The following is a 72,089-nucleotide window of genomic DNA, read 5'->3' on the forward strand; positions in this document are numbered from 1 at the left end:
CTGAAGATAATGATGAAGACAATGGTGCTGAGGAAAATGATCAAATACCTCGACGTCAACCAGCTCATCCTCGCGTTGCAAAAGAAGTACAAGTTGACAAGATCATCGATGACATTGAAGCGCCAGGTCCTCTCACACGCTCAAAAGCTTCACATTTATCTAACTTTTGTGGGCACTATGCTTTTGTCTCTATCACAGAGCCCACTAAGGTAGATGAAGCATTTTTGGAGCCGGAGTGGATTCAGGCTATGCAAGAAGAATTACATCAGTTCGAGCTCAACAATGTCTGGGAACTGGTCAAACGTCCAGATCCTCGCAAGCATAATATCATTGGCACAAAGTGGATCTACCGCAACAAGCAAGATGAAAATGGCCTTGTGGTAAGGAATAAGGCACGACTAGTAGCTCAAGGCTACACACAGGTTGAAGGAATTGATTTCGATGAAACTTTTGCACCTGTTGCTAGACTTGAGGCTATTCGCATATTACTTGCTTATGCTAATCATCATGATATCATCTTATATCAAATGGATGTGAAAAGTGCATTCCTCAATGGTAAGCTTGAGGAAGAAGTATATGTTGCTCAACCCCCAGGTTTTGAAGATCCAAAGAATCCTGACAAAGTCTTCAAACTTAATAAGGCCCTCTATGGCCTCAAGCAAGCCCCTCGGGCGTGGTATGATACATTGAAGGAATTCTTCGTGAAGAATGGCTTCACACCCGGTTCACTCGACCCTACTCTCTTTACTAAATCTTATGATGGTGAACTGTTTGTGTGCCAAATATATGTTGATGATATTATCTTTGGCTGTACTGACCAACGTTATAGTGATGAATTTGCCTATATGATGAGTGAAGAATATCAAATGTCTATGATGGGAGAGTTGAAATTCTTCTTAGGTCTTCAAATTCGTCAACAGCGCAATGGCATATTCATATCTCAGGAGAAATACCTCAAAGATGTACTGAGGAAATTCGGCATGCAAGATTGCAAAGGCGTCAAAATTCCTATGCCCACAAAAGGCCATCTATGCACTGATGAAAATGGTATTGACTTCGATCACAAGGTATACCGCTCCATGATTGGTTCTTTATTGTACTTATGTGCATCTAGGCCAGATATAATGCTTAGTGTTTGCATGTGTGCCCGATTTCAAGCTGCACCGAAGGAATCACACCATAAGGCTGTGAAGCATATTCTTCGATATCTAGCTCACACACCAACACTAGGATTATGGTACCCCAAGGGCTCTGTCTTTGATCTCATTGGATATTCTGACTCTGACTATGCTGGTGATCGTGTGGACCGCAAGTCAACCTCTGGCACTTGTCATTTCCTCGGACGATCTTTGGTCTGTTGGTCCTCGAAGAAACAGAACTGCGTATCACTGTCTACTGCGGAAGCTGAATACATTGCTGCTGGCTCTTGCTGTGCTCAACTGCTTTGGATGAAGCAAACACTCAAGGACTATGGAGTCAACGTGAAGAATGTGCCTCTCCTCTGCGACAATGAGAGTGCCATCAAGATTGCTCACAACCCAGTTCAGCACTCGAAGACAAAGCACATTCAGATTCGTCATCATTTTCTTCGTGATCATGTGTTGAAGGGCGACATCTCCATCGAGCACGTGAAGACTGAAGAACAGCTAGCTGATATCTTCACTAAGCCCTTGGATGAGAAGAGATTTAGCAAGTTGCGGTGTGAGCTAAATATCTTAGAATCTTCGAATGTTCTTTGAAAAGGACACACATCCTAACACTTATGCAAAATTGATGACTTAGATGTGCAACACATGAAGAAACGTTTTTCTTCAATCAATGAAGAATAACACTCTAAGTGTGAAGAAATTAATGAAGAATTTGATTCTCAGAACCCTACGACAATTGTACGCGGTGTCTGAAATCATCATTCTTATACGGTGGGTCACGCCACCACAAAAAGTTGAAAATCTTCAATTTGAGTTTTTCCTCAGTTTTGAAATTCTTCAGTTTTTCAAATTCTTCAACTTTGCAAAATCTTCACTGTTCCCTTCGTTTTTCTTCATTGGCTATATATATATATATATGAGTTTATGTCCTCTACAGCATTCACTTATAGCTATTTCTTCAAGTTGCTTTTTCTGCTAAGTGAATGTGATCGGACCCTTCCCCCTCTATGCTATACTCAACCCAATCTATTCACAAATTCTTCATGTGCGTTCTATTTGAAACTCGTTCAAAATCTTCACTGTGTCCTTGTCAGCTGAAGAAATTGCGAACGAAACTTTAAAACAAATCTTATCCAAATTTTCGGTTTTGCCGCTCAAACTGTTCCGCATCCCACGATGCATTATTCTATTCACCCACGATCGTACACGATCTCCACTACACAGTACGTGGGTGACACATGTCGCGTGAAGGAGAAAGGGCAGGGGCACGTTCGTCCCAAATCTTCGGGCGAACAGTTTTTCACCGTGTCTATAAATACCCCTCTCCCCTTCCTCACTTCATTTACTCCGCTCGACCATCTCTCTCCCGCTCGAGCTCCTCAAACCCTAGCGCCACCGCTACTCCATCGTCGCCGGTGAGGAAGAGCTTCGCTGCCTCGACCTCGTCGCCGCCGTACTCACGCCGACCGCGGAAATCTTCACTCCGCCGCCGCCGTAGCTGTCTTCCTCCGCCAAGTTAGGGCAAGGAAGATCTAACCTGACGAACTTCCCATCTGTTCTTCTCAGTTCGTCGTGTTCTTCATTTCGGGTAATTAAAAGTTACTTTTATTACTCGCTTTGATTCTCAAGCTTTCCTGAAAATCTTCAAAGGTGTTTATTCTTCAAATCTTCACATATATGAACACCTCAAACAAACTATGCTCTTGATTCGTTTCTCTAAGCAATGATTTTCCTCAAGATTCCTCAATTGTGTGGATCCTCGATCTATACAACTCTGGAACCTAAGACAAAGATCGCTTAGTGAAATTCTTCAAGGCTCATCTGGTCAAATTCCTCAAAACTTGTTCTTTTCGAAAAACCTTCTCAGAACGCATATGACCTCTCCAAATTCCTCGCACCTGTACTCTGTTCACAGGTACTCATGTCTGCTGCTGAATCACTAGGTTCTCATCAACTTAACTCATTTGCAGCGTTCCTCGAAGAAAAACTGCATACTTCTTCAGAGAACTCAATTGTTCAAATTCCTCAACTGAAGAATATGGCAGACGGTAAGAAGCCGCAGAAGGGAGGAAAGAAACCTGAGGTTATGACTGCGTTTGAGATCCCTGAGGAAATTTATGCTGACTATTGCACACCTGATGAAGCAAAATATGGCAAAGAAAACAAAAATCAGCGCAAGGTGCGCATTCAGAAGATTGAACGGAGATGGGCAAGGGAATGGAGGGAATACAGATATGTGACTCCAAAGTACATGAAGAAATTCGCCCTCAATCCTCCGTGCCCAAGAGCTCCATTGGCACCTGGCCAAGTAGCTGATCCCACAAGCATCAAACGTGGTGAGGACTTTCCTGAAGAATGGGCTAAGCGCCAAGCCAAATTGGCAAGACAAGCCAAGGAGGCAGTGAAGAAATTCAATGAGGATTCTGCCACTGCTACTGCTACTGAGGCCTCGGTCCAACCGAGGAAATCCATGCCAAAGAAGCCTGCTCGTAAGCCAAGTGCTTCACCATCAGCGCCCTCACGGCCAAGTTCCTCAGCAGCGCCCTCACGGCAAATTCCTCACACTGCTCCTGCTCCTCCCAAGTCCTCAGCAGTTCCGACAAAGTCCTCAGCTCCTGTGCATCTGACTACATGTCAAAGGACTGCTGGTTTCTCGATTGCCTCTGGTGTCTCAGCAAGTTCCTCAGCTGCACCAATTTCATCATCTGGCCCGACTCTGCTGAAGACCAAAGCAACAGCTGGACGAGGTCCTCGGCCAAGTCCAAAGAAGAAACAGGTCGCATTCCATGTGCCATCTGATGATGAAGCTTCTGATGATGAACTCGCAGAAATCATCAGAGACAGACAGGTGAAGGCCGCTAGAGCCAAAGGCACATCTGTGCCACTGCTGTTGGATCCGAGGAAAATCCTCGATTATATTGATCTCTGGCACAAGGATCCAAACACCCCCATGCCTGATTTTCATCTGACCGCTGGTCAAAATCACATGCTGACCCATTTCATCACTGAAGAGAAATGGAAGTTTGAAAAGGCAAGAGAGATCAAGAAAGCTCAATACAGAAAGGAGAAGTTCCTGAAGAAAAACGTTGTCAAAATGACACCTGAAGAACTTCTCAAGGTCCAGACTGAAATTCAAGACCTCAGCAAAAACTTCGATGCTTATTATGCTGATTGGCAAGGGGCCAAGGTCAGATTCGTCAACCTGACGAAGAAATTCACCAATGTTGCAGCCTCAACGCAACATGAAATTCCTCAGGCTGAAGCCTCAGCTCAGCCGACTGAAGAACATGCCAGCACCGCTGATGAAGTTCAGGCTGCTGATGAAAATGCTAGTTCCAGGGCTGATGATCCCATTCCAGCCGCTGAAGAAATTGCCAGGGCATCCACTAGTGGTGCGCCTGAAGAAACTGAAGAAGTCAGGGCAACTGCATCAGTTGCGCCTGAAGAAAATCAACCAGATTCCTCAGCTCCGCCTGCACCTACACCAACTCCAATTCTTCCATGTGCATTTGATGTGAAGAAAACCAAGGCTGCAGAGCGAGCTGCAGTGAAGAAAAGGAAGGCATCAGCTGTGTCAAATTCTTCGGCTGCGAAGAAGATGAAGCCAATGACCATCTCACTTGAAAATCCAATTGATGCTGTTCCAATTTCCTCCATGCCGTCAAAGGACCTTGTTCCTTTTGGAGAAGACTATGAGATCCCCATCGGATCTGATGAAGAACATCATTCTGCTGCTTCGTCAGAGCAGATTGATGAAGAAATTGAAGTGGACGCAATCCCTTCAACGCCAGTCATTTCCTCACCTATGCCTCAGTTCACAGCTGAAGAGGCTGGTGTTGAGGAAATTGAAGATGAAGATGTGGATATAGGATGCACCACACCTGTGATGAATGATGACTTTTGGGAAAGTCAGCATCCCAATACTCCTCTCTTCACCCCGCTCCAACAGATTCCTCAGTCCCCTGCACCAACAGTTCAAATGGGCTCTGAAGAAACTCAACCCACTCTCTCTGTGCATGAAGAAATTCCAGCCACTAGTGCTGATGAACCTGCTGCTGCTGATCCTCAGACTGCACCTGTTGAGGAACAAGAAATTCCTCAGCCTGAAGAACCTGAGCTCGCGATTCCTGAGGTGGTGATGCAACTCACTGACACCCCTCTGCCAAAGCAAAAGAATCCGTTCTCAAGCAAACAGAAGTTCAAGGCTGAAGATTTCTTTGCCGAGCACGTATTCTTCACTGATTATAATCCATATGATTCTGCTCGCATAAGGAAGAGGCGTTTCTGGACTGCCAGCCAAGCCAATTTCTATTCCTCAGTGCTCTTCAACAAAGACAAAGTCTTCGATCATGCACATATTCCTCATGTGGACATGGAGTCTCTGCCCGGCTTTGAGCCAGTCCTCAGTGTTCTTCACGACGCAGGACTTCTGAATTTCTGCATTGATATCTGTGACTGGAATGAAGAACTCATTCTTCAATTTTATGCAACCCTGCACATCACCGGAAACGCTGAAGACGTGAACACATGGGTATTAGACTGGATGTCTGAAAATACTCACTACAAGGCACCAGCAACTGAATTGCTTCGTGCTCTACCACTCAGTCCTCCAGTTGATGATGCTCGTTGTATCTACAATGAACCAGAACTTTCAAATCACTATATGCAAGTGCTGATGAAGCCTTTGAAGCCAAGGCAGGCCCCAAGAACCAAATTCCTCGTCAAGGAATTATTGTATGTGCCTCGGACTGTCTATCGAATTCTGACGAAGACAATGAGTCCTATCAAAGGCCACGACTCAAATGATGAAGAAGTCGTTGGCATCATGAAGAATATGCTTTTCAACATCATTCATGGCGTTCCCATAAACTTCCATGATTTCTTCATGAGGACTCTGGCCAATATTGCTATGTCACCATTCGAGCTGAAGCCCTATGCTCCTTGGATTATGAGATTCATCAGGGCAAGATCTTCACTGAATTACAAAGCTGACACTCTGAACCACGGTAGCTACTTGCCTCCCATTGAAGTCCTCAAACGGACAGTTTCATCAGCTGATGATAAAGGCAAGGCCGCTGCTGTGATCGATGAAGGCATTCGTCCATTGGATGGTCAATTTCGCAAGGCTGCATCTTACTCTACCAATGACGATTCTGCCACACATGACTCTGCCGCCAATACCTCAGCCAAGCAAAATCCTCAAGCCACAGCACCCAGGGTGATGACTGATCGTGAGTTACTCCTCAGTCTTCATCAGAAGGTTGATCGCAATCATAAATGGGTCAAGCGTCAGTTTGGTTCAATTCTTCACAACATGACCTCAACACACAATGCAGTGAAGAAGAACCACTACTACCTCCATGAAACCCTCAACCGCACCTGGGCTGTTCTCTCTCATGTCTACAGCGCTGCAGATCTGAAGAATATGGGTCTCAAGGAAGAATTTGACTGGTCTGCACCTCCACCGAAGAAATTCAAGAAGGTCAAAGTTCCTTCCTTGGTGGCCAGCTCTTATTCTTCATCGCGTGACACTGATGAGTATGAAGATTTGGACGACACTGCGGCAGGCCCTGCTCCAACAAACAACCCCGACAACGCTGGCGCTCCTCCATCAACTTGAAATTCTTCAGGGGCGTTAGTCCTCAGTTTCAATCCTTTTGGTCATTTGATGACAAAGGGGGAGAAATCTGAGTTAGTCTTCAAGCGGGTCTATATTAAGGGCATTTTTTAAGTTACAACTCTCGTTCTTCTGAAACTTTTATTTGGATCGAGTTGTAATCTTAAACCCGATGGTGCGCTGATACTTTTGTTGCATTATGCTCTGCATGCTTATTCCTCGTTAATGACATTGCACGCATGCTGAATCTCATCAGGCACCATATTTCATCATGCATTTCAAATTCTTCATATTATATATCAAATGCGTGTATGAATTACAAGATATAGGGGGAGATCTCCATGATTCAACTCTTCAAATGTGCATTGCCTCAAAAGCAAATTCCTCACTATGCACATCTTCAGGGGGAGTTCTTCTATATCTTGTAATCAAATTCCTCAATATCAGTGTATACACTTCATATATTTATCCCCGTTGAAAACTTAACCTATGTTGTCATCAATCACCAAAAAGGGGGAGATTGTAAGTGCATCTAGTGCCCCTTAGTGATTTTGGTGTATTGAAGACTTATAGGTTAAGGGACTAATGCGTTTGTGAGTGTACACAGGTCTATAAGTCTATGAGGAGTTTGATATTTACAGAGAAAGTCGACCCCTAAAAATGAAGTTCTTCAACTGAAGACTTTGATATTCTGAAGACTTTCTGAAGACTTTGAAAGTGAAGAAATTGGTGTGACCTTGAAGACTTGGTATTCATTTGTGGAACATGAAGCGTGAAGACTTTTGTTTTCGTAGTTTCATTTTCTCTTTCTTGAGTCATAGGAAACACCGTACTGTTAAAGGGGGTCGAGGAAATACTAAGGAAAAATTTCCATGTGATGCTCAACTCAAAATCCTACACCTACCAATCCCTTCGAGTGAAGCCTTTGGAAATCTCATACAGTTCAGTCACTTTCTTCAGTGACAGAGACGAAGTTCTTCTGGTCGCTGATGAATTTGTTCTGACTGAGGAGTTAGGAATTCGCCAGTGCGAATTACCTACACAGTGAGGAACATGATAGCCCTGAGGAATTTGAGAGTCAAATTTCCGACCGTTGCTGTGCTGCGCGCCAGCTGTCCCAAAATATCTTATCCACCTAACGGTCATATCATTGAGGGGCATTTATGTCTTATCATGTCGGGCTGCTCCCTAGGCTATAAATAGCCGCCCCCTACAACCACTAGCTGGTTGGCTGCTCCGAGAGAACTTGACACTTGTCATTTGAGAGCAACCCATCCTCCGAGGACTTTGAGCGAAAATCATCAAGTGAGGAAAATCCCAAACCCAAACACCTACAAACCCCAAAGTGATTGAGCATCACTGAAGAAATTGATCCCGCGTGGATCCGACGCTTGTTACCTTTGAAGACTGTGCTTCTTCCAGACGGTTAGGCGTCAAGGTCTAGAGCATCCAAGAGGAATTGTGGATCGCCGAGTGACCAAGTCTGTGAAGGTTTGGAAGTCGCCTGAAGACTTACCACGAGTGATTGGACGGGATCTGTGTGATCTTAGTTCAAGGAGAATACGGTGAGGACTGGGTGTCCTGAGCTGCGTGCTCAGTGACTGGGTGTCCGGGACTGCGTGTCCTCGAGTTTAAATACTCAGCCGCTCCAACCAGACGTACAACTGAGACAGCAGTTGGAACTGGTCTACCAAATCATTGTCTTCACCAACCTAACTGGTTCTATTTCCTCAACCCTTTCATTTCCTCATTACTGTGTTGAGTGTTTGTTCATATCTGTGTTTGAAGACTTTGACTGACGACTTTCTCAATTTCCTCAGTTCAATTTCTTCAGTCTGTTTGTCTTCATCTTGTGTTATCCTGTGATTACGCTTTCTGTACTCTGTGCTTGTCTTCATTTCATCATGATGACCATGCGTGTATTCTGTTATGCTTACTTCTGAGTACTTATTCCGCTGCTAATAGTTCTTCGCTAAGGAATTTCCTCACCGGCAAATTCCTCAGTGAAGAATTCATAAAAATCGCCTATTCACCCCCCTCTAGTCGACATAACGCACTTTCACCTTTCCTAGAAGTCATGTTACTAGACCATGGCGAACCTACGAACTATGAAGAAGCTAAGATGAGCCCAGATTTTGACTAATGGCTTGAGGTCATGAAATCTGAGATAGGATCCATGTATGAGGACAAAGTGTGGACTTTGGTGGACTTGCCCGATGATCGGCAAACCATAGAGAATAAATGTATCTTCATAAAGAAGACTGGCGTGGATGGTAATGTTACTGTGTACAAAGCTCGACTTGTCGCAAAAGGTTTTCGACAAGTTCAATGGGTTAACTATGATGTGACTTTCTCACCCGTAGCGATGCTTAAGTCTGTCTGAATCATGTTAGCAACTGCCGCATTTTATGAAATCTGGCAAATGTATGTCAAAAACTGCAATCCTTAATGGATTTCTTAAAGAAGAGTTGTATATGATGCAACCGGAAGGTTTTGTCGATCCTAAAGGTGCTAACAAAGTGTGCAAGCTCCAACGATTCATCTATGGACTGGTGCAAGCATCTCGGAGTTGGAATATACACTTTGATGAGGTGATCAAAGGATATGGTTTTATACAGACTTATGATGAAGCCTGTATTTACAAGAAAGTGAGTGGGAGCTCTATAGCATTTTTGATATTATATGTGGATGACATATTGATGATTGGAAATGATATAGAATTTCTGGATAGCATAAAAGGATACTTGAATAAGAATTTTTGAATAAAAGACCTCGGTGAAGCTGCTTATATATTGGGCATCAAGATCTATAGGGATGGATCAAGACACTTAATAGGACTTTCACAAATACATACCTTGACAAGATTTTTGAAGGAGTTCAAAATGGATCTGTCAAAGAAGGAGTTCTTGCCTATAAGGTGTAAAGTTGAGTAAGACTCAAAACATGACCACGACAGAAGATAGAGAGAGAATGAAAGGCATTCCCTATGCCTCGACCATAGGTTCTATAAAGTATGCCATGTTGTGTACCAAGCCTGTTATGTGCCTTGCCATGAGTTTGGCAAGGAGATACAATAGTGGTCCAGGAGTCGATCACCGGACATCGATCAAAATTATCCTTAGGTACCTAAGAGGACTAGGGAAATGTTTCTCGGTTATGGAGGTGATAAAGAGTTCGTCGTAAAGGGTTATGTTGATGCAAGCTTTGACACCGATCCCAATGACTCTGAGTCTCAATCTGGATACGTATTGAAAGTGGGAGCAATTAGCTAGACTAGCTCCATGCAGAGCATTATAGACATAGAAATTTGCAAAATACATACGGATCTGTATATGACAAATCCATTGACTAAGCCTCTCTCACAAGCAAAACATGATCACACCTTAGCACTCTTTGGGTATTAATCACATGGTGATGTGAACTAGATTGTTGACTCTAGTAAACTCTTTGGGTGTTAGTCACATCGCGATGTGAACTATGGGTGTTAATCACATGTCGATGTGAACTAGATTATTGACTCTAGTGCAAGTGGGAGACTGAAGGAAATATGCCCTAGAGGCAATAATAAAGTTGTTATTTTATATTTCCTTGTTCATGATAAAGGTTTATTATTCATGCTAGAATTGTATTGATCGGAAACTTAAATACATGTGTGGATATATAAACAAATACTGTGTCCCTAGTAAGCCTCTACTACACTAGCTCGTTGATCAAATATGGTTAAGGTTTCCTAACCATGGACATGTGTTGTCATTTGATAACGGGATCACATCATTAGGAGAATGATGCGATGGACAAGACCCATCCGTTAGCTTAGCATAATGACCTTTCGGTTTATTGTTATTGCTTTCTTCATGTCAGATACATATTCCTTTGACTATGAGATTATACAACTCCCAGATATCGAAGGAATACCTTTTGTGCTATCAAACATCACAACGTAACTGGGTGATCATAAAGATGCTCTACAGGTACCTTCGAAGGTGTTTGTTGAGTTGGCATAGATCGAGATTAGGATTTGTCACTCCGAGTATCGGAGAGGTATCTCTAGGCCCTCTCGGTAATACACATCATAAGCTTGCAAGAAAATGACTAAGGAGTTGCTCACGAGGTGATGTATTACGAAACGAGTAAAGAGACTTGCCGGTAATGAGATTGAACTAGGTATAGAGATACCGACGATCGAATCTCGGGCAAGTAACATACTGATGGACAAAGCGAATGACGCATGTTGTCATAACGGTTCGACCAATAAAGATCTTCATATAATATGTAGGAGCCAATATGGGCATCCAAGTTCCACTATTGGTTATTGACCGGAGAGGTGTCTCAGTCATGTCTACATAGTTCTCAAACCCGTAGGGTCCGCACGCTTAACGTTCGTTGACGATATAGTGTTATATGAGTTATGTGATTTGGTGACCGAATGTTGTTCGGAGTCCCAGATGAGATCACAGACAGGACGAGGAGTCTCGAAATGGTCGAGAGGTAAAGATTGATATATAGGACGATGGTATTTGGACACCGGAGGTGTTTCAAGACGTACCGGGAAGAAATCGGGTCACCGGAAGGGGTTCCGGGCACCCCCGGCATGTATATGGGCTTAATGGGCCAAGGGAGAGACAGACCAGCCCACAGGGGGCTGGTGCGCCCCTCTCCCTGGCCGAACAGCCCTAGGGAAGGAAAAAGGGGAGGGCTAGCCCCTCCTGCCTTTCCCTCTCATGGGAGAAAGGAAAGGGGGGACGCCACCCTCCCTTGCCTTCCCCCCGCTTCTATACATGGCAGGGGGGCGCCACCTTGGGAGAGACCCCAAGTAGGATTCCTCCTACTTGGGCGTCTCCTTTGGATGCTCCTCCCTCCCTCCCACCTATATATATGTGGGGAGGGGGCGCCACACAAGGACACAACATTGTCTTAGCCATGTGCAGCGCCCTCGTCCACCGTTTACTCCCTCGGTCATATTTTCGTAGTGCTTAGGCGAAGCACTGCAGAGATCACATCACCATCACCGTCACCACGCCGTCGTGCTGTCAGAACTCATCTACTACCTCGCCGTCTTGCTGGATCAAGAAGGCGGAGGACGCCACCGAGTTGAACATGTGCAGAACGCGGAGGTGCCGTGCGTTCGGTACTAGATCGATTGGAGCGTGAAGAAAGTTCGACTACATCAACCATGTTGTGAAACACTTCCGCTTAAGGTCTACAGCGGTACATAGACATACTCTCCCCCTCGCTGCTATGCATCTCCATCCATAGATCATTGTGTGTGCGTAGATTTTTTTTTGTTTCCATGCAACGTTCCCCAACAATTTCTTCACGGTATAAATGAGGAGAAATGATGAAGTAACAATATCAACATAAAAATATCCATAGATATAAGAAACATAATCATTATTTTTTCAAAATATACGATGCTCGACGAATGTTATCCATGTAAGCATGGCATGACTCCGCCTTTACTGCATAAGTATAAATCATGAGCGCCCCAGTGTCAAATCAAGCAACTAGATCATACTTTTTGACGCGCTTCAGCATTTTCAACTCCACTCAATTGCCTCCACCATCTCCTCCTTGAACTTTGCTCCCTCACCATGATATCCACTTTTAGCTATACACATGTTTTTTCCGTCAGTAATTTATCACCATCGAAGACCAAAACGACACCTAACAAACAAGTCGTTTGAGAGGACGGAGGAGGAGGAGGAAGCTGCAGATACAACCAACTACATGAGGGCGTTCCGGGGAGAAGGCAATATTGATGCAAATGGGGAAAATGGAACGCGGTGAGAGAAGATCCCACCAAGATGTTATGGGGTAAAATCTAAGAATTCTTTTTAGGCTGATAAGTACATAACGTTAATTATCCAGAAATCTTATATGGCTGGTGTTCACTGAGACAGGGTGACAGTTCAAACGTTTTTACCGGTAGTTTTAGTTGTTAGGGGATGACAGTTTCTTAAGAGTAACATGGCATTTTTTGAGATGAAAGCTCAAAACTGCCATTATCCAAGAAAATGCCATGTTGCTAGGAAGAAACTGCCATCTCACATCCAACTAAAAATGCCATCAAAACATTCACAAATGTCACACCCTCCCAACGAATGGTCGCCAGATAAGAGAGTCCTATTTATTTTGAGAAGAACGAAATGAGCCCAGAAAATATAAGACTACCCATAGTGGGAGCAACATAAGTGGTAACATCACACATATCTAAACAAAATAGATGATGTGACAAGTAATTAATGAGAAAGATAGACATATGGTAATATAGTATGTTACTCACACTATGGGTAACATCACACATACTAAAACACGATGAGTCTACAACCTAATAAATAAAGTATTGCATGACACCACACATATGTTACTCCCCACTATGGAGGTAGTAACATATATGGACTAGTAACATATGCATGTTACTATTCTAAGTTACTTACACTATGGGATCAAAAAACCTTTCGGTATATCATGACTACTTGCATGATCATGCATAACATGATCACTAAGAATGAGCGTGGACAGAATTTAGATTACACCTTCTATCATCTGATGGACGTACGTGTTATGCCGATGAGAAAAGAGGAGTGAATCAGACGTTTCATGAAGGTGCACAATGAAATTAGCGATTTCTATGCCCACGATCAACTACAGAAGGATTTGATGAAGGAGTACTGGAAATTGTTGGGAACGTAGTAATTTCAAAAAAATTCCTACGTACACGCAAGATCATGGTGATGGCATAGCAACGAGAGGGGAGAGTGTCCGTCCATGTACCCTCGTAGACCGTAAGCGGAAGCGTTATGACAATGCGGTTGATGTAGTCGTACGTCTTCACGATCCGACCGATCCAAGCACCGAATGTACGGCACCTCCGAGTTCAGCACATGTTCAGCTCGATGACGATCCCCGGGCTCCGATCCAGCAAAGCTTCGGGGATGAGTTCCGTCAGCACGACGGCGTGGTGACGATGATGTTGCTCTACCGGCGCAGGGCTTCGCCTAAACTCCGCGACGATATGACCGAGGTGGAATATGGTGGAGGGGGGCACCGCACACGGCTAAGGAACGATCCATAGATCAACTTGTGTGTCTCTAGGGTGCCCCCCCCCCCCGCCCCCGTATATAAAGGAGCCAGGGGGGAGGAGGCAGCCGGCCAAGGAGGGCGCGCCAAGGGGGAGTCCTACTTCCACCGGGAGTAGGACTCCCTTCTTTCCTAGTTGAAATAGGAGAAGGGGGGAAGAGGAGGAAGAGGGGAAGGAAAGGGGGGGCGCCGCCCCCCTTCCCTTGTCCTATTCGGACTAGGAGGGGGAGGGGTGCGCGGCCCCCTCCTGGCTCCTTCTCTCTTCTCCTTCGTGGCCCAAGTAGGCCCATTAACCCCCCGGGGGGTTCCGGTAACCTCCCGGTACTCCGGTAAAATGCCGATTTCACCCGGAACCATTCCGATATCCAAACATAGGCTTCCAATATATCAATCTTTATGTCTCGACCATTCTGAGACTCCTCATCATGTCCGTGATCACATCCGGGACTCCGAACAAACTTCGTTACATCAAAACTTGTAAACTCATAATAAAACTGTCATCGAAACGTTAAGCGTGCGGACCCTACGGGTTTGAGAACTATGTAGACATGACCTAAAACCATTCTCGGTCAATAACCAATAGCGGGACCTGGATTCCCATATTGGTTCCTACATATTCTACAAAGATCTTTATCGGTCAAACCGCATAACAACATACGGTGTTCCCTTTGTCATCGGTATGTTACTTGCCCGAGATTTGATCGTCGGTATCCAATACCTAGTTCAATCTTGTTACCGGCAAGTCTCTTTACTCGTTCTATAATACGCCATCTCATAACTAACTTATTAGTTATAATGCTTGCAAGGCTTAAGTGATGAGTATTACCGAGAGGGCCCAGAGATACCTCTCCGACAATCGGAGTGACAAAACCTAATCTTGAAATACGCCAACTCAACATGTACCTTCGGAGACACCTGTAGTACTCCTTTATAATCACCAAGTTACGTTGTGACGTTTGGTAGTACCCAAAGTGTTCCTCCGGTAAACGGGAGTTGCATATTTCTCATAGTTACAGGAACATGTATAAGTCATGAAGAAAGCAATAGCAGAATACTAAACGATCAAGTGCTAAGCTAACGGGATGGGTCATGTCAATCACATCATTCTTCTAATGATGTGATCTCATTAATCAAATGACAACACATGTCTATGGTTAGGAAACATAACCATCTTTGATTAATGAGCTAGTCAAGTAGAGGCATACTAGTGACTATATGTTTGTCTATGTATTCACACATGTATCATGTTTCCGTTAATACAATTCTAGCATGAATAATAAACATTTATCATGATATGAGGAAATAAATAATAACTTTATTATTGCCTCTAGGGCATATTTCCTTCAGTCTCCCACTTGCACTAGAGTCAATAATCTAGATTACATAGTAATGATTCTAACACCCATGGAGTCTTGGTGTTGATCATGTTTTGCTCGTGAGAGAGGCTTAGTCAACGGGTCTGCAACATTCAGATCCGTATGTATTTTGCAAATCTCTATGTCTCCCACTTGGACTTGGTCCCGAATGGAATTGAAGCGTCTCTTGATGTGCTTGGTCCTCTTGTGAAATCTGGATTCCTTTGCCAAAGCAATTGCACCAGTATTGTCACAGAAGATCTTCATTGGTCCCGATGCACTAGGTATGACACCTAGATCGGTAATGAACTCCTTCATCCAGACTCCTTCATTTGCTGCTTCAGAAGCAGCTATGTACTCCGCTTCACATGTAGATCCCGCCACGACGCTTTGTTTAGAACTGCACCAACTTACAGCTCCACCATTTAATAAAAACACGTATCCGGTTTGCGATTTAGAATCGTCCGAATCAGTGTCAAAGCTTGCATCAACGTAACCATTTACGATTAGCTCTTTGTCACCTCTATATACGAGAAACATATCCTTAGTCCTTTTCAGGTATTTCAGGATGTTCTTGACCGCTGTCCAGTGATCCACTCCTGGATTACTTTGGTACCTTCCTGTCAAGCTTATTGCTAGGTCTAGTACACAGCATTGCGTACATGATAGAGCCTATGGCTGAAGCATAGGGAACATCTTTCATTTTCTCTCTATCTTCTGCTGTGGTCGGGCATTGAGTTTGACTCAACTTCATACCTTGTAGCACAGGCAAAAAACCTTTCTTTGCCTGATCCATTTTGAACTTTTTCAAAATTTTGTCAAGGTATGTGCTTTGTGAAAGTCCTATTAAGCGTCTTGATCTATCTCTATAGATCTTGATGCCCAATATGTAAGCAGCTTCACCGAGGTCTTTCATTGAAAAACTTTTATTCAAGTATCCCTTTATGCTATCCAGAAATTCTATATCATTTCCAATTAATAATATGTCATCTACATATAAAATCAGAAATGCTACAGAGCTCCCACTCACTTTCTTGTAAATACAGGCTTCTCCAAAAGTCTGTATAAAACCATATGCTTTGATCACACTATCAAAACGTTTATTCCAACTCCGAGATGCTTGCACCAGCCCATAAATAGATCGCTGGAGTTTGCACACTTTGTTAGCACCTTTTGGATCAACAAAACCTTCTCGTTGCATCATATACAACTCTTCTTCCAGAAATCCATTCAAGAATGCAGTTTTGACATCCATTTGCCAAATTTCATAATCATGAAATGCAGCAATAGCTAACATGATTCGGACAGACTTAAGCATCGCTACGGGTGAGAAAGTCTCATCGTAGTCAACCCCTTGAACTTGTCGAAAACCTTTCGCAACAAGTCGAGCTTTATAGACAGTTATATTACCATCAGCGTCAGTCTTCTTCTTAAAAATCCATTTGTTCTCAATGGCTTGCCGATCATCGGGCAAGTCAACCAAAGTCCATACTTTGTTTTCCTACATGGATCCCATCTCAGATTTCATGTCCTCTAGCCATTTTGCGGAATCTGGGCTCATCATCGCTTCCTCATAGTTCGTAGGTTCATCATGGTCAAGTAACATGACTTCCAAAATAGGATTACCGTACCACTCTGGTGCGGATCTTACTTTGGTAGACCTGCGAGGTTCAGTAGAAACTTGATCTGAAGTTTCATGATCAATATCATTAGCTTCCTCACTAGTTGGTGTAGTTATCACAGGAACTGGTTCTTGTGATGAACTACTTTCCAACAAGGGAGTAGATACAGTTATCTCATCAAGTTCTACTTTCCTCCCACTCACTTCTTTCGAGAGAAATTCCTTCTCTAGAAAGGATCCGAATTTAGCAACGAAAATCTTGCCCTCAGATCTGTGATAGAAGGTGTACCCAATAGTCTCCTTTGGGTATCCTATGAAGACACATTTCTCCGATTTGGGTTCGAGCTTATCTGGTTGAAGTTTCTTTACATAAGCATCGCAGCCCCAAACTTTAAGAAACGACAACTTTGGTTTCTTGCCAAACCACAGTTCATAAGGTGTCGTCTCAACGAATTTCGATGGTGCCCTATTTAACGTGAATGCGGCCGTCTCTAAAGCATAACCCCAAAACGATAGCGGTAAATCAGTAAGAGACATCATAGATCGCACCATATCTAGTAAAGTACGATTACGACGTTCGGACACACCATTTCGTTGTGGTGTTCCGGGTGGCGTGAGCTGCGAAACTATTCCGCATTGTTTCAAGTGTAGACCAAACTCGTAACTCAAATATTCTCCTCCACGATCAGATCGTAGAAATTTTATTCTCTTGTTACGATGATTTTCCACTTCACTCTGAAATTCTTTGAACTTTTCAAATGTTTCAGACTTGTGTTTCATTAAGTAGATATACCCATATCTGCTCAAATCATCTGTGAAGGTGAGAAAATAACGATACCCGCCGCGAGCCTCAACATTCATTGGACCACAAACATCAGTATGTATGATCTCCAACAAATCAGTTGCTCGCTCCATAGTTCCGGAGAACGGCGTTTTAGTCATCTTGCCCATGAGGCACGGTTCGCAAGTACCAAGTGATTCATAATCAAGTGATTCCAAAAGCCCATCAGTATGGAGTTTCTTCATGCGCTTTACACCGATATGACCTAAACGGCAGTGCCACAAATAAGTTGCACCATCATTATCAACTCTGCATCTTTTGGTTTCAACACTATGAATATGTGTATCACTACTATCGAGATTTAATAAAAATAGACCACTCTTCAAGGGTGCATAACCATAAAAGATATTACTCATATAAATAGAACAACCATTATTCTCTGATTTAAATGAATAACCGTCTCGCATCAAACAAGATCCAGATATAATGTTCATGCTCAACGCTGGCACCAAATAACAATTATTTAGGTCTAATACTAATCCCGATGGTAGATGTAGAGGTAGCGTGCCGACCGCGATCACATCGACTTTGGAACCATTTCCCACGCGCATCGTCACCTCATCCTTAGCTAATCTTCGCTTAATCCGTAGTCCCTGTTTCGAGTTGCAAATATTAGCAACAGAACCAGTATCAAATACCCAGGTGCTACTGCGAGCATTAGTAAGGTACACATCAATAACATGTATATCACATATACCTTTGTTTACTTTGCCATCCTTCTTATCCGCCAAATACTTGGGGCAGTTCCGCTTCCAGTGTCCAGTCTGCTTGCAGTAGAAGCACTCAGTTTCTGGCTTAGGTCCAGACTTGGGTTTCTTCTCTTGAGCAGCAACTTGCTTGCCGTTCTTTTTGAAGTTCCCCTTCTTCTTCCCTTTGCCCTTTTTATTGAAACTGGTGGTCTTGTTAACCATCAACATTTGATGCTCCTTCTTGATTTCTACCTCCGTAGCTTTTAGCATTGCGAAGAGCTCGGGAATAGTTTTGTTCATCCCTTGCATATTATAGTTCATCACGAAGCTCTTGTAGCTTGGTGGCAGTGATTGGAGAATTCTGTCAATGACACTATCATCAGGAAGATTAAATCCCAGTTGAATCAAGTGATTATTATACCCAGACATTTTGAGTATGTGTTCACTGACAGAACTATTCTCCTCCATCTTGCAGCTGTAGAACTTATTGGAGACTTCATATCTCTCAATCCGGGCATTTGCTTGAAATATTAACTTCAACTCCTGGAACATCTCATATGCTCCATGACGTTCAAAACGTCGTTGAAGACCCGGTTCTAAGTCGTAAAGCATGGCACACTGAACTATAGAGTAGTCATTAGCTTTGCTCTGCCAGACGTTCTTAACGTCGTCAGTTGCATCAGCAGCAGGCCTGGCACCCAGCGGTGCTTCCAGGACGTAACTTTTCTGTGCAGCAATGAGGATAATCCTCAGGTTACGGACCCAGTCCGTGTAATTGCTACCATCATCTTTCAACTTTGCTTTCTCAAGGAACGCATTAAAATTTAACGAAACAACAGCACGAGCCATCTATCTACAAACAAACATAGACAAGCAAAATACTATCAGGTACTAAGTTCATGATAAATTTAAGTTCAATTAATCATATTACTTAAGAACTCCCACTTGGACAGACATCTCTCTAGTCATCTAAGTGATCACGTGATCCAAATCCACTAAACCATGTCCGATCATCACGTGAGATGGAGTAGTTTCAATGGTGAACATCACTATGTTGATCATATCTACTATATGATTCACGTTCGACCTTTCGGTCTCCGTGTTCCGAGGCCATATCTGTATATGCTAGGCTCGTCAAGTATGACCTGAGTATTCCGCGTGTGCAACTGTTTTGCACCCGTTGTATTTGAACGTAGAGCCTATCACACCCGATCATCACGTGGTGTCTCAGCACGAAGAACTTTCGCAACGGTGCATACTCAGGGAGAACACTTCTTGATTATTAAGTGAGAGATCATCTTAAAATGCTACCGTCAATCAAAGCAAGATAAGATGCATAAAGGATAAACATCACATGCAATCAATATAAGTGATATGATATGGCCATCATCATCTTGTGCTTGTGATCTCCATCTTCGAAGCACCGTCATGATCACCATTGTCACTGGCGCGACACCTTGATCTCCATCGTAGCATCGTTGTCGTTACGCCATCTATTGCTTCTACGACTATCGCTACCGCTTAGTGATAAAGTAAAGCAATTACAGGGCGTTTGCATTTCATACAATAAAGCGACAACCATATGGCTCCTGCCAGTTGCCGATAACTTTGGTTACAAAACATGATCATCTCATACAATAAAATATAGCATCACGTCATCACCATATCACATCACAACATGCCCTGCAAAAACAAGTTAGATGTCCTCTACTTTGTTGTTGCAAATTTTACGTGGCTGCTACGGGCTTAGCAAGAACCGTTCTTACCTACGCATCAAAACCACAACGATAGTTTGTCAAGTTGGTGCTGTTTTAACCTTCGCAAGGACCGGGCGTAGCCACACTCAGTTCAACTAAAGTGAGAGAGACAGACAGCCGCCGGTCACCTTTAAGCAACGAGTGCTCGCAGCGGTGAAACCAGTCTCGCGTAAGCGTACGCGTAATGTCGGTCCGGGCCGCTTCATCTCACAATGCCGTTGAACCAAAGTATGACATGCTGGTAAGCAGTATGACTTATATCGCCCACAACTCACTTGTGTTCTACTCGTGCATATAACATCAACACATAAAACCTAGGCTCAGATGCCACTGTTGGGAACGTAGTAATTTCAAAAAATTTCCTACGTACACGCAAGATCATGGTGATGGCATAGCAACGAGAGGGGAGAGTGTCCGTCCATGTACCCTCGTAGACCGTAAGTGGAAGCGTTATGACAACGCGGTTGATGTAGTCGTACGTCTTCACGATCCGACCGATCCAAGCACCGAACGTACGGCACCTCCGAGTTCAGCACACGTTCAGCTCGATGACAATCCCCGGGCTCCGATCCAGCAAAGCTTCAGGGATGAGTTCCGTCAGCACGATGGCGTGGTGACGATGATGTTGCTCTACCGGCGCAGGGCTTCGCCTAAACTCCGCGACGATATGACCGAGGTGGAATATGGTGGAGGGGGGCACCGCACACGGCTAAGGAACGATCCATATATCAACTTGTGTGTCTCTAGGGTGCCCCCCGCCCCCGTATATAAAGGAGCCAGGGGGGAGGAGGCGGCCGACCAAGGAGGGCGCGCCAAGGGGGGAGTCCTACTTCCACCGGGAGTAGGACTCCCTTCTTTCCTAGTTGGAATAGGAGAAGGGGGGTAGAGGAGGAAGAGGGGAAGGAAAGGGGGGGCGCCGCCCCCCCTTCCCTTGTCCTATTCGGACTAGGAGGAGGAGGGGCGCGCGGCCCCCTCCTGGCTCCTTCTCTCTTCTCCTTCGTGGCCCAAGTAGGCCCATTAACCCCCCGGTACTCCGGTAAAATGCCGATTTCACCCGGAACCATTCCGATATCCAAACATAGGCTTCCAATATATCAATCTTTATGTCTCGACCATTTCGAGACTCCTCGTCATGTCCGTGATCACATCCGGGACTCCGAACAAACTTCGGTACATCAAAACTTGTAAACTCATAATAAAACTGTCATCGAAACGTTAAGCGTGCGGACCCTACGGGTTCGAGAACTATGTAGACATGACCTAAAACCATTCTCGGTCAATAACCAATAGCGGGACCTGGATGCCAATATTGGTTCCTACATATTCTACGAAGATCTTTATCGGTCAAACCGCATAACAACATACGTTGTTCCCTTTGTCATCGGTATGTTACTTGCCCGAGATTTGATCGTCGGTATCCAATACCTAGTTCAATCTCGTTACCAGCAAGTCTCTTTACTCGTTCTGTAATACGTCATCTCATAACTAACTTATTAGTTATAATGCTTGCAAGGCTTAAGTGATGAGTATTACCGAGAGGGCCCAGAGATACCTCTCCGACAATCGGAGTGACAAAACCTAATCTCGAAATACGCCAACTCAACATGTACCTTCGGAGACACCTGTAGTACTCCTTTATAATCACCCAGTTACGTTGTGACGTTTGGTAGTACCCAAAGTGTTCCTCCGGTAAACGGGAGCTGCATATTTCTCATAGTTACAGGAACATGTATAAGTCATGAAGAAAGCAATAGCAGATTACTAAACGATCAAGTGCTAAGCTAACGGGATGGGTCATGTCAATCACATCATTCTTCTAATGATGTGATCTCATTAATCAAATGACAACACATGTCTATGGTCAGGAAACATAACCATCTTTGATTAATGAGCTAGTCAAGTAGAGGCATACTAGTGACTATATGTTTGTCTATGTATTCACACATGTATCATGTTTCCGGTTAATACAATTCTAGCATGAATAATAAACATTTATCATGATATGAGGAAATAAATAATAACTTTATTATTGCCTCTAGGGCATATTTCCTTCAGAAATGGCATGGCGAAAGAGCCACCTAGTTTCATTGTTTGTTTGATGTATTGTGTAATAACTTTGATGTATTTGTGTTGCATTTGATGTTGTGGATTCGATGGATTATGTAATAACTTGATATTGTGGACATGTGAAAAATTTAAGTTGTTTTCGTGATGTTTTATTTCAATTTGTGTGTCTATACACAGGCACTGGTCGATGGCCGATTCTACATATCCACTTTGCATCCTCTATTAGAGTTGTTTTTTTACATCTTCATATATATCATTTGTTGGAGTTGTCACATTTTAAGATGTAAAATGCATTTTTTGAGATGTAAAATTTTATAATATCTGTTTTACATCTTTAAATTTGCATTATTTATTGGAGATGGTCTAACACTTCTTTCGTTTTCTATCGGGGCAGGTAGAAATGAGATCTACTCTGAGTAAGAACATCTCTAGCAATTGCTCCCTCAGGGGACTTGAAATATCGCCGCCTGGGGGCGAACCGGCGTTAAAATCGGCATGCGGGCGATCGGGTTTCCAGCCGCCGGCGCCAGGCGCCAATTTCGTCCCACTTTCGGCGCAAATTTGCCCACTTTTCAGTCCACTTTCGGCGCAAAATTGGCCCGCTATCGGCGCAAATTGACCAATGTCGGCCCATATTCGCCGTGCTTCGGTGCAAATTCAACAAAAGCTAACTTTTATCACATAGTTCATCACAGAAAACCAATAGAAATCAAATAGTTTAAGAACACATAGTTCAATACAAATTATATAGTTAAACAAATAGTTCAACAAATAAAACTCATATTTCATCACACGTCGAGCTAGGCGTTGCCCTTGCGCCTTCATAGGTGCTCCACCAGATCCTGCTGCAGTTGTTGATGCACCAGTGGGTCTCGGATCTCCTGATGCATACTGAGGAAGGCCGTCTAGGATGCCGGTAGGTGGTGATGAACTTGGGCAAGAGGACCCTGCCTGTAATATGGTTCAATGTCAAACACTGGCTCTTCCTGCTCGCTCTTAATGATCATGTTGTGCAAGATGACACATCAAATCATGATCTCCCACATTTGATCATTTGACCAGGTTTGAGCGGGGTACCGGACAACAGCAAATCAAGATTGGAGCACACCAAATGCCCGCTGGACATCCTTCCTGCAAGCCTCCTAAACCTACACAAAGTGAGAGTTCTTGCCTCCTAGCACAGGGTTTGAGATAGTCTTCACAAATGTGGACCATATCAGATAGATGCCATATGCTAAGTAGTATCCCTCATTGTAGTGCCGCCCATTGACCTCGAAGTTCACCGGAGGAGAATGACCTTCAACAAGCTTGACAAAGACAGGGGAGCACTGCAGTACGTTGATGTCACTGTGAGTTCGTGGCATACCAAAGAAGTGAGGTCGTCTGTGGCCACTGCCTCAAGTACCACACTGCAATCATCTTTGGCCAAGTAAATGGACAGTTTTTCCATTTCCAGTGCATGCAGTCGATGCTTCCAAGTATCCCAAGAAATCCTCTTGCTGCATTTTGTGGTAGGATTCGAGCAGTGTCTTCAGCATTAGGTGATCGCAAGTATTGTGGTCCAAACACTGCCACCACAGCCCTGCATAAAAACACTCAATTGTCATGGACTCGGCCATGCGCCCATAGTCTTCGAGTGAATCATCGGGAGCTCCGTATGAAGCATCCTCATAGCTGTTGTGCACTTCTGGAGTGAGGTGAATTCAAGTGTGCCAGTGCAATCCTTCTTGCACTTGAAGTAGCTGTCGACCTCCCGGATGGAATTCACAATCCTGAGAAAGAGCTTTCAGCTCATTTGATAATGGCGCCGAAATACTTTGTCGCCGTGTAGTGGAGCATCGGCGAAGTAGTTGGAGTAGAGCAAGCAATAGCCTTCCAGTCGATGCCTCCGCTTCGCCTTCAGCCGGCCCGGCGCCGAACCACCTCGCCGCGGCTTTGCATTGCTCGCGAGCATGCTGGCCAGGGCGGCGACGACCATGAGATGCTCTTCGTCCTGGGCGTTGGCATCGGCTTCCTCCTCCAGCAGCACCGCGAGCGCCTCCTCGTTGCCCGAGTCAATCACCGAGCAGACAAATCGCCGAACACCTGGCGGGCGTGGTAGGCGCGCAACCGCCAGTATCCCGCCTTGCGCGACTGGAACACCGAAAAGCTCGCCCAGGAACGGGGTGGAGGATGCCGCGGCAGAACCCTCTCTCTTTTCGGGTGGGGGAATGGCTTATCTAGCGGTGGTGGGGTGGTCGGCACCGGGATCAGCAAGGCGGCGGGAGGGCGTGCGTGCGCGGGGAGGGGGGGTGGGGGTGGGGGCGAAAAAAGTCGCGCCGGGGGCTTTTGGGGGCGCGGCTGGAGATGCTCTAAGGGCGTGTTTGGTTGCCCACATCGAGCCCAACCAGGCCTGCGCGGGAAGGGAGAGGCCTGTTTGGTTGCCTGGTTTTCCTGTTGGGTCTGCATCACACGCTTCTCAAAGCAGCCCAGTGCCTAGCTCGCTGGAAACCCTCGGATCGGCAGTTTCTGCGAGCCAGGCTGAGTGCGGTGCGAGGCCGCACGGGCGGGAGCGAGGCAAGGGCGAGGGGGGATGGCGGGAGATGGAAATCTGGCGCGCCGTCCCGGTGCCAAATTAGCCTCACCCCTTTCACTCGCTCACCCATAGTCACTACCCCCCTTTCTTCGCTACTGCCTCACCACCGGCTGCGGCTGCAATTTCAGATCTGCGCTATAGGCAGCGGCGGCGGAAGAGGCGGCGGTGTTTGCGGCGGATCTGGTACTCCCCTTGCTGTTGGCCACCATATGGTCGACCTAGTCTGTGCCATGGCTCCCCCTACGCCGTCCTCATCTCCGATGCCGGTAAGCAGCACCCCCTCCCCCCTTTGTTAGCTCAGTGGTTAGGCCTTTAAGCTAGGTGTAGGATCGATTTCCCACTGAACGAACCGTCGATGTCGACTAGGTTATGGACGCACAGATGAGGCTGATAATCCAGGCAGCAGCACTGATTAGTGTGATTCAGGCATGGGTCATGTTCATGCACCAGAGAGCTGTTCGTCATGCTGGGAGACCGTTGATCCGCTATGGTCCATTGTTTTCCTGGGAACAGGAGAGGATCCAAAATCTGAACTACATCTACAACTGCAATGACGTCGAGGCTTTGTGTATGCTTAGAATGAAAAGAGCACCATTTGACAGACTTGTCGAGACCTTCGGGAGCAGGGGCCTGTTACAAGATAGCATCAACATCAGTGTCGAAGAACAAGTGGCCATGTTCCTCCATGTTGTTGGCCATAACCAGAGGTTCAGGGTCATTCACAACACGTTCAGGAGATCAATGGAGACCATCTCTAGGTACTTCAAGCATGTGCTTTTTGCTGTTGGGGAGCTTAGAGGAGAGATGATCAGGAGACCATCTGGCCAGACTCCACCCAAGATTCACGGAAGCCCAAGATGGTATCCATACTTCAAGGTGAGCATTGACAATATACACTTTTCATGACTTGATATGCTTATATTGTCCAAGTTCAGCACTAACACAGGCTAGTGATGCCATTTTCAGGATTGCATTGGGGCAATAGATGGTACTCATGTCATTGCCAGAGTTCCTAGGTCACAGTCTGCAGCATACAGGGGGAGGAAGCACTACACAAGCCAGAATGTGCTTGCTGCTGTTGACTTTGATCTAAAGTTCACATATGTGCTGGCTGGCTGGGAGGGATCAGCGCATGATGCAAACATTCTCACTGACAGCATGAGTCGACCTGATAGGATCAACATCCCCGACGACAAGTTCTACCTTGGAGATGCTGGCTATGCATGTCGGCCGGGTATTCTTCCACCCTTCAGGAAAACAAGGTACCATCTCAACGAGTTCTCTGGTAGGAACTTTTCTAGGACTGCACATGAGCTGTTTAATCTCAGACACTCCAGCCTTAGAGTAACTGTTGAGAGGGCATTTGGAGCTCTGAAGAATAGGTTTAAGATCCTGGATCAGAAGCCATTCCACCCATACTCCACTCAAGTTAAGCTAGTTCTTACTTGTTGCATTCTGCATAACTGGATCCTCCAGCGGGGCTTTGATGAACGCGTGCCTGAGGAGGAAGAGGTCGAGCCTGACGATGTTGTTAGCTCTGACCATGGTGTGGAGGCACTTGACAATGACGCTTGGAAGAACAAAAGATTGAAGTGGGCAGAGGCAATGTGGCTTAACAGAGGTCAATGCGGGATTTGAAGAAGAGGAAGCAGCAGCAGCAACATAAGCAGAAGAGGAAGATAAAGGGGAAGATGAAACAACAACACCGATGAACTATCCCCTATTTAGCCAATGGCTCTTAATAATTTGAACTGCCATTTGATTGTAGTTAGGATGAACTGTCATTTATTTAACTAGCTGACACTATGTTCAGATTGTACGTGGTAAGGTCATCACTAGTTAGAAGTGGTGACAATACCTTATGCAGGTTGCAATCAAACACCATGTTACATGTGCACCTAATGCAACGCGGGCAATCAAATGCTGGGTTAAAAATGATTATCTCATGCAACTAGTAACATGCAGACAACCAAACTATATGCATGTGGATTTTTTAGCGTGCATTCCCTCGAACGAGCTCAGTAGAGCCAGCCTCGCCGGTCTAGGCTGAATCGGTAATGTAACCAACCACGCCCTAAACGAGCAGGCGGAAAGGGTGGTTCAGTTGCGTTCGCTCGATTGATCCAAAAAAAAAAGTTGCGTTCGCTCGATCGAGCAGCAGGGAAACAAGCCATGGAGAGCTCGCCGCCCACCATCACCGTCCAGGTGAAGTTCGCCGGCCGAACCATTCCGGTGGAACTCCCGACATCCGCCTCCACCGCGGAGCTGAAGCTCCTCCTCCAGCCGCTAACCAACGTTCTTCCCCGCGGCCAGAAACTCATCTGCAAAGGCACCGAATCCCAAACCCTTACCGCCTGAACGGGAATTTGCTTTGGGTTATCCCTTTTGCTTTTTCTCTTACTTTCCTTGCGATTCCAGGAAAAGTTCTTGCCGACGCCGCGAGTCTGAGCTCGATGCAGGTTGGGGACAGATCCAAGGTCATGCTCATCGCTTCGCAGGGTCTTCATCAGGGGGTAAATCACCTTGGTTTCTTCTCTAATCTGTTCTATCTCCCGTTATTTTCTTCAGATCTTTAGCAATGAACCTGCAGAAGTTCGATTTCAGTCATGTGCTTTTACCGAAAAAGGGTTTCCCCCGCTTTGTATTCCAAAGCAAACCACCATTGACACATCGCAATGCTGGGGCGAGCAGCACATCAAGCCCAAAGAAAGAGAAGAAGAAAAGGAGAAAAAACTAAAAACGGCAAAGATACAAGATACCAAAGGAGCCACTAACAAGACCCGAATGCACCAAGCACAAGCTTGAATATCGAAGCCCTCGGCGAACAGGAGCCAACACACGCCGCGGCTGAGCCGAGGTAGATCCCGCTGCAGGAGGATTGTCACGCTCCGTCATCCCCCTTGAGCTAAGCCATCCGGTCCGCCATCCGTCTCTACCTCCGAAGAGAGCCCCCTGCCCTCTAGTCCTGGATCGGAGGACACTACGCCGTCGACAGGCAGAGTCGCTCACCCCTGAGCTCGCATGACCAGGACCAACAGGTTGCCGGGAGGGGACGCCAAACACAACTACCGCACCAGGCAGCCGCACCACTGAGCATCACCAACGCCGCGCGCCGGCGCCAACTTCAACCGCAAGTGGCCGAGCATGGACACCACTGACGATATCCGGCAGCCACCCCCCGTGCCAAGGCCTCGACCACCACTCGCCGCACCAAGGTGGTGTCTTCAAGAAGAAAAACGACGCCGGAGCGCCGTCACCACCCAATCCGGAGATTTGGGGCTTTCACCCGGGACGAGGAAGGAAGGGCGAGGGGGGGATTGCGAAGCCGCCTTCAAGAAGGGGAACGACGCCGGAGCGCCGCCGGCATCGTGGCCGCAGCGAACAGCCAAGGGGTTCCCCCCAATCCATCCCCCGAGAGGAAGCACCATCGCCAGATCTGCTCCAAGGGCAAACGGGGAATCCCCAGGAGCCAGCCACGCTCGCCGCCGATCCGCCGCCCAAGCGGCCAGGAGCGGCGCTCCCCGCATCTGCATCAGCCACCCGCCGAAGGGGGGCCGACGCCGCTCCACCAGTGGCCGCCGCCACCACGCCAGGCGCAACCGCGCGGAATTTTTGGTTACTCGAAAGTCAATACGGACCGGAATTTTTTGTTATGCTCAACGTTAGTAGGATGAGGAGCTTGATTTTCATTCATTCTTCAGTTTGATGCCCTCACCTTTGAATCATTGGGGTTTTCTGATGTTTAGGGGAAATTTCTGCGAAGTCATAGTTCCTGCCATGTCACCACATGGCAATGCTGAAATTTCATTAGGAGTCGATTGTAAAAGCATGTCATACATGTTATCTATGGAGTAGTTTGTCACAATCAACTTACCTGTGCACTACTTTTCACAGGAAGGCCCCATCACTAAGAATAGCAGTGGTCTTGCAGCAAGTGCAAAAAGAACCTCAAATGTTAAGGATAATCAAACACTAAAACCGGAGATTATCAGCAAAAGCCGAGCGGAGCGTTGGAAAATAACAGGTGTCATTGCTTTATCTGGTTCCAGCTTGAAGGTATCTGATTCAACTTGTTTCAGTATCTTTGCAAATTCAAAGCAACATATAATAGCTGTGATTTGACGTTTATCAAACTTCAGTAACTGCCTTTCTATGAAAAAAGTGGAAGTTCCCGTGTCAATTAACGGTGCGTTAATACAATCAGTGGTTAATAGTTGTTTTTGTGTTGAGTAGAGCCCAGACGAAATATTGAAAGAAGTCCTGACATAAGGTTCTTTTCATGTTGGTAGACTGACTTGAGGTATATACCGTCTATTGTGCTAGTTGCCGCGCGTTGCTATTGGAATTGCTTGCAATATATTTCGATTTGGATTAATATTATAAGAACTAAACTGAAAGTACATATAATTATTTTATAATTATAAACTATTTATTGAATATAAATAGCATAAATATAATTAAAAAAATTGAGCCTTTTTGCATGCATGGTTGCATGTTGAGATAAATATGTTAGTGTGGATCACCTACTTTTTTTTTTGAGGGAGTGGATCACCTACTTAGTTATGTAGGATATGTGCAAATGTTACATTACCAGGTTCAACTCCATTCTCCAAGACACCACGTGATGAAGCAAGCCTTTTTTTAATCATCATGGAATGCTTTTATTCTATTGTTACACCGATGACCCGTCCTTTACCTCTTGCCTTCTGAATTACAAATTTTCTTTTATGTTTTGAATACCTAATTTTTCTCGTTGGTTGTAATTTGGGATGCAGGCAGTGCCTGAGGAAGTCTGGGACTGTGGCTCCTCCATACGAGTACTAGATGTCTGTAACAACTCAATTGAAGCAATTCCACAGAAAATTGCTGCCCTTAAATCATTAAATGTAATTGTTGTTTCCAAAAAAAATTCATTGATGGATTTCTTTATAAGGAGGTATAGTTGAAAATATCGTCATTTCATCGTGTAGAAATTGTTGCTAACCGCCAATGACATATCTGATGGGGGCATCAGCTGGGAAGGTCTATCATGTGTTGATACATTAACAGTTTTATCTTTAAGCCAAAATCGGTAGGTCTGAATTTTCAAATCCTGTTGTGTTATTCATACTGTGAATATTTGTTATGCTGCAAGTGGACACGAACAATCTTGAGTCATTTATAATCTCCTGAAAATTATTACATTCCCCCATCTTGTATATGTTTGCTGCTACCACCCACTTGTGAAAGTTGCTCCTATTTCATATATATCTTTTTGACTCGCCAACTGTTATGACCGGCATATTAGGGGCTTAGCCCAGTTAGTTGTGGCCCAGTTTATCTTATCGTTATTAGGGGCTTAGCCCAATTATCTTATTAGGAGGATTATATAAACTCGTGTAAGGACCCGTTTTGGGATTAAGCAAGAAGCAATCATATTTGCTCGGCTTCCTTAGGGAGCCGGGAGACCTAACCCTAGCCGCCGCCCCAGCGCTGGCGACCATGCCTTCCTCCACGCCATCCCTCCTTCCACCCCTACAACCTGAGACCACGCCCTGGTAGGGATCTGGTTCCTACCAATTTGGTATTAGAGCCGGTGCTGGTCACCTCCGCCGCGCCCGTCCCCGTCATCTTCACCCCGGAGGAGATGACGGCTGCCATCCGGGATCTCACCCGGGCGGTCACGGGCATCTACACGTTCCCCGCGAGATCCTATGGGCCGCAGCCGCATGTGCCCTTCGCCACCGCCCCGTCGCTGCAGCAGCCCCGTCCTCGGCGACCCTCGTCGCCGCCGCCATGCAGCAGCTGCTGTGGCAGCCGCCACCAGCGAAGAACCCCGGCGCCTCCACCATGCAGCAGGGGCAACAGCTGCAGCCGCCGCCACCGGCAACCGCGGCCTTGGGCATCCCAACGACGGGCCCGGGGCTGCCCATCCACCAGGTCCGGTTTCCCCCGTCGCCGTCTTCGTTACCGGCCTAGCTCGCTGGGTCCCTTGAGCCGGTCTACACGACGGCCTCATCGGGCCGCACGTGCTGCCACCGCCGGCGACGCACCCGACCATGCAGTTTGGCGGGTCCTCGGGCTACGCCGAGCACTTCGCCAGCGTCGACGGGCCCCTGTTCCAGGGCGGCACCCTGATGCCTGCCTACTCGGACCCGTCATCCTCGCTGCACCGTGTTGATGAGGCGCACCCGCCCGTCGTCCACATCCAGACGCCGCCGAGATTCTCCAAGCTGGAGTTCGCGACCTACGACGGCACGTCGACCCCCTGAATTGGCTCAACCAATGCGACCAATTTTTCAGGGGACAGCGCACACTCGCATCCGACCGCACCTGGATCGCCTCGTATCATCTCCGAGGAGCCGCACAGATGTGGTACTACGCCCTCGAACAGGACGAAGGCGGCATGCCACCATGGGAGCGCTTTCGCGATTTGTGCCTCTTGCACTTCGGTCCGCCTATACGGGAGCCGTCTGGCGGAGCTTGGGCGTCTTCCGTTCCTCACCTCGGTGCAAGACTTCGCCGACCGCTTCCAGGCACTGGCGTGCCATGCCCCCGGTGTTTCGGCTCGTTAGTGGGCTGAGCTCTTCGTCGGCGGCCTACCGGACCACATCCGCGTGGACGTGGAGATGCGCGGGCCACAGGTCCTCCAGACGGCCATGTACTACGCCCACGCGTTCGAGCGTCGCGCAGTGGCCATCCAGTAGGAGCCACCGCCCCGGGCCGCTGGGCTGCCACCCTGGCCGGAAGTTCCCGCGCGGGGTCGGCCTGCCGAGGCTTCCGCGGCGCCCCTTGCCACGGCTGCGGCACACCCGTTCCACCGGCTCACCCCGGCCGAGCAACTCGAGCGTCGCCGCCAAGGGTTGTGCTTCAACTGCGACGAGCCCTACGTACCGGGCCACGTCTGCCCACGACTCTTCTACCTGGAGGCTGCAGACTACATTGCGGAGGACCCCGCCGCTGCCGGGCTCGGCGACCAGCCCGCCCCAGTTGACGCGGAGGTGTTTGGCGACCGTTGATCTTCCCCGCCTTCCAGCTCGAGGACGAGCTGTTTGTGCAGGCGGGGAGAGATGTTATGACCGGCATATATATTAGGGGCTTAGCCCAGTTAGTCGTGGCCCAGTTTATCTTATCGTTATTAGGGGCTTAGCCCAATATCTTATTAGAAGGATTATATAAACTCGTGTAAGGACCCATTTTGGGATTAAGCAAGAAGCAATCATATTTGCTCGGCTTCCTTAGGGAGCCGGGAGACCTAACCCTAGCCGCCGCCCCTGCTCTCTCTCTCTCTCTCTCTCTCTCTCTCTTTCTCTCTCTCTCTCTCTCTCTCTCTCTCTCGCACGCGCGCGCACGCAACGACGGCGCCCAAGCGCCGGCGACCACGCCTTCCTCCACGCCATCCCTCCTTCCACCCCTACAACCTGAGACCACACCCTGGTAGGGATCTAGTTCCTACCACCAACTCTTACCATTGATTGAGAGCAACCAATGTTTGACACAAAACTGAAACATGCAGAATGCATTAATTGAAATAACATTGGAAGAATGTATTTTATAATCCAGTAGCTTGGTTTTTCTCGAATCATCTTTGATGGAATCCTGTAGTTTCATAATCATCTGGTGCAGTTTGTGTATCTATCTAATAAGTTTCGTGGTTAATGGGACAATTAAAAGTAATTATTTTAGTTTGGGTTATGAAATAACCACTGCATTCTTGTTCATGATCTGGCTCTTCGTTAATACCTATTTAAAGAATTTGTCACTGGGCTTTGCTCCTACTCTCGAGATGTATGTGCAAATTTACCTGCCAATAGAAAGGTTCATAGTTCTCATTTGAACAAAATACCTCTATTGCATTGACTTTTGTCTGGAAGACTAAACAACCTGATCTTTGTATGTTTTGACAAGCATCTTTGGTACTCAGGATCACAAGATGCTTCAGTTTATAACCTTTTTCATTATATTGCAGATTGGTCACTTTACCTCCGAGTTTGGGCACATTGACTTTTCTACGTGAACTTCGCATTGCAAATAACATGCTTGGCAGCCTACCTGTTGAAATAGGTTTGCTGAAGCAGCTAGAGATTCTTATAGCAAATAATAATAGGTAGTGTGTGCTAAACTTGCCACTTACTAGACTTGCAGTACCCTCAGTGATGTTATCTGATGTTTTGATATGCTAACATCAGTATTCACATGTTTTACTTATGTATATGCCTGCTTACTACTCCCTCCGTCCCAAAATTCTTGTCTTAAATTTGTCTAAATACGGATGTATCGAGTCACGTTTTAGTATTAGATACATCCGTATCTAGACGAATCTAAGACAAGAATTTTGGGACGGAGGGAGTACTAAATAGATGTTGTATATTAAATTTGGGAAGTAATACGAGGTTACTGGGAAGAGGGACGTGCTGTATGCTAAATTCTTAATTTTCTGCTGTTCTGTAGTACATCAGTATTCACACTTTTTACTTATGTATATGCCTGCTTACTACAGATAGATGCTGTATATTAAATTTGGGAAGTAATATGAGGTTACTGGGAAGAGGGACGATCTATATGCTAAATTCTTAATTTTCTGCTGTTCTCATTGTAGTTTATAGGATTAGAATGAAGGGGAAAAACATGAGCTTTCGTGGTGGCAGTTTGATAATTTTTTAATAGTCGTTGCATCTTGTAAGTTGCTCTGCAATAGAATGTTCTATGAACATTCTATTGTTCTATGAATATTCTATTGTTCTTAAATGTTGTCATGTGTTATACTTGTAGCATCCAATGGAAATTATGGTGGTACTGTTTGATCTGAAAATTGAAAGGTATCCTGATCTTTCACACTACATCATTTTGATTTGTTAACAGGATAACTTCGCTGCCTTCCTCTATAGGCGATTGTGAATCTCTCTTTGAGGTGTGTGCTTTCTCTTCTCTCTTTCTCCAGTGAAGCACCCACCTATCCTAGCATACAGTGATCCTTCGAAGCAAACGCCTCATGAACTCTTCTGAGCTTTGCAGTTGGCAGTTTTAGTTCACCAAAGTTTTGACTTCATCAGGTGGACTTATCATCAAATCTTTTAGCCGAACTACCAAAGGCTTGCGGAAACCTTCACAATCTGAAGGTATGTGCCTAACCGCCTATACCTACATGGGAAGATGCATTCCCAATCACTGGCTATATATATGTGTATTACTAAAATGTACTCCTACTATGAAATAAAACTCTGAAGGGGCTTACCACAACATCTGAGTTAAATGTCACAACAATAAATGTCCAATCGTGATGACTCTAAAAATGCAGATGCTTAATTGAATGCAGTAATTATTCTTGTGCATAACATAATAGCACAACAAAGTCAACCGTTATTGATGTGAATTATTCCTTCATGATGTTTTTGATCTCACAACTCCACCTATGTCTTCTAGGCATAGCCGGTCCCAAGCCCGGGTAAAGGAGGAGGGTTGTGATAGGCTTGGCGAGCCAACGTAAAAACTAGCCAGTCCCATAGGTATGAAACCCATTTGAGCGAGAGTAGTACTAGGATGGGTGACCTCCTGGGAAGTCCTCGTAAAAGGGTTTCATATCTAAGGGTTGTGATAGGCTTGGCGAGCCAACAAAAAAACTAGCCAGTTTTTTGGGTATGAAACCCATTTGGGCGAGAGTAGTACTAGGATGGGTGACCTCCTGGGAAGTCCTCGTGAAAGGGTTTCATATCTAGCCTACCCCAACTTGTTTGGGATAAAAGGCTTCAAGATCAATCGATGTTTTTGATCTCACGTAGGCTGAGCATGTGAGTTAACTCTTTGTTTCTTACAGAATCATTCACTAAACTCTTGTTTAATTACTTGAGAGTCGAGAAAGTCATAAATGTTTAGGCTTTGGTGATACTGCATGATATATTTACTAAATTAGTGCATGGAATGGACGACTAGTTTTGTTTTATTCGGTCAATACTTGCTATCTTCTGGTGAAAACAGAAAATTATTTGTCTCTTGTCTCTTGTGTAACCGTGTTGCACATTTCTATTCTCTATTTGCTCGCCTCTTCTTTTTAATCTTGGCGACATTTATACTGAAGAGAACATACCGTACTATTCGATGTTTGTAAGAAGTTACTTCCAACAGACTCTGCATCTAAGGAACAATGGCCTTAATTCCCTACCGCCAACTTTATTCAAGAAGTGCTGGCGGCTTACTACACTTGATCTCCATGGCACTGGAATCACAAATGACATTCTTCGACAGGTATAAGTTCACAGAAAGGTTGAAACCTTCACACATAGGTAGTTTTGTTTGTTATCATCATCACTCCAGTGGAATTAAGATGGCTATATACATACATTTTTTCTGACCGAATACATACTTACATTTGGAATAGGAAAATTCAGTTTCACCATCCAAGCTCTGTTTGTTTCTGCAATCTCTCTTACTGCTGCTTTCTATAGCTGGGTTCGCCCTGGGACACTTCCACATAATATAGTTTCCATGTTTATACCACTTGTTGATAAGTACACTATTTGTTCTATATCGATGCTATTTCTTACATTTTAACTGAAATATGATTAAATCCTCTACCGTACTGCCTGTTTGGCCTTGGCTCTGACGTAGATATTTTATGGTGGTAATGTTATTTTACTTTATACGAGCAGATGGAGGGCTGGGAGGAGTTTGATGAACGTAGGCGGCAGAAGTATCAAAAGCAGCTGGATTTTCGTGTGGGATCATCAGGTGTTTTCGACGAGGGTGCGGATGATGATAACCGGCATGCATAAGTGTTTCTTATTACAGACAGGGTTTTGCGCTTCCAATATTGTCCCAGAATTATTCTAGAATTGAACACAGACACGGAGCTGATATTATTCCTCACATTTTGGTTGTGTATTTGTTTATTCCTCTCATTTCATTACATTTTAGTGCCAAGTGATGAAAAGTGGTGGCTACCTGTTAAACATTATCAGAGCATTTGCATCCCCAGCATTCATAACTTATCAAGAACTTTCAAGATTTCTTTAGAAACACTAGAAGATTGCCTATGCGTTGCAACCGTGATTGGAATTTTTCTAGTACTTTAATTATCTGCCCATATTAACCTGATTGTGTAAAAAATATTATTTTATTTGGTAAGCACTTATTGGCTTATGAAAGAAAGAATAATTTTGTTTGGTAAGTTAATAATAGGTGGATGCAGTTAAGGCAGTTTCAGGAAAATTCATGTAAAAAGACTTGAGATGAGACAAAAAGAATCAAAACGGGAGAGTGAGGGGAGAATGGATGTAAGATTGGACGAAGCATAAGCGGATGACAGAACACAAATATTTTTTAACGCAATAAGATAACCATGCCGAACAAATCTTAATGTAAAAATGGACAAAATAAAATAGGATTATGTTTTGGTTATAAAATACTTATATACATTATGTCATTATTTAAACTGACAAAAATAGATGTGCCCATTGATCTGTTTTACTACTAGTTTACCAAAGATAAGAGATTTAAACTGCCAAAACATCTTACATTTATAAATAAATTGTTTACAGAGCATGAATTTATTGCTATTTGTTGGATTACAAAAGATGTCTAACCGGCGTTAGGTTTTACCCTAAAAAACCAATTTGTTGGGTGATCATGAATTTAGTGCTATACAATAGCTTGATCTGATTTATTGGGTTATCAAAAATCATTTTTGTGAAAACCGGATTGACATGGAAATCCGGAAAAAATGATGAAGGGTGGAAGGAGAGACGAATAGTGGTGGTGAGAAAAATTAACGTAAGGTGGAACATGTATCAAGTCTAGACTTGAATTCGGGTGGGTAGATTTTACTGCAAGGAGTTACTTCACCAGAACTTTTCAGATGCTTCCAAATGATTACCGATTGTCTATTTGATTATTCTAATCTTGTAGACGAAGGATGCTGTGTATTGTCCATCGGCGGTGAATTTCCATGTGATCTTATCAACCTCATTTGTGCCAAGCTCAGTTTTCGCTTATCTTAGTCCAAATGATGACGAATTCGTTCACGTGGGCGACCGTGAGGCCATCCGCTGTCCTAATCTGTGCAATGAACAACACTGTTATTGTTTGAACTTGTTTCGTCGTCATACCCGGAGAAGCAGTGGCCGTGACTCATGCAATCAACTCGACATGAAAAAGTTGTCTTCGAGAACATGCCTTGTGGTCCAGCCATTCGAGCAAAATAAATGGCTACCAAAATGAGCAAACGAATGTCTAAGGGTATATCCTGAAATAAAACCATTTCAACAAACAAGAGCGGGAAACGCTACAGCAATGGGGTTGAGCACTAAAAGTCCATTTCCTCGTCTCCTCAGAGTCTCATCAAGCAACATCAATATCTGGCCAAACAGACGAATTCCCCATCAATCTACTCAATTTTCCATGTCTTCACCTGATATTCTTGTGTTCTTCGCATGCCGTTAAATTTCCCTCTTTCGCTGTCTAGTCGCCGGCTAGCGACACCTTAAAACTGAAGCTGTATTCAGTGAGTAGACCTAAAGCAATTCGATGTCAATTTCTCTTCTTGCACTCCAAAAGGTTTTCACCTACTCTGATAGCATACGATGTCAGACTACCAGTCTATGGTCAGCATTGTTCATAACTGTTCGGCACTGTAATTTGTTCGCTGTGGCCTGTGGGCAGCATTGCCGTTGCAACCCCTGGATGTTGTTCTCAGCAGTAGGTTTCGTTGTTTTGAAAACGAGGTCGCCAACGACCAGATTGGATCTGTCCTCTGATGACGACTAATCCTTGCCGCCGTCGCCGTCCAAGAAAACGTGCATCTTTCTTGGCCCTCTGAGAGCAATGCATTTGTTGCTTCTTATTGGCATACTTACTTTGAAGGTTAGCATTTCCGTGAGAAACATGCGATGTACAACCATACAATAATTCTCAAGTCCACTCTGCTTCCGAATTCTACCAGCAAAGGTCATATTTTATCTTACATACCTCGAGGCGCTCTACTCCAGCTTGCAAGCACGAAACCTCTGGCGGTCTTATCCTGCAATTGATCTATCAGTAAAAGCCACTATTATATTGCCTCAGTTTCTTTGACAAAATAGAATGAAAAGGCTGAAAATCTGACGTCAGATATATAGGCATGGCAATTTATATTGGCACGAGAATGACAAATTTAGTTTGCAAGCACGGCAATTTTCCGGTAAAAAATGAACTGAGATAAATTTGCCATTCTCGGCAATTAAACTTGCCATTCTTGACACGCACACAACTTACCATGAAAACGTACGTTTTGCCATGCCTAAAAATCAGGCGTTCACTGAATATCCGGATCCAAAGAAAAGTGTCATATCTTAAATAAACGAGGAAAACAATTATACTACTATCATAAGCACATCACACATCTGTTGTTTGCACATAAGCGTGCGCAGAGTATTCATGTGTTCGGTAGTGCCGTGGAGTTTCAAAAGAAGCGATATTTACATGTGGAAAAACCCGGTACTGTGTGTCTTCTTTTGTTTTGAAATAGTGCTATATGTTTGTGCATGCTTTTTCTGAAAAAACTTTTGATCTTTTCATTAAATATCATGGTAGTACAAAGAACACTAGAAATAACAAATTACATCCATGTCCAGACCACCTACCGATGACTACAACCATTAGAGCCAGCCAAAGGCGCGCCAACGTCATCGTTCCTCTTTCACTGGAGCTAGCCAAACCTTATTCTAGTAAATAGTCGGAAAGTCATCATGCTAAGGCCCAAAGGACCAAAGCACCAAAACAGCAACCGCCGCCGATGAAGAAAAGCATGGATCAAAAGGATCAAACCTGTAAGAGTATTGCAGTTTCCCCCTAGGCTCCTGCGACTAGGGTTTTTCTCCTCGGCGGTGATCCAATCGCCCCGAGTCCTTACTCCACCCACCTACGTACCCGCCGGCATCCGTCGAGCGGGCTCCGTTGTCTGCGCTTCGATGGCCTCCCTAGAGGATGCCATCTCGGCCACGAGCGGCGGCGCCTCGGCGACCGCTAACCCTAATCTGGAAGAGTTTTTCGACCAGCTAGATCTCAATGAGGAAGAGTTCAATGATGTGGAAATTGACGAGGATGATCCGGTGATCAAGGAAAGCATCCGGTGGCTTGCCCTCGCGAGGGTGCACACCGAGAAAAATTTCTCTCCATCGGCTTTCTACAAGGACATGAGGGCCGCTTGGAACCCTGCGCAATTGGTGAGATTCAGACCGGTTGGTCCTAATAGATTTGTTGTTCAAGCTTCCTGTTTGGGTGATTGGGAACGCATCATGGGGCAAGGGCCATGGATCTTCCGTAACATGGCAGTACTACTATGTCCGTATGATGGGTTCAGTAGGGCTGATGAAGTCGTGTTCGATCATATGCCAATCTGGCTACAGATCCACAAGCTGCCTGACCCTTTTTGCAAAGAAAACATCGTAGAGAAATTGTTGAAGGGTGCGGGGGAAATAATGGAGATGCGTCTGAACGGGAACACCCATGGGGATTACGTAAGAGTGAGGGTAAATCATGATATTCAAAAACCCCTTACGAAGTTTGTGAGCATTGTCCGAGCCAAGGAGCGCCAGGTATATTTGGTGCGCTACGAGAAATTGGCCCGTTTCTGCAAGGCGTGCGGTTTGATCAGTCATGATTATAAGGAGTGCGGTCTGGGAATTCATGATGCAACGAAGCTCAAGTACGGGGAGTGGCTGTATGCCGATGGCCCGAATAGCTACAGGTCCGATCTCAATAGTAGCAATCCGGCTGCTCCTCGTCGTCAGGGGAGGCCGAGTAGCCCGACAGGTACTCCAAGATCAGCTAAGCAAGATCAAGACCCGGAGACCAGAGATACAACTACGAGTCCTTTAAAGGGCAATGTGGCTAGGATGGAAGTGGACCGTGATGCTAGGAAGATGCTCATTATGGAGGATGAAACCGCTAGGGTATACAGGAAACCCAGTGCTCTGAAACCGGTCCTTGCCATTACCAATGGTAGTGGAACAGAGTTGGGATCAGCGAGCTCACCAACGAGTAGCACGTCAAGCTCCAAGCGTGCAAAGCTCGTTAAGGAAAACGTCACCAATGATACATCGGCGGCCTCCCTCGAGGAGGACCGCCGGACTCAATGAATGCCCTATCATGGAACTGCCGGGGGGAGGGGACCGCCGGACAGTTCGGGAGGTGTTGGCCCTCTCAAAAGCCAATAACCCCAAGCTAGTCTTCCTTTGCGAGACTAGACAAAGTTCTTCGAGGATTGAGAAGTTGCGATGGAGGCTTGGCCTCAAAGGTTTCCATGGTGTTGACAGTGACGGAAGAAGTGGAGGCTTAGCCCTTTTCTGGGATGAGTCGTTGGCTGTGACAATTTTGGATTCATGCGTTAGATATATTGATGTGAGGATCACAGAGGGGAGCACCGGTTTGACTTGGAGGTGCACCTTTGTGTATGGTGAACCGAGAGTGGAGAACAGGCACCGGATGTGGGATCATCTTTGCAGGCTTCGTGCTATTTCAACGAAACCATGGATGGTTTGTGGTGACTACAATGAAGTCCTATGGCAGCATGAGCACCTATCCCGATCCATGCGTGCTGAATCACAAATGGAGTCATTCAGGGATTGTCTGCAGGTGTGTGAGTTAGAGGACCTTGGTTTCTGCGGCTTTCCAATTACATACAGTAATGGCCAAGCTCTAGGACGTCCAAGTCCCTTTGGACCGGGCATGCGCGGACGAAGCTTGGCGGGACTTGTTTCCGACGGCGCGGGTAACCCACCTCGCAACGTCGTGCTCTGACCATAGCCCCATCTTGATCCAGATGGAAGGGGTTCAGGAGAAGCGGCGTCGAGCGACTATGATGCGCTATGAAATCATGTGGGAAAGGGATCCCACACTGCCGGACACGGTTGCTAGGAGTTGGCATCAGCATCGTCCGATCGGCAACCTTGGCTCGGTGGCAAATTCGTTGAAGGAGATGATGAAGGATTTGAAACAGTGGAGCAGTACACATTTTGGTAATGTCATAAAAGATATCGAGTCGCTTCGTTCTCAGCTGGCGGAGTTGCAACTGTCTGGGGCTGACCGTGCTCTTATACGGTCGAAAATGAACCAGCTGGACGAGCTTCTCTACAGGGAGGAGATGCTGTGGCTCCAGCATTCCCGTATAGACTGGTTGAAGGAGGGTGAGCGCAACACAAAGTATCTACACCGCCGAGCAGTTTGGAGAGCTCGTTGAAATCTGATTCAGTGGCTACAAAAAGCAGATGGTACTTGGTGTAGCATCCCATCAGACATGGAGCGGATGGCGAACTCCTACTTCAAGGAGATTTTCACAAAAAATCCTACCTTGTCAGCAGGGGAAGTGCTTGAGTGTATAACCCCCAAGGTCACGGATGAGATGAACGAGTCACTTTGTAAACCGTATACTGAAACAGAAATTTTGGATGCCCTTTTTCAGATCGGGCCATTAAAAGCCCCGGGGTGTGATGGTTTCCCAGCAAGATTTTATCAGCGAAACTGGGCAACCTTAAAGGTGGATATTGTGGCGGTAGTGCAGGATTTTTTCATCACTGGCATTATGCCGGATGGAGTTAATGACACGGCGATCGTACTGATTCCAAAAGTTCCCCATCCAGAGGAGTTAAAGGACTTCAGACCGATTAGTCTGTGTAACGTGGTGTATAAGGTTGCTTCTAAATGCATGGTGAATAGACTTCGACCTCTCCTGGCTGGACTCGTTTCCGAAAACCAAAGCGCCTTTATTCCAGGGAGGCTCATATCTGACAATTCCATCATTGCATTCGAGTGTCTTCATCATATCCAGACAGCAAAAAGCAATTCACCCGCCTTATGTGCCTATAAGCTTGATCTATCCAAGGCCTATGATCGGGTGGATTGGGAATTCTTGGAGAAGGCTTTAGCTAAATGGGGCTTTTCTCAGGTCTGGATTTTTCGTGTGATGGCATGTGTGTCTTCGGTGAAATATTCGGCAAAGTTTAATGGCAAGTTATTGGAGGCGTTCACCCCCTCCAGGGGGCTCCGCCAAGGTGATCCGCTGTCCCCCTTTCTCTTCCTTTTTGTAGCTGATGCTCTTTCTTCTCTCATAAAGAAAGCTACAAGGGAGGATGATCTCCAGGGGGTCAAAATAAGTAGAAGTGCTCCAGAGATTTCTCATCTTCTGTTTGCGGACGATTCTCTTCTGTTTTTCCTTGCGACAGAGCAGTAGGCAACTTTGGTAAAAGGCTTGTTGAACACGTATGCATCGGCGACGGGGCAGCTCATCAATCCGTCGAAGTGTTCCATCCTTTTTTCGAATCATTGTCAGCCCAATGTTATACAGAAAGTGAAGAATGTGTTGGAGATCACGCAAGAGGTTTTTGAACCTAAATACCTGGGCTTGCCAGTCCCTGAAGGAAGAATGCACAAAGGTAGATTTAAAACTACTCAAGATCGGTTGCGGAAGAGGCTTGTGGATTGGAGCGAACAGTATATGTCCTCGGGCAATAAAGAGGTTCTCATCAAAGCCGTTGCCCAGGTCATTCCTACTTATGTGATGAGCGTGTTCAAGCTTCCAGCATCGGTTTGCGACGAACTCACGCGTATGATCCGCCAATATTGGTGGGGTGTTGAGAAGGGAAAAAGGAAGATGGCATGGATGAGTTGGGATAAGCTGAGGCTCCCTAAGTCCATGGGGGGCATGGGTTTCCGTGACACGAGATCGTTTAACCAAGCCTTGTTAGCCAAACAAGCGTGGAGGCTTCTGGATTCTCCCGAAAGCTTATGCTCAAGATTGTTAAAGGCTAAGTACTTCCCACATGGCCAGTTATTGGACACTGTTTTCCCCAATAGTGGTTCGAAGGTGTGGAAGGGAATTCTACACGGGCTTGAGCTGGTTAAGAAAGGGACAATTTGGCGTGTGGGAGATGGTGCATCGATTCGTACGTGGAGGGATCCTTGGATCCCGAGACCTGACTCGTTCAGACCAATTACTCCCAAAGGTAACTGCCGACTAAACCGTGTGTCGGATTTCCTGGATATAAACGGGGCTTGGCGTGTGGACAGACTGAATGAGTCTTTCTGGCCTATGGATGTGGTGCATATCCTGAAGATTAGAACACCCCCCCGGCAGCGCAGTGATTTTCTGTCCTGGTTCCCGGAAAAAAGCGGTCTATTTTCGGTAAGGAGTGCTTACAGACTTGCAACCTAGGCACACAATTCTGTCTTCACCAACGGTTCATCCAGTACTAATCCGAACGGGAAGCGCTCCTTGTGGAACCTCGTCTGGAAGTCTGATGTACCACAAAAGATGAAGATCACCACTTGGCGGGTTGTTACAGGTACACTGGCTACACAAAAGTGCAAACATCGGTGACACTTGCCAACGCGATCAACATGTGCTCATTGTGGCGTTGAGGAAGAGTGCACGTACCATGCGCTGATTGTATGTACGCATGCAAGGACTCTCTGGGTGAACATGCGTCGCCGGTGGCCATTACCAACTGATGATATGCTCCTTAATTCTGGAAAGGAATGGTTTTTGTCCTTGTTGAGCAAATGCACTGCTGATGTAAGGGACATGCTAATTATGTTGGTGTGGAGGATTTGGCAGATGCGGAATGATTTGATGCATGGGAATGATAGTACGTCAGTCCTTGCTAATGTTGGACAGTTACTACAAGTCGATCAAGCTGGCGGGTAGATACTCCACTGATGAGATCATAAAAGGCAAGATGACTATCCTAGAGGCGCCACCCAACGTGCGTGCTGATCGGCCGCTCACAGCTCCCTGGCCGGCGCCTGCAGTGGGGATGGTGGCGCTTTCAGTGGATGGTTCCTTCCAGCATGAAGATGGTACTGCGGCAGCGGGTATGGTCCTAAGGAATCCGGATGGTACAATTATCTTCGCAGCGTATCGCTTTATCTTTCACTGCAACGACTCGCTGGAGGCGGAACTACATGCGTTGATGCAAGGTATGGCGCTAGCTATACAACACTCGGACCTCCCGGTGGTGGTGCAGTCGGACTCCTTGGAGGCCTTGTCCAGTCTTTCCAATAATGCTCTTTGTAAATCAGCTTATGGCCACCTTGTGCTGGAGATTAAGGATCTGTTTGGTAATAGGGAGTTTTTTCCTTTGAAGATTTCTCGTTTTCAGAATAGAGTTGCCGATCGTCTGGCCCATTATAGCCGCACGGAGCGTACTACTGCTGTGTGGTTGGGTTCAGTACCACCGTGTATTGAGGATTTGTGGCCTCAAGATTGTAACTCTAACATTTTGCAATAAAAACTCCCTTTACCCCCGCAAAAAAAGGATCAAACCTGTAGATACACAAACACGGATGAACGAGGACAAACAGCGACCGAATCTTGCGAGATCCAACGGAGACATACCTCTTCATGCCTTTCGACGACACTAGTCGCACCGCTGGGACGGGGGCTAGGCGAAGAGAATTTTACTTCATCTTTAGGAAGCCGTTACCTCCTCATCTTCCTAAGCAGGACACAAACCTTAAACAAAATTTTAAAACACATAAGAATGAAGCAGGAGCCCTCTCATCGCCAAGGGACGGGATCCACCGCGCCCCCATGGTCCTGAGGCTACATGAGGCATGGTAGATCGATGATGACACCAATGATAGGTGTGAAAACCCCGGTTGTTGGAGTCGCTCGTGGTGAGGAGAGTTGATAACATACAAGACATCTAAGATAGGTTAGGTGTGTGCATGTTCTTGAGACCACATGGTGCTGACTATTGTGAGACTTGGGAGTCCCATTTTTTTAAACATGATTTCAAACTATTTCAAGTTGTCTATAAATTTTGATCCAAGGGCTGTAGACTATAGCGACCTCTTACATTCTAAGACGTAAGATTACTTCCAAAAAATGCAAGATTATTTTGTAGGCAAAAAATATATAATTTTGGTATTTTTGGGAAGGCACCCATTGCACAAATTAGCATCACCAACTTCGCCATATGCATTACCCAAGAATTTTCCGTGAATAAATACCCATCTTTATATACCCCGTGAAGAAAAAAGTCCATCATTGTATAAGCTCATCAAAATAAATACAAATTCCGCAATTCTTATGAAAAATTTCAACTTGTTTCTTAACTCCTTAGTTGTCCAGATCTACTGTAACATCCCATTTTTTTCAATTTGGATGTTATACATAGGTCATCATATGCATATCATATTTATTCTTGCATTTGTTTGAGATCCTAGAAATCTTAAGCAACTCAAGGACCCAAGGAGAGAGTTAGAGGTTTCACAAAAATCATATTTGAATTTATTTCAAATTTGAAGAAAGGATCAATTTAATTTTATTATTTTCCTCTCCAATTATTTCCAATGTTAAAAATAAAAGAGAGAAGATAATATGACTTCTTCAAATTAAGAGAAATATTGGAGAAAGAATTTTGAAATCACATTATGATTTTATTGGTACTGTATTTGCTATTTTATTTGAATTAGAAAAATATGTATTTTTGAAAATTGCATTCTTAGGCGAGAAAATGTTCACTTTGTTCTAATTTTTTTATTTAGATGGTGATTTTTTTGGCATTTTTAGATTTTTAATATATTTTATTAGGAATTTTTCTTTCGGGCGAAATTATTTAAAAAAACTTCGTCGCCCGACTGGGCCGAAGGCCGAGCCGAGCCAGGCCGGCCTAGCGCCGCCACTGACTTCGCCGACATGCCCAAGCCGGAGTCCTTCCCCGACTCCGACTCCGCCTCCCGCCGCCGCCTCGCCCTCCCTTATAAGCCGCACCCCGGGGCCCTTCCTGGAGCCCCGAGTCGCCACCGCCCTCGCCACCGCCGTCGCCGCCACCACCCGTCGCCCACGCCGCCATCGTCGTCACCTGCCGCCGCTGCCGTCTCGCCTACCGCCGCCGCCGTCTCGCCGGAGCCCTGCCTCGCCGTCGGAACCCGCCGTCTTCGAGAACCGGTAGAAAACCGCCCTGGTTCGCCGGTTCGTTTACGGTTTTTTTGGTTTTTGTTTTAGATCGGTTTTTATTTTTTTTAGGGTTTCTATTTAACGAACGTTCACTCGAACGTCTCTGCTCACGAACGTATTCGTTCGTTTGTCCCTGTTAGCGAACGTTCGTTCGTTACCGTTTTTCTTTTTAGTTTATTTTTAGCGAGGGACCTATCCGCAATTATTTTTATCGCGAATTAGCCCCTGATCTTTAAACTAGCATAACTTTTTACTCGTTTATCCAAATTAGATGAAACCAGTGCCTAAATCTTCGTATCATTCTGTTCTTCCAGTTAACCAACTTGAACATGATTTTTGTACGGTAAAATTTGAAGTTTAGTCCAGATTAGTAAACGATCTTGTTTCGTTCGTATTTTGAGTTCCGTTGCTCCGTTTGAGTTGAATCTTTTTGCAAATTGTAGCTAATCACATGTACCTACTATTAAGATCTAATTCCCATGTTAATATTGTTGTTTGGTTTTGACTCTTGTTAGTTTAAGCCGTTTGCTTGTTTTGTGTTTGATTTGGATCTTTTCTCGGTTTTCTCGTGTTTCGATTGAGTGATTGCTTATGTATGTTATTGTTTGTCTACATTAGATTACCCGAAGTGCGAAGCTTGTTACTACGAATCTCTAGAGTTTGCAGATCATCAGCAAGGCGAGTTGCACTTTGATCATACTCCTTTATACCCAGTTTTTACTATACATTAGTATTGCCCCTCAAATATTTACATGAGTAGGATCGGGAACATGTGGTTTTGGTTGTAGTGCTTGAGGTAGGAACCTAATACCTTTTGATCACCCCTGGAATATACGTTATGCTTATTATTGCTTAGCCATGCTCGTAGACGGGGATTGGATCGTGATTCACACATGAAAGTTTGAGAGTTATTTAATCATGGATAATATTAAGGTGGAAACTTTAATATACATCTGGGTGGATTGGTTGAGGCACCTGGGGAACCCAGTGTTGCCTATTTTTGGAAATTCCGGAGTACCCGTGTGATTATCCTACGGAATGCCACCCAGACTCAAAGGGATCATAAGATTATTCATGCTAGAAACTTCCGTGTGCAGCCACAAGCCATTATAGGCTCTGGCATAGTTGAGTAAGTTACGTGATCTCTTGAAGAGGTGGACTAGCAGATGTAAGGGAAAGTAGGTGTACCGATCCGCCCGGAGTAGAGAATTAATGCTTCAGAAAGGCTATGTCTCGATCATCCGATCATGGATGTAGTCGAGTCTTGTGGGGAAAAGTGCGCAAACCTCCGCAGAGTATATAAACTAATCATGGTTAGCCGTGTCCCCGGTTATAAATCTATTGATGTGATCTCATCATGTTACTTTAATTAATTTGTTTTGGGTTAATGATGATACTTTTAACTGGGGTTTGAGTTGGGGTTACCTTCTCAAATAATGGGCAACATGGAAGTAGTTAAATAAATTTATTCCTTTGTTGTAGGGAAAAACTAGCTTTATGCAAAATCATAAACTTACAGCCTCCACCAGCCAAATATTGCATGTAGATATAGTTCTTGCATTCCATTGCTTTACAGTGTAACTCTGCCAGCATATTCAATGTGCTGACCTACATGGCTGCAACGTCTCATGTTGCGGACTACTCAGACAACGAATAAGGTGTGATAGGTCATTGTTTTGCACTCAGCTATGCCGTTGGAGTTGATGGACTCATTTACCTTCGAAGCTTCCGCAGTTATCTAGTTTAGATGGCCTTCAGCCATGATATTTTGTGTAATCATACTCTTTATGAGGACTCAATGTAATAAGTGTGTGACTGAAACTCTGTTATAATTCCTCGAGTACTGTGCGTGTCAGCATTACCGATCCAGGGATGACACTGATGCACAGAGACTTGACCGTTTGAGGTCTGGTCGTTACATTTATGCCATGCATATGACTACAGTTGGTACATTGTAGCTCACATTTTGGATGATTTTTAATGAGGTAATATCCGAAGGAAATATGCCCTAGAGGCAATAATAAAGTTGTTATTTTATATTTCATTATATCATGATAAATTTTATTATTCATGCTAGAATTGTATGAATTGTATTAACCGGAAACCTGATACATGTGTGGATACATAGACAAAACACCATGTCCCTAGTAAGCCTCTACTAGACTAGCTCATTGATCAAAGATGGTTAAGTTTCCTAACCATAGACATGTGTTGTCATTTGATGAACGGGATCACATGATTAGGAGAATGATGTGATGGACAAGACCCATCCATTAGCTTAGCATATTGATCGTTCAGTTTTATTGCTATTGCTTTCTTCATGTCATATACATATTGAAGGAAATATGCCCTAGAAGCAATAATAAAGTTATTATTTATTTCCTTATTTCATGATAAATGTTTATTATTCATGCTAGAATTGTATTAACCGGAAACTTAGTACATGTGTGAATACATAGACAAACAGAGTGTCACTAGTATGCCTCTACTTGACTAGCTCGTTAATCAAAAATGGTTAAGTTTCCTAGCCATAGATATGAATTGTCATTTGATGGACCGGATCACATCATTAGAGAATGATGTGATTTACTTGACCCATTCCGTTAGCTTAGCACTTGATCGTTTAGTATGTTGATATTGCTTTCTTCATGACTTATACAAGTTCCTATAACTATGAGATTATGCAACTCCCGTTTATCGGAGGAACACTTTGTGTGTTACCAAACGTCACAACGTAACTGGGTGATTATAAAGGAGCTCTACAGGTGTCTCCAAAAGTACATGTTGAGTTGGCGTATTTCGAGATTATGATTTGTCACTCCGATTGTCGGAGAGGTATCTCTGGGCCCTCTCGGTAATGCACATCATTATAAGCCTTGCAAACAATGTGGCTAATGAGTTAGTTGCGGGATGATGCATTACGTAACGAGTAAAGAGACTTGCCGGTAACGAGATTGAACAGGTATTGAGATACCGACGATCGAATCTCGGGCAAGTAACATATCGATGACAAAGGGAACAACGTATGTTGTTATGCGATTTGACCGATAAAGATCTTTGTAGAATATGTAGGAGCCAATATGAGCATCTAGGTTCCGCTATTGGTTATTGACCGGAAACGTGTCTCGGTCATGTCTACATAGTTCTCGAACCCGTAGGGTCCGCACGCTTAAGGTTTTGATGACAATTTTATTATGAGTTTACGAGTTTTGATGTACCAAAGGAGTTCAGAGTCCTGTATGAGATCGGGGACATGACGAGGAGTCACGAAATGGTCGAGACGTAAAGATCGATATATTGGACGACTATATTCGGACATCGGAATGGTTCCGAGCGATTCAGGTATTTTCGGGGGTACCGGGGAGTTACGGAATACGAGGAAGAAGCAATGGGCCTCATGAGCCAAGTGGTGGAAGAGAGGAGGCAGGGCGCACGGCCCCCCTAGCCCAAACCGAATTGGACTAGGGGGCCGACCCCCCTTTCCTCCTTTTCCTCCCTCTCCTTCCTTCTCCTTCTCCTTCCCTTCCTTCCCCTCTCCTACTTGGACTAGGAAAGAGGGGGGAATCCTACTTAGAGTAGGATTGCCCCCCTTGGGCGCGCCTCCTCCACTTGGGCGGCCCTCTCCTCCTCCCCCCTTTATATACGGAGGAGGGGGGCACCTCTAGACACAACAATTGATCTATTGATCTCTTAGCCGTGTGCGGTGCCCCCCTCCACCATAGTCCTCCTAGATAATATTGTAGCGGTGCTTAGGCGAAGCCCTGCGACGATCAAACATCAAGATCGTCACCACGCCGTCGTGCTGACGGAACTCTCCCTCGACACTCGGCTGGATCGGAGTTCGAGGGACGTCATCGAGCTGAAGGTGTGCTAGAACTCGGAGGTGCCGTAGTTTCGGTGCTTGATTGGTCGGGCCGTGAAGACGTACGACTACATCAATCGTGTTGTTATAACGCTTCCGCTTTCGGTCTAGGACGGTACGTGGACACACTCTCTCCTCTCGTTGCTATGCATCACCATGATCTTGTGTGTGCGTAGGAATATTTTTGAAATTACTACGTTCCCCAACAGTGGCATCCGAGCCTAGTTTTATGCGTCGATGTTATATACACGAGTAGAACACAAGTGAGTTGTGGGCGATACAAGTCATACTGCTTGCCAACATGTCATACTTTGGTTCGGTGGTATTGTTGGATGAAGCGGCCCGGACCGACATTACGCGTACGCTTACGCGAGACTGGTTTTACCGCCGTGTTTTGCACACAGGTGACTAGCGGGTGTCTGTTTCTCCAACTTTAGTTAAACCAAGTGTGGCTACGCCCGGTCCTTGTGAAGGTTAAAACGACACTAACTTGACAAACTATCGTTGTGGTTTTGATGCGTAGGTAAGAACGGTTCTTGCTCAGCCCGTAGCAGCTAGGTAAAACTTGCAACAACAAAGTAGAGGACGTCTAACTTGTTTTTGCAATGCATGTTGTGATGTGATATGGTCAAGACGTGATGCTATATTTTATTGTATGAGATGATTATGTTTTGTAACCGAGTTATCGGCAACTGGCAGGAGCCATATGGTTGTCGCTTTATTGTATGAAATGCAAGCGCCCTGTAATTCCTTTACTTTATCACTAAGCGGTAGCGATAGTCGTAGAAGCAATAGATGGCGTAACGACAATGATGCTACGATGAAGATCAAGGTGTCGCGCCGATGACGATGGTGATCACGACGGTGCTTCAGAGATGGAGATCACAAGCACAAGATGATGATGGCCATATCATATCACTTATATTGATTGCATGTGATGTTTATCCTTTATGCATCTTATTTTGCTTTGATTGATGGTAGCATTTTAAGATGATCTCTCACTAATTATCAAGAAGTGTTCTCCCTGAGTATGCACCATTGCGAAAGTTCTTCGTGTTGAGACACCACGTGATGATCGGGTGTGATAGGCTCTACGTTCAAATACAACGGGTGCAAAACAGTTGCACACGCGGAATACTCAGGTTAAACTTGACGAGCCTAGCATATACAGATATGGCCTCGGAACACGGAGACCGAAAGGTCGAATGTGAATCATATAGTGGATATGATCAACATAGTGATGTTCACCATTGAAAACTACTCCATCTCACGTGATGATCGGACATGGTTTAGTTGATTTGGATCACGTGATCACGTAGATGACTAGAGAGATGTCTGTCTAAGTGGGAGTTCTTAAGTAATATGATTAATTGAACTTAAATTTATCATGAACTTAGCCCTGGTAGTATTTCGCAAATTATGTTGTAAATCAATAGCTCGCGTTGTTGCTTTCATATGTTTATTTTGATACATTCCTAGAGAAAACTGTGTTGAAAGATGTTAGTAGCAATGATGCGGATTGGATCCGTGATCTGAGGTTTATCCTCATTGCTGCACAGAAGAATTATGTCCTTAATGCACCGCTAGGTGACAGACCTATTGCAGGAGCAGATGCAGACGTTATGAACGTTTGGCTAGCTCAATATGATGACTACTTGATATTTTAGTGCACCATGCTTAACGGCTTAGAATTGGGACTTCAAAGACGTTTTGAACGTCATGGACCATATGAGATGTTCCAGGAGTTGAAGTTAATATTTCAAGCAAATGGCCGGATTGAGAGATATGAAGTCTCCAATAAGTTCTATAGCTGTAAGATGGTGGAGAATAGTTCTGACAGTGAACATATACTCAAAATGTCTGGGTATAATAGTCACTTGATTCAACTGGGAGTTAATCTTCCTGATGATAGTGTCATTGACAGAATTCTCCAATCACTACCACCAAGCTACAAGAGCTTCGTGATGAACTATAATATGCAAGGGATGGACAAGACTATTCCCGAGCTCTTCGCAATGCTAAAAGCTGCGAAGGGGGCATCAAGTGTTGATGATTGACAAGATCACTAGTTTCAAGAAAAGGGCAAAGGGAAAGAAAGGGAACTTCAAGTAGAATGGCAAGCAAGTTGTAACTCCCGCAAAGAAGCCCAAAGCTGGACCAAAGCCTGAAACTGAGTGCTTACACTGCAAAGGAAATGGTCACTGTAAGCGGAAATGCCCCGAATATTTGGTGGATAAGAAGGATGGCAAAGTGAACAAGGGTATATTTGATATACATGTTATTGATGTGTGCCATACTAGTGTTTATAGTAGCCCCTGAGTATTTGATACTTGTTCGGTTGCTAAGATTAGTAACTCAAAACAGGAGTTACAGAATAAACAGAGACTAGTTGAAGGGGAAGTGACGATGAGTGTTGGAAGTAGTTCCAAGATTGATATGATCATCATCGCACACTCCCTATACTTTCGGGATTAGTGTTAAACCTAAATAAATGTTATTTGGCGTTTGCGTTGAGCATGAATATGATTTGATCATGTTTATTGCAATACGGTTATTCATTTAAGTCAGAGAATAATTGTTGTTCTGTTTACATGAATAAAACCTTCAATGGTCATACACTCAATGAAAATAGTTTGTTGGATCTCGATCGTAGTGATAGACATATTCATAATATTGATGCCAAAAGATGTAAAGTTAATAATGATAGTGCAACTTATTTGTGGCACTGCCGTTTGGGTCATATCGGTGCGCATGAAGAAACTCCATTAAGATGGATTTTTTGGAATCACTTGGTTATGAATCATTTGATGCTTGCGAACCGTGCCTTTTGGGCAAGATGACTAAAACTCTGTTCTACGGAACAATGGAACGAGCTACTAACTTATTGGAAATAGTACATACCGATGTATGCGATCCGATGAGTGTTAAGGCTCGCGGCGTGTATCATTATTTTCTGGCCTTCACAGATGATTTGAGAAGATCTGGGTATATCTACTTGATGAAACATAAGTCTGAAACATTTGAAAAGTTCAAAGAATTTCAGAGTGAAGTGGAAAATCATCATAACAAGAAAAATAAAGTTTCTACGATCTGATCGTGGAGACGAATATTTGAGTTACGAGTTTGGTCTTCATTTGAAACAATGTGAAATAGTTTCGCAACTCACGCCACCTGGAACACCACAATGTAAGGGTGTGTCCGAACATCGTAAGTGTACTTTACTAGATATGGTGCAATCTATGATGTCTCTTATTGGTTTACCACTATCGTTTTTGGGTTATGCATTAGAGACAACTGCATTCACGTTTAATAGGGCACCATCTAAATCCGTTGAGACGACACCGTATGAACTATGGTTTAGCAGTAAACCTAAGCCGTTGTTTCTTAAAGTTTGGAGTTGCGATGCTTATATGAAAAAGGTTTTCAACCTGATAAGTTCGAACCCAAATCGGAGAAGTGCGTCTTCATAGAATACCCAAAGGAAACTGTTGGGTACACCTTCTATCACATATCTGAAGGCAAAACATTCGTTGCTAAGAATGGATCCTTTCTAGAGAAGGAGTTTCTCTCGAAAGAAGTGAGTGGGAGGAAAGTAGAGCTTGATAAGGTAATTTGTACCTTCTCCCAAATTGGAAAGTAGTTCATCACAGAAATCAGTTCGAGTGATTCCTACACCAATTAGTGAGGAAGCTAATGATGATGATCATGAAACTTCAGATTACGTTACTACAAAACCTCGTAGGTCTTCCAAAGTACAGTCCGCACCAGAGTGGTACAGTAATCCTGTTCTGTAAGTCATGTTACTAGACCATGATGAACCTACGAACTATGAGGAAGCGATGATGAGCCCAGATTCCGCGAAATGGCTTGAGGCCATGAAATCTGAGATGGGATCCATGTATGAGAACAAAGTGTGGACTTTGGTGGAGTTGCCCGATGATCGGCAAGCCATATTGTATAAATGGAACTTCAAGAGGAAGACATATGCTTATAGTAGTGTTACTATCTACAAAGCTCGACTTGTCGCAAAAAGGTTTTCGACAAGTTCAAGGTGTTGACTACAATGAGATTTTCTCAACTGTAGTGATGCTTAAGTCTGTCCGAATCATGTTAGCAATTGCCACATTTCATGAAATCTGGCAAATGGATGTCAAAACTGCATTCCTTAATGGTTTTCTTAAAGAAGAGTTGTATATAATGCAACCAGAAGGTTTTGTCAATCCTAAAGGTGCTAACAAAATCTGCAAGCTCCAGCGATCCATGTATGGACTGGTGCAAGCATCTCAGAGTTGGAATATACGCTTTGATAAGTTGATCAAAGCATATATTTTTATACAGACTTGCGGTGAAGCCTGTATTTACAAGAAAGTGAGTGGGAGCACTATAGCATTTCTGATAAGCATATGTGAATGACATATTGTTGATCGGAGATAATGTAGAATTTTTCTAGAAAGCATAAAGGAGTATTTTAAAAGAGTTTTTCAAAGAAAGACCTTGGTGAAGCTGCTTACATATTGAGCATCAAGATCTATTAAGATAGATCAAGACGCTTGATAAGTTTTTCAATAAGTACATACCTTGTCAAAGATTTTGAAATAGTTCAAAATGGAACAGTCAAAGAAAGACTTCTTGGCTGTGTTGCAAATGTGTGAAATTGAGTAAGACTCAAATCCCGACCACGGCAGAAAATAGAAAAGAGAATGAAAGTCATTCCCTATGCCTCAGTCATAGGTTCTATAAAGTATGCTATGCTATGTACCAGACCTATTGTATACCTTGCTCAGAATTTGGCAAGGGAGTACAATAGTGATCTAGGAGTAGATCACTGGATATTGGTCAAGAATATCCTTAGTAAGGACTAAGGAAATATTTCTCGATTATGGAGGTGATAAAAGAACCCGTCGTAAAGAGTTACATCGGTACAAGCTTTTATACCGATCGAGATGACTCTAAGTCTCAATCTGGATACATATTGAAAGTGGGAGAAATTAGCTAGAGTAGCTCCATAGAGCGCATTGTAGACATAGAATATTTGCAAAATACATACGGCTCTGAATGTGACAGACCCGTTGACTAAGCTTCTCTCACGAGCAAAACATGATCACACCTTAGTACTCTTTGGGTGTTAATCACATAGCGATGTGAACTAGATTATTGACTCTAGTAAACCCTTTGAGTGTTGGTCACATGACGATGTGAACTATGGGTGTTAATCATATACAGATATGAATATTGGTGTTAAATCACATGGCGATGTGAACTAGATTATTGACTCTAGTGCAAGTGGGAGACTGAAGGAAATATGCCCTAGAGGCAATAATAAAGTTATTATTTATTTCCTTATTTCATGATAAATGTTTATTATTCATGCTAGAATTGTATTAACCGGAAACATAATACATGTGTGAATACATAGACAAACATAGTGTCACTAGTATGCCTCTACTTGACTAGCTTGTTGATCAAAGATGGTTGTGTTTCCTAGCCATAGACATGAGTTGTCATTTGATTAACGGGATCACATCATTAGAAGAATGATGTGATTGACTTGACCCATTCCATTAGCTTAACACTTGATCGTTTAGTATGTTGCTATTGCTTTCTTCATGACTTATACAAGTTCCTATAACTATGAGATTATGCAACTCCCGTTTACTGGAGGAACACTTTGTGTGCTACCAAACATCACAACGTAACTGGGTGATTATAAAGGAGCTCTACAGGTGTCTCCAAAAGTACATGTTGAGTTGGCGTATTTCGAGATTAGGATTTGTCACTCCGATTGTCGGAGAGGTATCTCTGGGTCCTCTCGGTAATGCACATCATTATAAGCCTTGCAAGCAATGTGGCTAATGAGTTAGTTGCGGGATGATGCATTACGTAACGAGTAAAGAGACTTGCCGGTAACGAGATTGAACTAGGTATTGAGATACCGACGGTCGAATCTCGGGCAAGTAACATACCGATGACAAAGGAAACAACGTATGTTGTTATGCGGTTTGACCGATAAAGATCTTCGTAGAATATGTAGGAGCCAATATGAGCATCCAGGTTCCGCTATTGATTATTGACCAGAAACGTGTCTCGGTCATGTCTACATAGTTTTCGAACCCGTAGGGTCCGCACGCTTAAGGTTTTGATGACAGTTTTATTATGAGTTTACGAGTTTTGATGTACTGAAGGAGTTCGGAGTCCCGGATGAGATCAGGGACTTGACGAGGAGTCTTGAAATGGTCGAGACGTAAAGATCGATATATTGGACGACTATATTCGGACATCGGAAGGGTTCTGAGTGATTCGGGTATTTTCGAGGGTACCGGGGAGTTACGGAATACGAGGAAGAAGCAATGGGCCTCATGGGCCAAGTGGTGGAAGAGAGGAGGCAGGGCGTGCGGCCCCCCTAGCCCAAACCGAATTGGACTAGGGGGCCGACCCCCCTTTCCTCCTTTTCCTCCCTCTCCTTCCTTCTCCTTCTCCTTCCCTTCCTTCCCCTCTCCTACTTGGACTAGGAAAGAGGGGGGAATCCTACTTGGAGTAGTATTGCCCCCCTTGGACGGCCCTCTCCTCCTCCCCCCTTTATATACGGAGGAGGGGGGAACCTCTAGACACAACAATTGATCTGTTGATCTCTTAGCCGTGTGCGGTGGCCCCCTCCACCATAGTCCTCCTCGATAATATTGTAGCGGTGCTTAGGCGAAGCCCTGCGACGGTCGAACATCAAGATCGTCACCACGCCGTCGTGCTGATGGAACTCTCCCTCGACACTCGGCTGCATCAGAGTTCGAGGGACGTGATCGAGCTGAAGGTGTGCTAGAACTCGGAGGTGCCGTAGTTTCGGTGCTTGATCGGTCGGGCCGTGAAGACGTACGACTACATCAACCGCGTTGTTCTAACGCTTCCGCTTTCGGTCTAGGACGGTATGTGGACACACTCTCCCCTCTCGTTGCTATGCATCACCATGATCTGGTGTGTGCGTAGGAATATTTTTGAAATTACTACGTTCCCCAACACATATTACTTTGACTATGAGATTGTGCAACTCCCGGATACCGGAGGAATACCTTGTGTGCTATCAAATGTCACAACGTAACTAGGTGATTATAAAGATGCTCTACAGGTATCTCTGAAGGTGTTTGTTGGGTTGGCATAGATCAAGATTAGGATTTGTCACTCCAAGTATCGGAGAGGTATCTCTGTGCCCTCTCGGTAATGCTCATCATAATAAGCCTTGCAAGCAATGTGACTAATGAGTTTGTTGCGGGATAATGTATTATGGAACGAGTAAAGAGACTTGCCGGTAACGAGATTGAACTAGGTATGAAGATACCGAAGATCGAATCTCGGGCAAGTAACATACCGATGACAAAGGGAATTATGTATGTTTTCATTACGGTTCGGCCGATAAAGATCTTCGTAGAATATGTGGGAGTTAATATGAGCATCCAAGTTCCGCCATTGGTTATTGACCAGAGATGTGTCTCGGTCATGTCTACATAGTTCTCGAACCCGTAGGGTCCCCACGCTTAATGTTCGATGATGATTTGTATTATATGAGTTATGTGATTTGGTGACCGAATGTTGTTCGGAGTCTCGGATGAGATCATAGACATGACAAGTAGTCCCTAAATGGTCGAGAGGTAAAGATTGATATATATGATGATAGTATTCGGACACCGAAAGTGTTCCAGAATGTATCGGGTACATACCGGAGTACGCGGGGGGGGGGGGGGTTACCTTAACCCCCCAGGGAGAAGATATGGGCCATATGGGCCATAGGAGGGGAGCACACCAGCCCACAAGGGGTGGCGTGCCCCCTTATAGTAGGAGGCCGAATAGGAGAAGGAGGTGGGGGTTCGCCCCCCTTTCCTTACTCCTTCCCTCTTCCCTCTTCCCTCCTTTTCCCCTCCGGTAAAAGGAAAGGTGGGAGGCCTAATTGGACTAGGGGCCCAAGTAGGATTCCTCACATCTCCGGCGTCTTCTCTGGATCAAGGAAATACCCATCTTCTATGGGTTCTTCTGGTGGATCTACCCTTGGCTTGGACTTCTCCAAGGGTAGGGTTTTTTCTGATGAGGTTTTTAAATCTACTGGGCAATCGGTTCATCCTTTGGGGCATAGAAGGCCTTTTATCTTAATTGTTTCATTCATCCGCCATGCCTTCCGTCTCTCGGTGGATTCTGTTGCTGCGGCTTTGGAAGATGCAATTGGAGGTTCGGCAATTGATCTTCATGTTGATCACATCAAAGGCAAGGTTTACTCTTTCCATGTTTCTTGCAAGCAAGTTGGTTTTATCATCATGGACCTCCGCTCCTTTGCTTGTGATCTGTTCAAGTGTTATTTTCATTTGTGGGGAAATGGTGGCCCGAATTGGATTAGAGAGCTGAGGATTTGGAGGAAAGAATGTGATGCTGAGTGGATTTTAGTTAGTCCAACTAAGCGTCGATCATCTTTAGGTCTTTTGGCTATGCATAAACCTCCCATTAGATCGGCTATCAAGTCTGTTGCTTCTTCTAAGAAAAATCTTTATTTTGCCATGTTTGAGCGCTATTCGGCTTGTAAGGGATATATATATCCGGCTACGCAAAAGTGCATTGACACTATGAGGGATGGTGGGTATGATCTTCCTGTTCATGAGCGTGTAATCATACATCAATCCCCTCCCACTAACTTGCTTTGGACGGTGGCTCATCCACCCATTGTTTTTGGCACAGTCACTCCATTGCCGGAGTTGTGCCGGCCGATCTCATCTGCTCCGGCGACTGATGCGGTTTCTGAGGAACTTCCCTCCGTGCATGCTGGGATTACGCCTGCACGTTTCTCTCAGGCGGGATTGCCTCCGATTCAAAACAATTGTGTTTCTGACCCAGTTGTTGTGGAGGCCTGACAAGTCTCAAGCCCACCTGAGCTGATTAGCCCAATTGCTTCTGGTTCCACGCCTCCGGATCTAAGCCCATTGAACTTGGGTGAACATATCCCCTCCTCTCAAGAGGCTGCGAGGCAGTTTGAAGCTATGGTCGATGACATGGTGGACCGTGTGATCACTTGCACTATTTTCTCTTAGAGGGGCCACTTGTCAACGGCATGTGGAATGCGAGCGGTCTACTCGGCTTGCTCCCGCCCAGGTCACTCTAGCCGCGACTGTAATGATTTCGCGCGCCAATGGATTGGTTTGGAAGCCAATTTCGGTGCACCAAAAAACGATTTTATCGGAATCTGCTGCCTCTCATGGGAACAGAGCCGGAGTTATTGGGATAGAATGTCTAGTCCCATCGCCGCCGCCCCCATTGCATCTTCCATCTCCACACGCCAAAGAAAAACCACAAAAAGCTTGTGCTTCCTCCATGGCGAACTACGAGCTTGATCCTCAGCGCTTTGTGCCTGTAGGCCACCACATCATCGATGGTGGCGATCGTCGGCTTCCTCGCACCTTCTTCACGCCTACTGCTTGACCGACCCGTCGTCATGAGGACTACATGGTTGCTGAAGTGATGCCCGCGCCGGAGGGGCCGCTCGGCCCGGTGCGTGAAGAGGTGGTTCAGTTTCTGCAAGATTCAGGTATTATGGTTCGATCTGCTCAGCCGTGGTTCCATGGGGTGGGTTTGTTTCAAGTCAGAGATCCGTCAGTTAGATATACCTTGATTCAGCATGCACCTTTTCCGTTGGGCAACGATTGCTTTGTTAGATTTATGAAGCATGATGAGGGGGAAAATTTCAAAGGAACACATGGTTTTCGCAAGGGCTGGTTAATGTTCATTGGGATTCCTCTGGATTACCGCACTGCTGAGTACATCTCGCAGGCTGTTGGTACTTTCGAAAAGTTTATTTCTCGGGACAGTGAGGATCCTTACCTCGTCCGGACTATGGTGGAGGCTAGTTTTCCTGATACGCCGTTAGTTCCAAGAGATGTTGTTTTTGGTGATTACGCGGAATGGGGAGGTGCCCAAGTGTCCTAGACTGCTGCATGCTATGTTCTTGGTGCAGATTTTGCTGATCAGATGCCAAACGATGAAGACCCAATGCCGCTAGATGGAAACCCCCACCCGTTGCCTGGTAATCTGGTTCAGGATAACTTGCCGTTTGTTCTACCACCATACCCAATGTTGGGATGGAATGATGCTCCTGTCGTTCCTCCCCCTCCACCTGTAAATGATGATGCACCTGGTTGGGGTAATGCAATGTGGGGAGATGATGCTGAAGATGACAGGCCCTGCAGCCGGCTGCTCCTGAACAGGATCAAGTTTCTATTGTGATTAACCAACCAGAGGGATCAGTGTCTATGGACCAACCTGAGCAGGGCATTCAGCATGTTCCTCCCCCAGATCTTTAGCAGCATCATGTCTTCGAGGAGAATTAGCTAGCAATTGTGCCCTACCAACCTCCTGTGATTCAGCATCATGAGATATTCATTGGCATGGCGCGTATTGTGGCTGGCCCTCCGCTCCCTTTGGAAATGATTTGGAAGAGGTATTTCCAGAACCTCATGTTTGATTTCTCAGTTAAGGAGGTGCAAAGGTCTATCTTCTTCAAGCCTTTGGGCACAATCATTTATTCCAAGAGGACTTGGTCCATTGCTTTTGATGTGTCGAAGCAGATGTCTTGCTTGTCTGCTTCTTTACCCATGGTTGCTGCTGTCAGAAGATATGTTATGGTGAAGCGTCCTGTGGCCAGAGCTTTATTTGAGAACCTGCCAGCAGATTCTCCTTCTGCTTCTGAAGATGTTGCACCTGCTATTTCTGCTGTTTCTGTTTCTGCTGCATCATCACCTGTTTCTGCCTCTGCTGCATCATCACCCGTGGTTTTCTTTGTGGAACAAACTACTGTAAGAAAGCAAAGAGAAAAGAAGAAGCCTCCTGTTGTTGATACGTCATTGAGACGTTGCACTCGGAGCGCGGCAAAGTTAGATGGCTTCAAAAACGTGGTTTTTGAGCAGCTCTCGCTTCAGCCATCAAAGAAGCGCCCACGTGCCAAGCCCATGGAGGACAAGGCCCAGCCCACTTCTGCGGATGGCGCTGAAGATGCTTCGTCTGCTGCACCACCACACACACCAATTCAGGTTCTTCAGGCGGTTGGCGCGGAGCTAGAGATTGATCCTTCCCTTCTATCAGTGGACAAGCTTATGGCTAATCCACAGGAGGATTCGTGTGCATCTTCAGCTTAATGATTATGTCAACCTATTTGACTTGGCCTCGAGAGCCTGTTATGTGTGTTTTCTTTATGGTTGAACTGTGTCAGTCTAGGGAATTGCCATTTTGTGGCTCTGAACTATATTATCTTTTGGGTGGTATGGCATTGTGTGTCATGCTATATATACTTTTCTCCTCATTGGTGATTGATGAATCGTGTTACAACGCGTAGTTGGAAGGTTTTATGTTGGAATGTTCGTGGTCTGAATTCAGATCCTAGGCAGCGTTCTTTCAGGGAGAAAGTGACTGAAAGTCAGTGTTTGGTGGTTTGTCTTCAAGAAACTAAGCTATCCTCATGCTCGCGGGCAATTATGAAATCCATCTGACCTCATGGTTTTGATCAATTTGTTGAGTCCCCATCTAGAGGTGCCTCTGGGAGTCTTTTAACTGCATGGCGATCTGATGTGTTTCACGACACTCTCCTACAAGTTAAACCCTATGCTATTGTTATGCAGTTTACCTCTGTTCATAACAATGAACAGTGGTTTTTGGTAAATGTTTATGGTCCTTGCCAAGGAGAGCTGCGGGATGAGTTTGTTTCATGGATCTACAATTTGGACATTGACCCTGACCAAATGTGGATGTTGATGGGGGATTTCAACTTTATTCGTTACACTGAAAATAGGAATCTCCCAGGCGGTGACATCAATGATATGTTTATTTTCAATGAAATTATTGGCCATGTGGGACTGCTCGAACTCCTTTAAAGGGAAGAAAGTTTACTTGGTCTAACATGCAGGACATGCCTCTTTTGGAGCAACTGGACTGGGTGTTTACTTCGGCTAGTTGGATTAACTCTATCCCATGACACAAGTGACTCCTTTGGCAAAAACTGCGTCTGATCATGTGCCTTGCCTGGTTAGCATCAGTACATCCATCCCAAAGGCACATATCTTCAGGTTTGAAAACTTTTGGGTGCATCAGGCTGGTTTCTTTGATTGTGTGCAAGAGGTTTGGAATCGTCCTTCTCGTAAAGCTCACATTGCCGCAATTATTGTTGATAAATTAAAGGCTTTGCGGTTTGCTTTGAAGAAATGGCAGAAAGGTTTATCTCACATTAAAGGGCTGATAGAGAAATGTAACTGGGTAATTCTTTGGTTGGACAATCTTGAGGACATGAGACATCTTTCTAGGCCTGAGAGTAACTTCAGAAAAATCATCAAGCAGCACCACGAGCACCTACTGCACATGCAATATCTTTACTGGAGGAAAGATGTACTATCAGGTATATTAAAGTTGGAGAGGAAAACACCAAAAAATTTTAGGCCATGGCAACTGAAAGATTCAGAAAAATTCAATTGCAAGTCTGGTGTTGCCTGATGGATCTGTTACTTCTAATTATGAGGTTATGGCCAGAGAGTTCTTGATTTCCTTCAAGAACAGAATGGGGATGATTAGGCCAATAGTTTTGGATGAGAACATTCTTTCATTAATACCTAGGGTTCAGGGCCTGGAGGTACTCACCAAACCTTTTGAGATTAAGGAGATTGAGCAGGTTATTAATGAAATGCCTATTGATAAGGCACCTGGGCCTGATGGCTTCAATGGTCTCTTCCTTAAAAAATGCTGGCCAATAATCTCTCCTGATTTTATTCAGTTGGTGCATGAGTTTCATGCTGGTACAGTGCAGTTAGAAAACCTCAATGATGCTTACATTACACTGATACCAAAGAAAACAGTCGCCTGAGGGGGTGGGAGACTTTAGGCCTATCTCCCTTACTAGTGTTGGCCTCAAATTACTTACAAAACTTGCTGCTAACAGATTTCAACAGGAGATCATCAAATGTATCCATAAAAATCAATATGGCTTCATAAAATCAAGAACAATCCAGGATTGTCTTGCCTGGACCTTTGAATTTATCCATCAGTGTAACCAGTCTAAGTAGCCCATCCTTTTGCTCAAGTTGGATTTTGAAAAGGCCTTTGATTCTATACAGCATGAGGCTATATTAAGGATTCTTGCTGCAAAAGGTTTTGACAATAGATGGATTACATGGATTAAGCAGTTGCTATCATCAGGCACTTCTTCTGTCTTACTCAATGGAGTTCCTGGGAATCATTTCAAATGTAAATGTGGAGTTAAGCAAGGAGATCCAATCTCTCCCTTGCTCTTTGTTATTGCTGCTGACCTCTTGCAGACTTTGATCAATAACCTTCTTTAGCAGGGTTTGATAAGCAGGCCTCTGCCAACTCATGATCCTGATTTTCCAGTGGTCCAATATGCTGATGACACACTACTTTTCTTAAAGGCTGACAAGGATCAATTGGGGGCACTGAAATCATTGTTATATTCATTCTCAGAGGCAACTGGTCTTCAGATTAACTTTCATAAATCCTCCATGTATCCCATTAATGTGATTGACCAGGTTGCTATTGATCTTGCTGCTTTCTTTGGATGTAAGTTAGGCAAAATGCCTTTCACATATCTAGGTCTGCCTGTTGGGACTACCAGGCGTAAGATTGTGGATCTTCTTCCCTTAGTGGATTGTATGGAGAGAAGATTGACAGCAAGTTCTTGGTTTTTGCCTCAAGGGAGCAGGTTGCAATTAGTAAACTCTGTCATTTCTTCTTTGCCTATCTTCTTCCTTTGTAGCCTGTCAATCCCTCAGGGTATTTTGAAGCAGTTGGAAAGGATTCAGAGGCAGTGTTTATGGAGGAAATATGGTCAGGAGAAGGGCCATTCTCTGGCAGCTTGGCCACTTGTTTGCAGGCCCAAATCAAAGGGGGGACTTGGAATCTTAAATCTGGGTTTGCAAAATGATGCTCTGCTACTGAAATTCTGAATAAATTTTACAATAAATGGATGTGCCTTGGGTTCAGTTAATTTGGGATTCCTATTATTTTGAACGAATTCCTCATGATACCACCCTTTGTGGCTCTTTTTGGTGGAGGGATGTCTGCAAGTTGATCGATAATTTCAGAGCAGTTACTGAGGTGGATGTTCGTAGTGGAGACACTGTGTTGTTCTGGTCTGACTATTGGCAAATTGGGAACAGCCATGTGCCTCTTCAAGATCGATTTCCTAGACTATATTCTTTTTGTCTCCACAAAAACCTTTCAGTTAAGGAAGTCTTTATGGCTGGTAGCTTGCAAGATCTCTTTTACTTGCCCCTCACTTAGCAAGCTTTTCAAGAATTTCAGCAGCTTTCGACCCTAATGGGATCTTTCCATTTGGACTATAGCTGCCATGACTCTTGGGAATGGAGGCATGGAAAGAAGTCTTCTTATACTGCAAAAAAGTTTTATGATTTTGCCTATCAGCCAATGGTAGCAAACCCCATTTTGAGGTGGATATGGAAGAGCTGATGTACTATGTCGATCAAGATGTTTGCTTGGCTGTTATAATGGACAGGGTTAACACTAAGGACATGATTCAGAGGAGGCAATGGAAGATTAATGAGGGGCCACAATGTGTTCTATGTCCAACTGGGATTTTGGAGGACATAAACCACCTTTTTTTCCAGTGCAATTTCAGTGCTCGCGTCTGGATTTATCTGCAAATTGTATGGAAAGACAATGATGACATGGTGGATATTGCCTACCATTCTAGAAAGGAGTTCAACAAACCTTTCTTTGTGGAGGTGGTTTTTACTGCCTGGTGGAATATTTGGAAGGTCAGAAATGACAGAGCTTTCAGGAACATCAAGCCATCTTTCAGAGCATGGAGAAATGGATTCATTCATGATCTCACTCTGCTCTGTCATAGAATCAAACGGAAGCATAGAGAGGCCTTACTTAAATGGATTGATTTCCTTCCTCCTTGAGGGGAGCTGCTTCTTTTGTATTTATGTATTTATTAGGAATAGTACACTTGTATAGCCTTCTTTAGTTGTTTCTTCCTCTTTCGTTTTTCCTTTTCCTCACCTTGAGGAAACTTTGTATTTGTTCTGTTTCTTCTTCATTAATAAAATGCTGTGGGGTGCAAGCCCTGCAGTCTTCAAGGTCAAAAAAAGTAGGATTCCTCCTACTTGGGCGTGCCCTAGGCTGCCTCTCTCCCCCTGCCCCCTTTATATACGTGGGAAGGGGGTGCCTAGAACACACACCAACGTTTGTTAGCCTATGTGGCGCCCCCTCCATAGTTTATGCCTCCAGTCATATTCACATAGTGCTTAGGAGAAGCCCTGCGCAGATCACTTCACCATCACCGTCACCACGCCGTCGTACTAATAGAACTCTCCCTCAACACTTTACTGAATCAAGAGTTTGAGGGACGTCATCGAGCTGAACGTGTGCAGAACTCGGAGGTGTCGTACGTTCGGTGCTTGATCGGTCAAAACGAGAAGAAGTTTGACTACATCAACCACGTTGTCAAACGCTTCCGCTTTTGGTCTATGAGGGTACATGGACTTAATCTTCCCCTCTCGTTGCTATGCATCTCCTAGATAGATCTTGCGTGAGCGTAGGAATTTTTTGAAATTGCATGCTACGTTTCCCAACAGTGGCATCCGAGCGAGGTCTATGCGTAGATTATATGCACGAATAGAACACAAAGAGTTGTGGGCGGTGATCGTCATACTGCTTACCACCAATGTCTTATTTTGATTCGGCGGTATTGTTGGATTAAGCTGCCCGGACCAACCTTACATGACCACGTTCATGAGACTGGTTGCACCGACAGACATGCAACTAGTTTGCATAAAGGTGGCTGGCGAGTGTCTATTTCTCCAACTTTAGTTGAATCGAATTTGACTGCGGCCGGTCCTTGTTGAAGGTTAAAACAACAAACTTGATAAATCACCGTTGTGGTTGTGATGCGTAGGTAAGAACGGTTCTTACTAGAAGCCTGTAGCAGCCACGTAAAACTTGCAACAACAAAGTAGAGGACGTCTAACTTGTTTTTGCAGGGCATGTTGTGGTGTGATATGGTCAAGACATGATGTGATATACGTTGTTGTATGAGATGATTATGTTTTGTAAAAGTTATCGGCAACTGGCAGGAGCCTTATGGTTGTCGCTTTATTGTATAAAATGCAAACGCCATGTAATTGCTTTACGTTATCACAATGCGTTAGTGATAGTTGTAGAAGCAATAGTTGGCGAGACGACCACGACGCTACGATGGAGATCAAGGTGTCAAGCCAGTGACGTTGGAGATCATGACGGTGCTTTGGAGATGGAGATCAAAAGCACAAGATGATGATGGCCATATCATGTCACATATTTTGATTGCATGTGATGTTTATCTTTTATGCATGCTATTTTGCTTAGTACGACGGTAGCATTATAAGATGATCCCTTACTAAAATTTCAATGTATAAGTGTTCTCCCCGAGTATCCACCGTTGTGACAGTTCTTGTGCTGAGACACCACATGATGATCGGGTGTGATAGGCTCTACGTTCATGTACAACGGGTGCAAGACAGTTTTGCACATGCGGAATACTCAGGTTAAACTTGATGAGCCTAGCATGTACAGACATGGCCTCGAAACACTGGAGACCGAAAGGTCGAGCGTGAACCATATAGTAGATATGATCAACATAGAGATGTTCACCATTGATGACTACTCCATCTCACGTGATAATCGGACATGGTTTAGTTGATTTGGATCACGTATCATTTGGATGACTTGAGGGATGTCTATCTAAGTGGGACTTCTTAGGTAATATGATTAATAGAACTTTAATTTATCATGAACTTAGTCCTAATAGTATTTGCAAATTATGTTGTAGATCAATCGCTCACGTTGTAGCTCTCCTATGTTTTTGATATGTTCCAAGAGAAAACTAAGTTGAAAGATGATAGTAGCAATGATGCGGACTGGGTCCGTGATCTGAGGATTATCCTCATTGCTGCACAGAAGAATTATGTCCTTGATGCACCGCTAGGTGACAGACCTGTTGCAGGAGCTGATGCAGACGTTATGAATGTGTGACAAGCTCAATATGATGACTACTTGATAGTTTAGTGCGCCATTCTTTACGGCTTAGAATCGGGGCTTCAAAGATGTTTTGAACGTCGTGGAACATATGAGATGTTCCAAGAGCTGAAATTGGTATTTCAGACTCATGCCTGTGTCGAGAGGTATGAGACCTCTGACAAGTACTTTGCCTACAATATGGAGGAGAATAGCTCAGCCAGTGAGCATATGCTCAGAATGTCTGGGGTACTACAATCACTTGAATCAAGTGGGAGTTAATCTTCCAGATAAGATAATGATTGATAGAGTTCTCTAGTCACTATCACCAAGCTACTAGAACTTCATGATGAACTATAATATGGAAGGGATGACAGAAATGATTCCCAAGCTCTTCGCAATGCTGAAATCAGCGAAGGTAAAAATCAAAAAAGAGCATCAAGTGTTGATGGTTAACAAGACCACTAGTTTCAATAAAAGGGGCAAGGGACAGAAAGGGAACTTCAAGAAGAACAACAAACAATTTGCCGCTCCCATGAAGAAGCCCAAAGCTAGACCCAAGCCTGAAACTGAGTGCTTCTACTGCAAAGGAAATGGTCACTGGAAGCGGAACTGCCCCAAATACTTGGCGGATAAGAAGGATGGCAAAGTGAACAAAGGAAAATTTGATATACATTTTATTGATGTGTACTTTACTAGTGTTCATAGTAGCCCATGGATATTTGATACCGGTTCAGTTGCTAAGATTAGTAGCTCGAAACAGGAGTTACAAAATGAACAGAGACTAGTTGAGGGCGAGGTGACGATGTGTGTTGGAAGTGATTCCAAGGTTGATAAGATCACATCGCATACTCCCTCTACCTCCGGTATTAGTGTTGAACCTAAATAGATGTTATTTGGTGTTTGCGTTGAGCATGAATATGATTGGATCATGTTTATTGCAATACGGTTATTCATTTAAGTCAGAGAATAATTGTTGTTCTGTTAACATGAATAAAACCTTATATGGTCATACACCCAATATAAATGGTTTATTGAATCTCGATCGTAGTAATACACGTATTCATAATACTAATGCCAAAAGATGCAAAGTTGATAATGATAGTGCAACATACTTGTGGCGCTGCCGTTTAGGTCATATTGGTGTAAAGCGCATGAAGAAACTCCATGCAGATGTACTTTTGGAATCACTTGATTATGAATCATTTGATGCTTGCGAACCATGTCTCATGGGCAAGATGACTAAAACTCCATTCTCCAGAACAATGAAGCGAGCCATTGACTTATTGCAAATAATACATACCGATGTATGCGATCCGATGAGTGTTGTGGCTCGCGGCGGGTATCATTATTTTCTGACCTTCACAGATGATTTGAGCAGATATGGGTATATCTACTTAATGAAACACAAGTCTGAAACATTTGAAAAGTTCAAAGAATTTCAGAGGGAAGTGGAGAACCATCGTAACAAGAAAATAAAGTTTCTACGATCTGATCGCGGAGGTGAATATTCGAGTTACGAGTTCGGCCTTCATTTAAAACAATGTGGAATAGTTTCACAACTCACGCCACCTGGAACACCACAGCGTAATGGTGTGTCCGAATATTGTAACCGTACTTTATTAGATATGGTGCGATCTATGATGTCTCTTACCGATTTACCACTATCATTTTGGGGATATGCATTAGAGATAGCTGCATTCACTTTAAATAGGGCTCCATCCAAATCCGTTGAGACGACACCGTATGAACTGTGGTTTGGCAAGAAACCTAAGCTGTCGTTTCTTAAAGTTTGGGGTTGCGACACTTACATCAAAGGCTTCAGCCTGATAAGCTTGAACCCAAATTGGAGAAGTGCATCTTCATATGATACCCTAAGGAAACAATTGGGTACACCTTATACCATAGATCCGAAGGCAAGATCTTTGTTGCCAAGAATGGAAACTTTCTAGAGAAGGAGTTTCTCTCGAAAGAAGTGAGTGGGAGGAAAGTAGAACTTGATGAGGTAATTGTACCTTCTCTTGAATTGGAAAGTAGCTCATCACAGGAAAACCGTTCCAGTGATGCCTAAATCAACTAGAGAGGAAGCTAATGATGATGATCATGAAACTTCAGATCAAGTTACTACCGAACCTCGCAGGTCAACTAGAGCACGATCCGCACCAGAGTGGTACGGTAATCCTATTCTGAAATTCATGTTACTGGACCATGGAGAACCTACGAACTATGAAGAAGCTATGACGAGCCCAGATTCCAATAAATGGCTTGAGGCCATGAAATCTGAGATAAGATCCATGTATGAGAACAAAGTGTGGACTTTGGTGGACTTGTCCGATGATTGGCATGCCATTGATAATAAATGGATCTTCAAGAGGAAGACAGACGCTGTTGGTAGTGTTACTATCTACAAAGCTCAACTTGCCACAAAAGTTTTTTTTACACGTTCAAGGTGTTGACTACAATGATATTTTCTCACTCGTAGCGATGCTTAAGTCTATCCGAATCATGTTAGCAATTGCCATATTTTATGAAATCTGGCAAATGGATGTCAAAACTGCATTCCTTAATGGTTTTCTTAAAGAAGAGTTGTATATGATGCAACCAGAAGGTTTTGTCAATCCTAAAGGTGCTAACAAAGTGTGCAAGCTCCAGCGATCCATCTATGGACTAGTGCAAGCATCTTAGAGTTGGAATATACGCTTTGATGAGTTGATCAAAGCATATAGTTTTATACAGACTTGCGGTGAAGCCTGTATTTACAAAAAAGTGAGTGGGAGCACTACAACCTTTCTGATAAGTATATGTGAATGACATATTGTTGATCGGAAATGATGTAGAATTTTATGGAAAGCATAAAGGAGTGTTTGGAAGGAGTTTTTCAAAGAAAGACCTTGATGAAGCTGCTTATATATTGGGCATCAAGATATATATAAATAGATCAAGACGCTTGATAAGACTTTTGATGAGTACATACATTGACAAGATTTTGAAAGAGTTCAAAATAGATCAGTCAAAGGAGTTCTAGCTTGTATTGTAAGGTGTGAAGTTGAGTAAGACTCAAAGCCCGACCATGGCATAAGATAGAAAAAGAATGAAAGTCATTCCCTATGCCTCAGCCATATGTTCTATAAAGTATGCCATGCTGTGTAACAAACCTGTTGTGTACCTTGCCATGAGTTTGTTCAAAGGGGTACGATAGTGATCCAGGAGTGGATCACTAGACAGCGGTCAAAGTTATCCTTAGTTACCTAAGAGGACTAAGGAAATATTTCTCGGTTATGGAGCGTCATAAAGAGTTACGTCGATGCAAGCTTTTACACCGATCCGGATGACTCTGAGTCTCAATCTGGATACATATTGAAAGTGGCAGCAATTAGCTAGAGTAGCTCCATGCAGAGCAATGTAGCATAGAAAATTTGCAAAATACATACGACTCTGAATGTGGCAGACCCATTGACTAAACTTCTCTCACAAGCAAAACATGTCACACCTTAATACTGTTTGGGTGTTAATCACATAGCGATGTGAACTAGATTATTGACTGTAATAAACCCTTTGGGTGTTAGTCACATGGCAATGTGAACTATGGGTATTAATCACATAAAGATGTGAACTATTGGTGTTAAATCACATGACGATGTGAGCTAGATTATTGACTCTAGTGCAAGTGGGAGACTAAAGGAAATATGCCCTAGAGGCAATAATAAAGTTGTTATTTTACATTTCGTTATATCATGATAAATGTTTATTATTCATGCTAGAATTGTATTAACCGAAAACCTGATACATGTGTGGATACATAAACAAAACACCATGTCCCTAGTAAGCCTCTACAAGACTAGCTCGTTAATAAAATATGGTTAAGTTTCCTAACCATAAACATGTGTTGTCATTTGATGAACATGATCACACGATTAGGAGAATGATGTGATGGACAAGACCCATCCGTTAGCTTACCATATTGATCGTTCAGTTTTATTGCTATTGCTTTCTTCATGTCATATACATATTCCTTTGACTATGAGATTATGCAACTCCCGGATACCGGAGTAATACCTTGTGTGCTATCAAACTTCACAACGTAACTGGGTGATTATAAATATGCTCTACAGGTATCTCTGAAGGTGTTTGTTGGGTTGGCATAGATCAATATTAGGATTTGTCACTCCGAGTATCGGAGAGGTATATCTGGGCCCTCTCGATAATGCACATCATAATAAGCCTTGCAAGCAATGTGATAATGAGTTAGTTGCGGGATGATGTACTATGGAACGAGTAAAGAGACTTGCCGGTAACGAGATTGAACTAGGTATGAAGATACCGACGATCGAATCTCGGGCAAGTAACATACCGATGACAAAGGGAATTACATATGTTTTCATTACAGTTCGACCAATAAAGATCTTCATAGAATATGTGGGAGCCAATATGAGCATCCAGGTTCCGGTATTGGTTATTGACCGGAGATGTGTCTCGGTCATATCTACATAGTTCTCGAACCCGTAGGGTCCGCACACTTAACATTCAATGACAATTTGTATTATATGAGTTATGTGATTTAGTGACCGAATGTTGTTCGGAGTCTTGGATGAAATCACGAAAATGACGAGGAGTCTCGAAATGGTCGAGAGGTAAAGATTGATATATAGGATGATAGTATTCGGACACCGGAAGTGTTCCGAAACGTATAGGGTATATATCGGAGTACCCGGGGGGGGGGGGGGGTTTACCGGAACCCCCCCGGGGAAGATATGGGCCATAGAAGGGGAGCACACCAGCCCATAAGGGGTGGCGCCCCCCTTATGGTAGGACGCCGAATAGGAGAAGGAGGTGGGGGTTTGTCCCCCTTTCCTTCCTCCTTCCCTCTTCCCTCTTTTTCCCTTCCGGTAAAAGGAAAGGGGGGAGGCCGAATTGGACTAGGGGCCCAAGTAGGATTCCTCCTACTTGGGCGCGCTCTAGGCTGCCTCTCTCCCCCTCCCTCCTTTATATACGTGGGGAGGGGGCGCCTAGAACACACACCAACGTTTGTTAGCCGTGTGCGGCGCCCCCTCCACTGTTTATGTAACGCCCAATATGCGATACTATCCTAAAGAGACTCGAAGGTCCCACCAAGGATAGAACCGCATATTGACATGCTTTTGCAAGATGGATATCATTACATCAACATTACATAATAGGTGGGGATACCTACAAAAGGCACACAATGCCACACGAATACAACATCATCTTACATAAGAGCACCATCCGACTACGGATGAATCACAAACAGAAACTCAAACGACATCCACCCTGCTAGCCCAGGCTGCCGACATGGAACCTATCCCCTGATTGAAGGAGAAGCAGAAGAAGAAACTCCAAAACAAGTAACATCGCTCTCGCGTCATGACCATCGCATAATCAGTACCTGCAACTGTTGTTGTAGTAATCTGTGAGCCACGAGGACTCAGCAATCCCATTACCATGGGTATCAAGACTAGCAAAGCTTAATGGGTAAGGAAGGGGTAAAGTGGTGAGGTTGCAGCAATGACTAAG

At 44.5% G+C, this 72,089-nt stretch overlaps 1 protein-coding gene across 2 annotated transcripts; it reads left to right on the forward strand.

Annotated features, from left to right (window-relative positions):
- The first annotated feature begins 26,773 nt into the window (after positions 1-26,773).
- On the forward strand, positions 26,774-35,738 carry LOC123119445 (plant intracellular Ras-group-related LRR protein 8). Of its 2 annotated transcripts, XM_044539254.1 has the most exons (10): positions 26,777-27,079; positions 27,169-27,263; positions 28,645-28,806; positions 29,526-29,636; positions 29,721-29,821; positions 32,699-32,836; positions 33,592-33,640; positions 33,783-33,848; positions 34,852-34,971; positions 35,376-35,738. In XM_044539254.1, exons 1-10 carry the CDS (start codon positions 26,923-26,925, stop codon positions 35,496-35,498), a joined length of 1,122 nt encoding a protein of 373 aa, XP_044395189.1. In that variant the 5' UTR covers positions 26,777-26,922; the 3' UTR covers positions 35,499-35,738. The 2 variants fall into 2 exon arrangements, with proteins under 2 accessions (XP_044395196.1, XP_044395189.1); XM_044539261.1 differs by lacking the exon at positions 34,852-34,971 and having other exon boundaries at positions 26,774-27,079.
- The last annotated feature ends 36,351 nt before the right edge of the window (positions 35,739-72,089 follow it).

This window comes from Triticum aestivum, chromosome 1B, assembly GCF_018294505.1.
Source record: "Triticum aestivum cultivar Chinese Spring chromosome 1B, IWGSC CS RefSeq v2.1, whole genome shotgun sequence".
Lineage (NCBI taxonomy): Eukaryota > Viridiplantae > Streptophyta > Magnoliopsida > Poales > Poaceae > Triticum > Triticum aestivum.

Bases quoted from the DNA above. Each gene is read 5' to 3' on its own strand.
- LOC123119445 (XM_044539254.1), top strand. From the start codon at position 26,923: ATGGAGAGCTCGCCGCCCACCATCACCGTCCAGGTGAAGTTCGCCGGC. The intron at 29,822-32,698 runs GTAGGTCTGAAT...ATTATATTGCAG, and splicing joins TTATCTTTAAGCCAAAATCG to ATTGGTCACTTTACCTCCGA. The intron at 34,972-35,375 runs GTATAAGTTCAC...TTATACGAGCAG, and splicing joins CAAATGACATTCTTCGACAG to ATGGAGGGCTGGGAGGAGTT.